Source organism: Anolis carolinensis, chromosome 2, assembly GCF_035594765.1.
Source record: "Anolis carolinensis isolate JA03-04 chromosome 2, rAnoCar3.1.pri, whole genome shotgun sequence".
NCBI lineage: Eukaryota > Metazoa > Chordata > Lepidosauria > Squamata > Dactyloidae > Anolis > Anolis carolinensis.
In genome coordinates this window covers 90,337,121-90,409,209 of record NC_085842.1, presented here as the reverse complement: position 1 = coordinate 90,409,209, position 72,089 = coordinate 90,337,121, and the positions used below count along the sequence as shown (strand labels likewise).

At 40.7% G+C, this 72,089-nt stretch overlaps 1 protein-coding gene and 1 long non-coding RNA gene across 4 annotated transcripts; both read right to left on the bottom strand.

The window, feature by feature from the left end:
- Positions 1-12,625: 12,625 nt before the first annotated feature.
- Positions 12,626-58,948, bottom strand: LOC100561523 (serine peptidase inhibitor Kazal type 5). 3 transcript variants are annotated; one of them, XM_008120504.3, is made up of 16 exons: positions 58,362-58,948; positions 53,898-53,923; positions 50,529-50,659; positions 44,990-45,053; positions 42,979-43,109; positions 42,368-42,428; positions 39,875-40,014; positions 35,950-36,115; positions 34,789-34,886; positions 32,940-33,027; positions 26,059-26,183; positions 23,879-23,942; positions 23,089-23,210; positions 19,085-19,133; positions 15,522-15,573; positions 12,626-12,883 (listed from the first exon to the last, which is right to left on the bottom strand). In XM_008120504.3, exons 1-15 carry the CDS (start codon positions 58,390-58,392, stop codon positions 15,568-15,570), a joined length of 1,302 nt encoding a protein of 433 aa, XP_008118711.2. In that variant the 5' UTR covers positions 58,393-58,948; the 3' UTR covers positions 12,626-12,883; positions 15,522-15,567. The 3 variants fall into 3 exon arrangements, with proteins under 3 accessions (XP_008118711.2, XP_003227378.3, XP_062826293.1); XM_003227330.4 differs by lacking the exon at positions 58,362-58,948 and adding an exon at positions 58,192-58,312; XM_062970223.1 differs by lacking the exons at positions 12,626-12,883; positions 15,522-15,573; positions 19,085-19,133; positions 58,362-58,948 and adding an exon at positions 58,192-58,333 and having other exon boundaries at positions 23,106-23,210; positions 23,908-23,942.
- A 2,031-nt stretch (positions 58,949-60,979) lies between these two features.
- LOC134296113 (uncharacterized) lies at positions 60,980-68,087 on the bottom strand. Its single transcript, XR_010002684.1, has 3 exons — positions 67,734-68,087; positions 66,660-66,818; positions 60,980-61,561 (listed from the first exon to the last, which is right to left on the bottom strand). It is a non-coding gene; the product is annotated as an uncharacterized LOC134296113 (long non-coding RNA).
- Positions 68,088-72,089: the final 4,002 nt, after the last annotated feature.

Here is a 72,089-nt window from a genome sequence, read left to right as displayed (position 1 = left end):
GGATCTCAGCCATTGCGTGCTTTGCCTTCTTCCCAGCATAAGGACGGTGCAAGTGACCCCATCCTTATGCCAGGAGGATACTAGAGGAAGGCATGCAGCGACTGAGAGCTTTCTCAGCCCCTACCTGTCTCTCCCTCTTCCTGGCATAATGCCAAGAGGACAGCCGGAGGATCAGGGAAGGAGGATTGAGGCAGTTGCCACGTGTCTTGCCTTTCTCCCAGCATAAGGATGGGGTGAGCAGCCCCATCCTTATGACGGGAGAACAACCAGAGGATGATCGCTGCCTTGCCCTCTCCTGGCCCTCCTCACCCAGCGTGTGCCCAGTTCCTGGCCTGCCTGGCCGGACCCTCAATGTGTCCCCAAGGCAAAAATGTTTGCCCATGCCTGCTTTAGAGTCACATCGGAGCACCTAGAAATTCCTAGATTCCTAGAGAGATGCTCCTTGAAGATAAAAAGTAGGTTTTTATTCATGCTTTTCCACTTTCCTGGATGTCTTGTGCTCCTAAGCCCAGTGAATGTGGAAGGCTGACTGTACTCCTGCCACAACCAGCAGCATTCTGTATTGATTACAATCTTGTGAATGCCTATGAAATTAGGGTTTTCTCTATTTCTGATTTTTCCAATCTTTATAACAGTTCCCTAATAATCTGCACTATTTCTTATTCATTCATTTTTTACTCATGATACTGTTGGTGTATGACACTACATAGTTCAGAGCAAAGACGTGAATTGTAGAACTGTGTTTCACTTGTGTAATGGCTTAAGAAATGTAGATTGAGTAACAAAGCTTGTATTAAAATGCAAACTGAAGAAGTGTCTCAACTATCCCTTCTTTAAAGTGGCTGAACATGAATAACATAAGGTACAAAGGGGTCTTGCAGCACCTTTGGGAATGAGGCCCCACCTACATTGCCATATAATGCAGTTTCATAATGTAGTTTCATAATACAGTTTAACTGCATTGAACAGTATTGTATGAGTCTATGGCAGTGTAGATCAGGCCTGAGATAAACCCTATTGATCTATTGAATTTGCTGGAGAGGAGCCACCATGTTCAGATGATTTATGAAGGTCAGTGGAAGATTATAGGGGACTTGAAGAAAGGCAAACCTCTGCCCAAATATATAAACAGAGATGTCAAGAGAGAGATTATTTGCATACCTGGAGTTAAAGCCATCAAACCACAATATACTTGGCAATATGAATCACAGGTACTGTGTAAACTAGGAGAATATTTGTTTTGAGGTCCAAATGTAAATAGAAGGATAGAAAAATTAACTCTCCGCATGTACAATTTCATTTTTTCATGGGAAGATTACATACACTCCATACAATCTTTTCAATGGAGCATTAGATTATAAAATGGAATTATAGCATCCTAGGGATTACAGTGATCCTGTATAATATGCATAGTGATTCCTAAGTCTCATCTTCTTTTTCTAACTTTGGACTCCAGAGCTGTACAACACTAAGCATATGTGTTTCTGTTGCTTTGAGGCTGTGACTTCCAAATGGTGCTTACTTTGTTACATATACTTTGACTATGCGTAAAGGAGTGGCTTATATAGAAGAATATTGTTCTGGCCCTTGGACCTCACTGCCTGGACAGCAGGTTATGTCAGAATATGTACTTTTAGAGCACTCATGTAAGTATCTCTGTGCATAATGGAGGTAGGCTGCGAGTGATACACCGGCTTTGCAAACACATAGAAATAAAATTTGCACAACCACAATACACCATTTTTTTACAGTCTTATTTCCTTACAGGTGAAAATCACATCAAAATTGATTTATCATTTGGAAAAAGCTTAGTATGGGAGGATGAGAAGTAAGCAACATTTCTGTTAGTAAAAGTTGGAGAATATATCAGAGTTTGCTTGAAATTCTGGAGTATCCCTGCTGCTTCAGAGCAGTATAGACAGCTGGACTGCATCTGATTCGGACTGGTTTGCTGGCTACATGGGGCACCACCACTACCCTTTCCCCCCGTCCTTATCAGTGCAAAAAAAAAAAAAAGGGGGGGGGTCCAGATTGTACCTGTGTCACCCCATTACCTCTTCCAGTTGAATACCGAGCTTCATGTGAGGTTCTGGCTGTCACGAGTTTCATCAACAGTGGTGTCAGCACCACTACCAAGAAAGTGGGGAAAATTGTCCCTCCTTTTTCCTGATCATGGTGTCACACCTTTTAATGCCAATATGGGGCACCTGTGACAGCCATGTTGAGGTGATAGTCCAGCAGTGTGATACCTCAGACAGCGTGAGCACTGGGAATCAGACACGAAGGCCAATAAACAATCTAATATCTTTATTAAGGAAATAAAGGAGGCAATAAAAAATAAGCAGAGTATATAGTCCAGCAGTAGATCTTTCAGGAAAGGTCAAATATAGTCCAGTAATATGTAAGCAGATATCCAGTATTAGAGTTCAAAGTTCTAAATCCATTAACCGAAACACACTCAAACCTGCAGGCTGTTTGAGTGGGGAATTAAGGCAAGAGCTGTCCAGAGTTCCAGGGCTCAATCCGAGGCTAGGATGCAAAGCAAGGCAAAGTTAGTCGTGGTAAAGCTGAATCACTGTCCAGACTTGACAGGAAGGCAAGAGGCAGCCGGTCTACTCGAGAGTAGCGCGCTGCAGAACTAGAGTCGATGTGATCCCTCAACTGACACGTTGAACACCGCAAGATCTATTTGGTGCCCAGAACTTTTATGGGACTTTGCTCTCCTCCTCAGCCAGGTGTCCGAGCTCTTTCCCAAGGGAAAATGACCCAAGACAACAACTTTGCCAGATGCAGTCCTCCCTGAAAACTCTCAAGGGAACCAGCCTAATTAACGCTGGCTTTTTCTGCTAAACGAGCGCTCCTTCTCAAAATCTGTTTTTCCGCGCACGAAGTCTCCCAAGATAATCGGCAGTCAAAACTAACATTCTCTGGAGAACCGGGCTGAGAGCCAAGGCCCTTTCTTGTGAACTGTGGGCTAGAATTGTCAACAGTGGGCACCTGGAAAGGGACGGAATCAAGCGGAAATGGTGGAAACCCCATATCTTCTTCGGTCTGCTCCGTAATAGCGACGGGGTCATGACTCGGGGGTCTCTGAGACACTACAAGCAGGGCGGATGTGGTCTTGGCCTGCCTAGACTATATGGACTCCAATCTGCATAAGGTCTGGGAGGTTGTGTATGATAACCTCCAAGGCCAATCCGGAGCATTTCTCTGTCTGATTTGCCCTGGATTTACTGATTATGTAGATGTGGCCAGAAGAAAAAATGGGCTATACAATTGAGGACTAACTGAATGTTCTCCTTTTAAAACTTTGTGTAGCTGTTCCCAATCTCCTAAGAATGTAAAGGCAGTTTAGGTTACAAATTAAAATAACAATAAACTTAGGTATTACTGATAATCCTGTCTTTGCACAGGTCACAGTTTCATGGAACTCTGTAATAATATTTAGTAGGCTTATCTGATCGATGGAAAAAATGTTTCAATTCTCGTTTCTAAAGTAGGGGGTGCCGGCGCTTCAATATAGAAAGTATTTCCGAATTTTTCACCCAAAAATTTCGGATATTTCCGAAAATTCGTAATGATTCTTAATGTTTCTAAAATGGCGGACGCGCATGTGCAATCGCCCTCCAAAAAAGGAAACCGGGGGGGACTTTTACAGGGCTCTCCCGCCCTCATTTCTTGAGCTATCCTCATCAAATCTGGTACAGTGGGAGATCACATTCAACACTCTTTGCTCAACAAATTGCAGAAAGTTTCCTGTCTCCTATGATTTTTGGTGAATTTTCATAACTTTTTATAATACACTATTTTTCAATATTTGAAGAAACCTGTTCCTGGTTTGAAAGTCTTATTTCCTGTTCAATTGGGTTCTTATTACTGTGAAAGTCCCTCTTCTACTTGTGTAGACTTTGGATTAGAAACGCAGCACACGCCAAGCAATGCCTTGGCAGGAGTGCCACTGTCCTTTGAAAACTATAAATTGCCTTTGAACTTTTTGATCTATGGTGCCACTGGCTGACCTTGTGATTGCCAAAATGAAACTCTGGCCGAAGACTTTGGATTAGAAACGCAGCACACGCCAAGCAATGCCTTGACAGGATTGGCAATGTCCTTTGGAAACTATTTCTTCCAATGTACCCTTTTAGGTTTGAAAACAATGTGTGTCTTTGTGATTGATGCAATAACACTCAGCCCGGGGGCTTGGGATTACAAACGGAGCATGAGGGAAGCAATGCCCTCGCAGGAATGCACACGTCCTTTGGAAACTCTAACTTCCAATGTCCCCCCCTTTTAGGATTGCTAAGAGGGGCTGATCTAGTGATTGCTAAATTCAAAAAAAAAGGCAGAGGTCTTTAGAAATGGAGCATCAGGAAAGCAATGCCTTGGCGCCCACGTCCTTTTAAAAATAAAAATTCAATTGCCTAAAGCCACAGCAAGGACTCTGCCAGATCCCACAAGCCCCAAGCCAATTTCCCCCCAAAAAAACACACACAATATCCAGTCAGCAACAACATCCAGCCCTTAACAGACCCAAACCCCAGAACACTTAGCCCTCTCTCCCCTCAATGCAGGCGGCTTGATTCCCAGCGCAGCACGAACCACCCTCTCTGCTCGGTAACCCAGCCCCGAATGGCTTGCCTGGGTTGGGGAGGTTTTTTTTATAGAGATCTTACACGTGGACTTGGAGGATGCTAGCCCCCACCTTTTCCAGCCATGGTGGAAGTCTCTGATTGGCCAGGGAGCGGCGGCCATTTTAGGCTCCGCTAGGCTCCCATTCAAGTTAGGTTGCAGAAACAAAAAAAATTAAATTTTTTTTTTTTAAAAAAATATATAAAAATTTTTGGAGGAAAAAATTTAACGAAACATTAAGACACAATTAGAGAATGGGCCAATGATGGTTCGAATTACATTGCCAGTTGCGCCCAGGGACAACGTTTCAATACTCGGTTCAAAAAGCGAGAACATTCCAAAACAATTCCGAAATAGGAATCATAACGAATTTTTGGACAACCCTAATATTTAGCTATATGTCCTTAGAACAGAGGTTCTCAAATTTTTTCATCTGTGGAGCCCGTTTTGAAGCAAAAGTTTCTCATGGAGCCTCAAGAAATGTTTATTATATTATATAATAAAGCCCGGGGCTGTGGCGCAGACGGGAGAGCAATGTGTCACTGACCAGGAGGTCATAAGTTCGAGGCCCGCTCGGAGCTATGTTTGTTTGTCTTTGTCCTGTGTTAAAAAGGCATTGAATGTTTGCCTAATATGTGTAATGTGATCCGCCCTGAGTCCCCTTTGGGGTGAGAAGGGTGGAATATAAATGATGTAAATAAATAAATAAATAAATATAATGTATATATATCAGGCATGGACCAGTCCAATGGCAGATGGATGGAGAGTGTTTGTGTGAACTCACAGTGCAACCCCCCCCCCCCCCCCCAAATCCCAATATTTAAAATGAAGAACAATTTTAACCAACATAACACAATTTTAACCCTCTGGGGAGATAGGTCAGAATATAAATAAAGTATTATTATTATTATTATTATTATTATTATTATTATTATTATTATTATTATTATCCTAACAGTATTGCAATGGAAGACCCCAGGGGCCTTCCAGTCCAACCTCCTTCTGTCATACAGGAAAAAACATTCAAAGCATCCCCAACAAATGGCGATCCAGCCTTTGTGTTGTTGTTGTTGTTGTTGTTGTTGTTGTTGTTGTTGTTGTTGTTATTCTTAGCAGAAACCCCAGAGACCATCCAGTTCCTTGGTAGTATTACCCCTTGGTAATATTCAGCCTTGGTAATAACCCAGACTGACAAAGTTCTGGAACACAACACACCAGACATTTTCCACAGTTGTGGAAAAGAAAAAGGGTTGGATCGTTGATGTCGCCATATCAGGTGACAGTCGAATTGATGAAAAACAACAGGAAAAACCCAGCCGCTATCAGAACCTCAAGAATGAACTTCAAAGACTCTGGCAGAAAGCAGTACAGGTGGTCCTGATGGTGATTGGCACATTGGGTGCCATGCCGAAAAATCTCAGCCGGCATTTGGAAACAATAAACATTGACAAAATTACGATCTGCCAACTGCAAAAGGCCACCCTACTGGGATCTGCGCGCATCATCTGAAAATACATCACACAGTCCTAAACACTTGGGAAGTGTTCGACTTGTGATTTTGTGATACGAAATCCAGCATATCTATCTTGTTTGCTGTGTCATACAATGATAATAATAATAATGATAATAATAATAATAATAATAATAATAATAATAATAATAATAATAATAATAGCAGAAATCCCAGGTGAAGACTGACCAAAGCAAAATGGTAACTAAAGTGGTGCCAAATTTCATTCATTTGGTGATGCACTCTCATTACCTCCTTCTCCTCTTCCTCTCCTCTTTGGCAGCAGCTGAGGGAAGGTGTCCCTCATCCTCCTTGTCCTCTCCTCCTTTCCCCCGCCTCCTCCTTCTCTCTTCCTCGGTGGTGGCAGTGTCAGTGGTGAGGAGGGGGGTCCTTTATCCTCCTCTTCTTCCTTGCCTTGTCTTCCTCTCTTCCTCTTCCTCTCCTCCTTGGGGCAGCAGTTTCAGAGGTGGGTTTGGCAGTGGCAGGTTTGGTGGTGGTCCCTCATTGTCTTCCTCCTCGGCTGCGGTGACAATGGCTCACTCCCTCCAAGGGCTGCTTCATGTGGAAGTCACATGGTTGCCAGGACCACGTAGCTAGCATGCGGCAATGGTTGCTAGCTCCAAAATCTATATCAGGAAGGGAAAAAAGAGAAGCCATGGGAAGAATGATGGGAAGGAGGTGGGACACCCGTGCAACCTCTGAGCACCTCTCGCAGAGCCCTAAGGGCTTTGAGAACCGCTGTCTTAGAGCAACTTCCCTTGTCAACATAGGCAGATGGAGGAGTAGCTGAAGCATGGTCCCAGGTGCCTACAAATTTAGAAAAAATGTTTATATGAACAGAGCTTTAGCCTAATGACTGTCCAGTGAAATTCAGCAGTGTCCATTTGCTATCTCCTTTCATGCTACACAGTGGACCTCCAGCCTCCATGGTGAATCAGCATCACAGCCAGGCAAACCCAGTACCCTGCACTCCACCTCACCAGCAGTGATGCTTCCTCATCACATGTGGGGAAGCATTGTCATGCAGCTTCCCCCCACAATGGCTCTGTTGTTCCTAAGATAACATGGGGAGGCTCCCGTGTTGCTGGCGCCGTGTTGTAAGTTGCTTTCACCCCAGTTGGGCCCTGGAGCCCCACTGAAAGTGAGCCTACTTCATCCTATGTGCAGTGTGGGGCTCTGTGGCTAAAATGGGGCAGAAGCGGCCTATGATGATAAAATTTATTCATATGATGAGGCCCATAGTGCCATGATTCCGCTTTAACTGCCATAGACTCCTGTGGAACTTTGGAATCTGTACTTTGGGGAGGTACTAAAGAAGCTATTTGGCTTAGAATTCTAAATTGCCTTCTTTAAACTGCTAATCCCAGGGATACCACTCTAGCAGTTAAAAGGGAAATGCCGTGATATAATTGTATAATGTGAACATGCCCAAGATAATAGATTCCCACTTCCTCCTGAAGTTCCCATGAACCCCATTAATAACCCTAATTCACAGCCTTGGGGATTTCCTAGAGCAGACTGGGAGGAAGTACATATGAGTTTTAAAAGGAGAAGGCAGGAAATGTGATATTATCCATAGCAGATAAGAAGAAGGCCATAAATATGGTGTTGGCTAAAAACTGTAGACTCAATACACAGATGAACAAGAAGTTTGAAGCTCAGATAATCAGCACTTGGATGTAGAAATATGATTGTTAAGCATGGTGTCTGTTAAGAACAACTACATCTTCCTGTAGAAGGCAAGAGGGGGGTGAAGTCTGTCTACTGAGGTATCACTGTAAAGCTCCACTGGCAAACTACGGTTAGGTGGATCTGTAATTGGTTAAGCGAACAAACCCAAAGGGTGCTCACCAATGCTTCCTCTTCATCCTGGAAAGAAATGACAAGTGGAGTGCCACAGGGTTCCATCCTGGGCCCGGTTCTGTTCAACATCTTTATTAATGACTTAGATGAAGGGCTAGAGGCATGATCATCAAGTTTGCAGATGACACCAAACTGGGAGGGATAGCTCCAGAAGACAGGAGCAGAATCCAAAACGATCTTAACAGATTAGAGAGATGGGCCGAAAGTAACAAAATTAAGTTCAATAGGGGCAAATGCAAGATACTCCAATTAGGCAGAAAAAAAGTAATGCAGATACAGAATAGGGGATGCCTGGCACGACAGCAGTACATGTGAAAAAGATCTTGGAGTCCTTTTGTTAAAATGAGCCTACAATGTGATGTGGTGGCTAAAAGAGCCAATGGGATTTTGGCCTGCATAAATAGGTTTTATAGTGTCTAGATCCAGGGAAGTCATGCTACCCCTCTATTCTGCCTTGGTCAAACCACACCTGGAATACTGTGTCCAATTCTGGGCACGAACGAATCCAACTGAAGGGAGATGTTGCCAAGCTGGAATGTGTCCAGAGGAGGGTGACTAAAACGATCAAGGGCCTGGAGAACAAGCTGTATGAGGAGCAGTTTAAAGAACTGGGCATGTTTAGCCTGCAGAAGAGAAGGCTGAGAGGAGACATGATGAGGGCCATGTATAAATATGTGCAGGGAAGTCATAGGGAGGAGGGAGCAAGCTTGTTTTCTACTGCCCTGGAGACTAGGACATGGAACAATGGTTTTAAACCACAAGAAAGGAGATTCCACCTGAACATTAGGAAGAGCTTTCTCACGGTGAGAGTTGTTCGGCACTGGAACTCTCTGCCCCGGAGTGTGGTTGAGGCTTCTTCTTTGGAGGCTTTTAAGCAGAGGTTGGAGGGCCATCTGTCAGGGGTGCTTTGAATGAGATTTTCCTGCTCCTTGGCAGGGGGTTGGACTGAATGGCCCATGAGGTCTCTTCGAACTCTATGATTCTATGTTTCTATGATTCTATATTTCATCAGTATACATGTGTCTCCATTTATGGCTCATGATGTTCTATTGTGATGTTACATTGCATTATCTACCTGATTGTAGTGTTATTTCCTAGCCATCACAGTGCACATCACAATTTCAAAATTGTCTCGTGGGAATCTTTGTACCTTATCTTGTGGACTACGTCTGGGATCATGGTCACAACAATGTAACAACAACTATTGCATGATTTTATCAGAGGGGAAATGTGAGCCAATATCTCTATGGTTGCTAGGTGAAATAAAGGACAGAGCTCGTATTCTTTTAATGCTTGTGTAGAAGAGGATTTTCCAGCAGCCATTGCTTGTCACAAAACTATGTAATAAGTAGTACCTACTGAAATTACCTCTACAATGCAAACATTAAAAGGTTAGTGGCCCTGTCCCTTATTTCACGTGATAATCTTAAAAATATTTTACTTTTTGCTTAGTGTGAGTGTAAATTTCCATTGTGTTTCGATGCTTTTTTGTCTTTAATGGATATTTTGTGAACATTTCCAAAAATGGCCAAAACTGGATCCCTAATAAGACTGATTTTGCAAAACAACACACAAAATAGTGCAGTCTGTACCAAGGATAGAAGTACACAGTGCTAGCCTGGTATTACTGTTAAATGAAATAATTTCTTTCTTAAAACTATATGCCATGTTAAATTGACAGAATCGTGTTTAGGGTCACTTTTCTTCCTGCACTCAAGTTGTGAGCTGACATGGTGTAATCATTTGGGCATTGAATGAACCTGGAGATCAAGTTTTGTATCTCTGCTCAGCCATAGAAACCCACACACGCTCAGCGCCAGAAAACCTCATGATAGATTCACTTTAGGATTACTAGAAGTCGAGAATGACTTCAAGCACACACCAACAATAGCTGAGCAGTGGCCTTAATCCAAACCAGAAATAATATGCGTGATTGGTAGACATTACACACTTTCCTCTAGGTATTCCCTTTCTGTAAATGTGCACTTTAATGCGACAAAGCCTTGTCCCCACCCATTTTGGAAATTGCGTACTTACTGGAGGAAAGAAAAGTTAGTGATCATTAGCTGCATGATATTGCATATAATTTAAATCCTCAGATGACACAAGAAATTTCATAACCAATGAAAACGGCCAAGTTTAGAACAAACTGTCTTTTCTACCTATAGATTATTCTTATAATAATCCTCTTTGTTTCAAGAGTTTATAAAATACACAAGAAGATAGCCTGATTACAAAATGTATTTGACAATGTCTATTTACATTGTAAGCTCTAAAAGAATAATATATTTATACTGCATTACAAATTATCCAAAACTGTTAAGTATTCTATAAATAAGACATATTTAGATAGAAGTGATGCATGAATAATCTAATCTATGATGAATTGCTCACAAGAGTCCTGTGAGATACCGTGTTTCCCCGAAAATAAGACAGTGTCTTATATTAATTTTTGCTCTCAAAGACGCGCTAGGTCTTATTTTCAGGGGATGTCTTATTTTTCCATGAAGAAGAATTCACTTTTATTGTTGACCAGAAAAATTGACATTATATACTGTACAGTAGATGTCATCACAAACCAACATAACCAGCCAAACTGTGAATCCTATCAAGAATTTCTTGTTACTACCATTATTTTCATGCACAGCAATCTATGGTACGTACATTTATGAATCCTGCATGAGCTGGCGTTGTTTGGCGGGCATAATTCCAAACAAAAACTTTGCTAGGTCTTACTTTCAGGGGAGGCCTTATATTTAACAATTCAGCAAAATCTCTACTAGGTCTTAATTTCTGGGGATGTCTTATTTTCAGGGAAACAGGGTAGTTAAATTTCAGTTTTATCAGGGGTTCAGAAAGAAATAGGTATAGAGCAGGGGTCCCCAAACTAAGGCCCGGGGGCCGGATGCGGCCCTCCAAGGTCATTTACCTGGCCCCCGCCCTCAGTTTTATAATATAATGTTTTAATATCATTTTAAATAATATAATATATTGTATATACATATAATATTGATAATAATATTATAATGTTATACAATATAATACTAATAATACCATATAATAATATTAATTATATGATATATATTACATATAATATTACAGTATAGTAGTATAGTTCAATATAGTAATATATAATGCTACTATTGTGCTATGCTAATAATATAATATATTGTATGTACATACAGCTGCTCTGAGTCCCCTTCGGGGTGAGAAGGGCGGGATATAAATGTAATAAATAAATGTAGTAAATGAATAATTAAATAAATAATTTTAGACTTAGGCTCGCCCAAAGTCTGAAATGATTTATTTATTTATTTCGTGTCAAAAGCATTGTACAACAAATACATTTCAAAATGATGGAAAGAAAAAAAAGAAATCACAAGCAACTAAATAGTTTTGGACCAAAAGCGGGCAACAGCAACCGCATTGTCTGTAGCTTTAAACAACTCCTCCTCCGTACATGAGGCAGGGCATTGTGGGCAAGCATACATATGCTGAGTTGTTTGTTCAGCTCCACAGTCACACAAGGTGGAGGATTCCTCCAGGTAGTGCCACCTTGCCAAGTTGTCTTTTGATCTGCCCACTCCACTTCTGAGTCTGTTCAGGGACTTCCAAGTTGCCCATTCTTGGTTTGCCCCTGGAGGAAGACCCTCATGGGGGCCATCCAGTTAGAATTGCCAGGTTTAGCTGCCCAGAGAGACACCCTTGCTGCTGCTGGAGGAACATCAAGAGGAGTGGTGGTTCTCATGAAGCCCTTCCTTGATTTGAGTCTGGTGGGAGGAGGCTGATAGCCATGCAGTGGGTGGCTATCACAATGTTCGACCTTTTTTCTCTCGCAGTTAGCAGCAACTTCCCATCGCACGTCAGGAGGGGCAATGCCAGCTAGCTTATAGAGTTTATCAACAGGTGTAGGTTTAAGGCATCCCGTGATGATTCTGCATGTTTCATTCAGTGCTATGTCCACCTGCTTTGCATGGGCAGACTTTTGCCAGACAGGACAGGCATACTCAGCAGTTGAGAAAGACAAGGCCAGGGCTGATGTTCTTACTACTTGGATGAAATGACTTGAAGGCACACAACAACAACAATCCTAATTAACTTGACTATCTCATTGGCCAGAAGCAGGCCCACACTTCCCATTGAAATCCTGATAGGTTTATGTTGGTTACAATTGTTTTCATTGTTGTTGTTGTTTTGCACTACAAATAAGACATGTGCAGTGTGCATAGGAATTTGTTCGTTTTTTTTCCTCCAAATGATAATTCGGCCCCTCCACAGTCTGAAGGATTGTAAACCGGCCCTCTGCTTTAAAAGTTTGAGGACCCCTGGTATAGAGGATGACTTGTCCAACCAAAATATTATACAAAACTCAGTATTATATCAGATAATCAGATATAGCTACCGTATAACATATTTGTAACACAAATTTCCTTGTTCAGAATGCTACTGTTAAGAAATGTCTTCATTTGTTGCATACTGGAATAAGTTCAAGAAATGAGTCTATTCAAATATCAGAAGATTTCTCAATTAACTTTCATAAACCTACTGGTAAACAAAGGAAGTAAACCTAACTCAAACAAAATCTTCTGATAATAAAACATGAATAAAAACAAACAATGGGAGTCCTTTCATTAGTTTACTTTTATTGTGATTTATGGATGTGATAAGGTTTTCTGGAGTGTTCAGAATGTAATAAGGAAATGACTAAAAGAGTAAATGTGTTTTCTTGGGTTATTTCCCACTTCCACACTGTTCAATGCAGGCCTGTTGCTCAGGTTTTATAGACAATAAAATTGTGCCATAAATGTAGGATGAAGCCAAAGTCTTTAACGTTTTAAGGATTCAGCAGTTTCATTGATTCTGAATTGTCATCCCCTCCATCTGGAGAAAGAAAAAACAATTTAGAACCAGCATTTAAAATGAACAAAATCTTTCTGAAGACATCACTATAATACAGGCTAATGTTATTATAACACTATAAGATAAACATATAGTATATAGTATAAAATAATACTATTCACAGTATAATCATAATATTATGTGATTATTTCTGTTTTCATACAAATACTGCCTGAAGTACCAGATCCTGTTTGATCTTGGATGTTAAGCCGGGCCAGCCTTAGTTAGTATTAGGTGGTTTATTGCTAATGTCCAGAATATAGTTTGGAGGAAATCAATAGCAAACTCATTTCTGAGTATTCCTTGCCTAAAGAAATGCTAAGAAATTCATGAGGTTGGCATATTTTGACAGGTAATTTCAAAGCAAATACACACATACATATAAAACTGAGGCAGTTTTAGGCCATATTCCAATGATTGCATTTTACGGATGAAGAAACGTCTACCCACAGGACCTGGAGATTGAATTCACCCTTCAAAACACTGCCCTTTTGTGTGCTGCTCCCATATTTGCTTCAGACAGAAGTAGACCTGTGACATATGCTAGAGTCTGGATTTTGTCTTTCTGTTTCTTGCCCTAGGACTTTGCAATTTCAATCTGCAGAATAATGGCTGGTGGTTGTTGATGCTATTGCTTTGATCTTCCAGGTGTTTTGGACTTCAACTCCCAGAAATCCCAGCCAGCTAACCGGTTGTTAGAAATTATATGAGCTGAAGTCCAAAACACCTGGAGAACTAAAGATTGAGAACCATTGCAGTATAGCATTTTAAATATTCTTTTAATTCTCTGAGACATGTCTTTTGACCTGGCTTCCAAACCCAAGTGCAGGAGAGCTTGTGATTGGTTGAATGTGGTTTCATAATATGTGTGCTTTACCAGGGAAGTGCTGTAAACCCATGATGTCAAGGACCAATAAGCACATCTTTGACTTCAGAAGCATGACTGTGTTCCTGAAGTCATCCATCCCATCCATCAGTGGAGGGATATGTGGCTTCCCTCCTGGCTGTGGTTTCATATTCTTGATTTACAGCAGTGGTTCCCAACGTTTTTTGACCAGGGCCCACTTTGACCAGGGACAACTTGACCGTGGACTACTCTCCAACATTAGTACCAAAAGGGTAACGAATCAGTTTTTGGTCAACTTTAGATTAGGTTTGGTTATTTGGGGTGCTGATTCAGAAAACTGTATTGTATCTAGTTTCTGATACAGAAAATATGCCATCCAGTAGTCACCATCTGCTTGCCCACAGGAAACCATATTTAATAATCTAGTTCTGGTCAGCTCTGTGGAAAGGAGCAGAAATAAAATATAAATAAACAAATAAATAAATAAATAAAAGGAAAGAGGTTTGCTGCACAGATTTTCCATCTGGTGGTCCACTGCTGGGCCATGGCCTACGGGTTAAGAATCAGTGGTTTACAGTGTCCTATCGAATTCTGTCCTGCTCTTCAAAAAATTTTTAAAGCTATATGAAACCATCTGGTGCTTCAGAATCATTTGGAGATTCGGGGTCAGATGATATCAATATATTGAAGACAATCACTAGTACGTCTAAATTCACTTTTTTAATCTTAACTGCAATAGACCCATTAAATCGATGGAGCCTTAAAATACATTTTCAGAAGTTCTATTAAATCAATGGGTCCAGTCTAACAGCTGGGACTTTGGCTAGGTCTACCCTGCAGAATTAGTACAGCTTGACACCACTTTAATTGCCAATGCTCAATGCTATAGAGTCACTGGAGTTCCACTGTGGCAAAACACCAGAAGAAAAGACAAATGACCTTGTCAAGCTGCAACTCCTATGAGTCAGCAATGAGTTAAAGTGGTGTCAAACTGCATTAGTTTGAAAGCATTGATGCATCCTAAGAGACAATGGTTCACTTACATCAAAGGTAGGGAAAATTAGGGAACCACAAACTACATAAGGGTACCTGGTCCCCACTTCTGTAATCCCTGAAGTTCTCTACTAGTCTCCTAAAACCTTGAAAACAACCATGTTTTCAAGAAATTGTGCACTTTTGGGGCAATTTTGCCTACAAATTACATAGAAAGGCACCAAACACACAAAACATGTGAAAATATCTGCCCACCACCCATGCACACATGCTAGAATCCTATATTACACCCCAATACCCCTTTTCTCTCTCCAGTTCCTCTCAAAATAGCAACAGAAAGTTACAGACTGTTTTGAGAAGGGCTACAGAAAACTGAGATATTTAAGCTTGTTATGCATGAGAGAGGTATGTGGAAAAATATTACCCGACCCACAAGAAGTTGCCCATTCTTGACCTATGGCCACCTAATTAGTTGACTGTATGAGTAAGATATGAACTATGAATGTCATGATTCATTATTCAGTCATTGTGCTATAGTAGAGTTAATTCAAATTAAGCTGTCCCTTCTCACTATCAATCAGCTCCTGTTATTGCCTCCTGACATTCACTCTACATCCCTATTATCTTGGTGATTGTGGGTTTGAGAACATGCATGTGATGAGCTAACAGTTCCACACATAGACTGATTATTAGCAACAATGGCTGTGCTTGCCTGAATTATTTTAGCATAGTGATATCTACCAAGTCACTTTGTCTGTATTTGTTTTTGTTTGTTTTTACCTTAGGATCACTTTATTCTCAAAGCTTTTGGGTAGATGGAACTCCTTTAAATCTGGGGAGAAAATTACAACAGCATTATCATCCAATGGAAGGTGCTTGTATGTCAAAATGATCTGAGCAGTATGGAAAGGAGAGGGAGAAAGAAAGAACTATGTAGCATCTTTAGGACAAACTATTGTTTTATTTCAACATGAGTTTTCATCAGAGGCGGTTCAACCGCCAGGTGAACTAGGCACTTGCCTGTGGCGCAATTCTGTTCAGGGCGCAGTTGAGGCGCTCCCGGGTGCGCGCGTGTGTGGGCACGCGCACCCCGGCCTCCTCTCGGCAGGGTCCTTCCCTCCCTGCCTCCTTCCATGCCTCCCTCTCTGGCTTCCTGCCCCCTTTGGCACTCCGCGCCGTCCCCGCCTCTCTCTCTCTCTCTCTCTCTCTCTGTGCACTCCTCCTCCTGAGTTTGGAAAGGACTGCCCGGCTGAGCTGAAGTCCAGGCTGCTGGGGCTTGCCTCCTGGAGATGCTTTGGAGGGCGCTGGGGCAAAGGAGCCTCGCTGAAGCTCTGGGCGGGCGCCCTTTGGGACAAAGCAGTGCCCCTCTTCCCCCGTTTGGCAGCAGATGAGAGCCAGGTTGGCCTCCTTGGACCTGCTTCGGCTTCCCTCCCCTTTGCCTTTACAGCTGGAGAGCCAGGGCTGCCTGCACATGCAAAATGGAAAGGACACACGAAGTGGGAAAGGCCGGGTGGATCTCTCTTACTTGCTCAGGATGGGCTCCCATTGGCTATTTGGCGCTGTTTCAGCCGATACTGGCCTATGGGAGCTCTCCTTCCTTTTCTCCCTCCCTCCCTCCCTCTCCCGTGCCTGGAAGCCACGCCCCCTCCTGTTGCTTTCCTCCATTAGCAGCAGCCAGGCCAGCAACGCGCGCCCTGAGAGGTAGGATAGAAATTTAGAGCAGGATTTAAAACTGCTTTTTATTTGTGGGTTGTTGTGAGTTTTCCAGGCTGTGTGGCCATGTCGGGAGGCATTGTTTTCTGGCATTTCGCCCATGGGGCAGGCATCCTCGGGGATTGTGAGGTCTGTTGGAAACTAGGCAAGTGGGGTTTATATATCTATGGAAGGTCCAGGGTTAGAGACAGAACTCTTGTCTGCTTGAGGCAAGTGTGAATGTTGGAATTGGCCAGCTTGATTAGCATTGAATAGCCTTGCAGCTTCAAAGCCTGGCAGCTTCCTGCTTTTTATTAATTTATTTATATCCCTCTCCTGACATTTCACCCACATCTATGACAGGAAGAGCCAGCTAATACCTCCCAACAAAGGATTCCCCTAGGCATGAAGCAGCCAGCCTTTGAAGCTGCAAGGCTGCAAAGCTATTCATTGCTAATCAATTTGGCCAATGGCAACATTCCCACTTGCCTCCAGCAGTTCTTTCTTCTACCCTGGACATCATTCCATAGGTATATATTCGCTCCACTTGCCCCCACCCTCCCTGATTGATTTTGCAGCTGCAAGGCCATTCAGTGCTAATCAATTTGGTCAATGGCAACATTCCCACTTGCCTCCAACAGTTCTTTCTTCTACCCTGGACATCATTCCACAGGTATATATACGCTCCACTTGTCCCCACCCTCCCTGATTGACTTTGCAGCTGCAAGGCCATTCAATGCTAATCAAGGTGGCCAGTTGCAACATTCACACATGCCTCCAACAGACAAGAGTTCTTTCTCCCACACTGGACATTATTCCATACTTATATAAACCATTGAAAATCGGCAAAAACTGGCAACCACCATTAAAACACTTTAAAACCAGGACAGTGAATAAAGAGCAACACAGAGAAAACAGAGGAATTGCAGACAGGCAACAATCAGGGCCAGCTAACACCACCCAACAAAGTATTCCCCCAGGGAGGAATAAGCCAGGCTTTCAGGCTCCAAGGCCATTAAGTGCTTATCAGGGTGACCAATTGACTATGCCACAGCAACTGGCTGGTAGAATCATAAAATGTTAAAATTAGAAGGGACCTTAATGGCCATCACATTCAACCGCATTCTGTCATACAGCAATACACACTTAAAGCATTCCTGAAAGATGACCATCTTTCCCCAAAGATGGAAAGTCCACAACAGTCCCATACAATCAATTCCACTATCACACAGAATACAAACATTATTCCTAATATTTAGGTGCTTCATTTCCTAGTTTTAGGTGAGATCAGGTCATTGTGCCTTCAAGCCATTCCTAACTTATGGCAATCCAATAACAGGGGTTGCTTGGCAAGACTTGTTCAAAGAGAGGATGCTGCTGCTTTCCTCAGAGGCTGAGAGAGTGTGACTTACCAAAGGTCACCTAATGGGCTTCCATAGCACAGCAAAGAATTTGAACCCAGGTCTCAAGAGCCATCGTTCAATGCTCAAACCACTACACTGCTGTTTTAGGCTTGATAATGGCCCCTTCTGCACTGCCATATAAAATCTAGATCATCAGCTTTGAACTGGATTATATGGCAGTGTGGACTCAGATAATCCAGTTCAAAGCAGATAATGTGGACTATCTGCTTTGATAATCTTATATGGGAGTGTAGAAGATCCCTTCTACACTGCCATATAAAATCCAGATCATCTGCTTTGAACTGGATTATATGGCAGTGTGGACTCAGATAATCCAGTTCAAAGCAGATAATGCAGATTATCTGCTTTGATAATCTTATATGGGAGTGTAGAAGGCCCCTTCTACACTGCCATATAAAATCCATATCATCTGCTTTGAACTGGATTATATGGCAGTGTGGACTCAGATAATCCAGTTCAAAGCAGATAATGTGGATTATCTGCTTTGATAATCTTATATGGGAGTGTAGAAGGCCTCTTCTACACTGCCATATAAAATCCATATCATCTGCTTTGAACTGGATTATATGGCAGTGTGGACTCAAATAATCCAGTTCAAAGCAGATAATGTGGATTATCTGCTTTGATAATTTTATATGGGAGCAATTGGTGTGGGGGGGGGGGGCGCCAAAATTCTGTTCGCCTACTCTTGAAAATTATGTAGAGCCGGCTCTGGTTTTCATTGATATACACCCACTTCTTCAGAGTTATACAGCATATTTATAAAGTTGTAAGAGTGGAATAGAAATTAATGGAATTAATAAAAATGCAAATCACATCCCTTGCCCTAAAGTTTCAAAGAGCTGCCCTCTTTCTTTTTATGATGTAAGAGACTCAGGCTCTATCTACACTGTCACATTATGTAGTTTAACAGCATTGAACTGCATTATATGACAGTGTAGACTCATATAATCCAATTCAATGCAGTTAAACTGCATTCTGAAACTGCATGATATGGCAGTGTACGTGGGGCTTAACATAAACTATTTTAAAAACTTGAGCATGATTAGTTTCCTAATCAGCATTAGAAATAAAGCATTAACAGAATGACTCAGTCTCAAGGGTTTTAGATAAATTTTACAGAATCTTTCCTCTAATTTTATTGTGTCACTACATAGCAAAACAGTGTGTTACTAATTATTACATCTGATGTCTGGAATGAATCTGTAACATAAGAGCAGAACAAACCTTTTGACATGGTCCTATATTCTTTATAGCAATTTGAGATTTTGTGTTCCTATAAAAAGAAAGAGAGAAAATAGAGCAAAAAAATACACAATAATATATGTTGGGAAAACTATAAATAATAATAATAATAATAATAATAATAATAATAATAATAATAATTATAATAATAATACTTTATTTATACCCCACCACCATCTCCCCGTGGGGACTCGGGGCGGCTCACAATGTTACAAAAGTAACAGCACAAATACATTAACAATACACACAGTTTAAAACACAAGAAGATGATAAAACAAGTTAAAACAAAGATTTAAACAACAATAATAATATCAATAGTAATAATATCAAACAACCACCAATGCGATTCAGTCAACTTCAAAGGTGGGGGGACTATAGCAGCAATATAAGATAAAATCATTAGATTAAAATATCCCAGTGAAAGGAACCTAATAACATTCAGAATAGAATTATAATTATAATGAGGCTGGTCATCCAATGGCTGTCTCTCCAAAGACCAACCCAAACATCCAGGTTTTCAATTGTTTCTTAAAGGATGGTAGGGAAGGCGTCAACCTAATCTCCCTGGGGAGGGAGTTCCAGAGCCGGGGGGCCACGGCCGAGAAGGCCCTCTCTCTCGTCCCCACCAAACGTAACTGTGAGGAAGGCGGAAGCGAGAGGAGGGCCTCCCCGGAAGATCTCAGAGAGCGCATAGGTTCATAGGGGACGATGCGGTCACGAAGATAGGCAGGTCCTGAACCGTTTAGAGCTTTATAGGTAATAACCTGCACCTTGAATTGGGCCTGGAATATTATCGGCAGCCAGTGAAGCTGCTAGAACAGGGGGGTTGACCGCTCCCTATAAGCAGCTCCAGTTAGTAACTGTGATGTCCCATGGACCCTTGGGCCGTGAACCTGACTCCATTGTGGACAACAGTGATGAGGAAGCGGGTTTAGTGCCAATTCGGCAAGACTCTGCCCCGTTCCAGATGTTCCCTACTGACAATTCTAGTTCAGTGCTCATTAAAAAGGGCCTTGAAACGGAGTCTTCTCTTCCCAGCTCCCCTCCCTTTGATAGAAGAATGTTTGTACAAATGAATAGACAGGAGAAAGCTGGACAGAGATGGAGCGCGAGATTAGCAGCAAGGGAATCCGCTGATTACCCTATTTTCCCCTGAGAACTCTAAGGGAGGATTGCATCTGGTCAAGATGTTGTTTTAGCTCTTTTCCCAAGGGAAAAGAGCAGTGGAGACACCTGTTCCGAGGGAAGATTCGAAGTTCTTAAAAGTTCTGTGCGCTGGCTAGCCAGCGCGGAGTCAACGTGTCAGTTTGGAGGATTAACTTCGCTTCCAGCCAAGTGTGGACTGCGCTTAAGTCCACTACTTTCCAGCCTTGCCGTGCCTTGCCTAGCCGTGTTCCTTGTTTTGTCTTGCCGTGAATCCAGCCTTGCCTAGTCGTGCCGTGTATCCAGCCTTGTCCTCAAATCCTTGCCTTGGACTTGCTTTTGAACTTTAGAAAAAGACTTGGACATTTCCCCACTCAAACTGCTTGGAAGTTTGAGTGCATTTCGGTTCTTGGATTACAAACTTTAAACCCTAATATTATATATTGGACAATATATTACTGGACTATATTTGACCTTTCCCGGAAGGTCTATTGATGAACTTTATCTTCTACTTGTTTTCGTTTTAATTTCTTAAATCCTTAATATAGATATTAGATTGTTTATTGGCTCGGTGTATTGGTTTCCAGTGCTCTCGCAGACAGGGGCGTCACAGTAACCTGGCTGCCGACCGTTGTACCAACTGTAATTTCCGGACCGTCTTCAAGGGCAGCCCTACGTAGAGTGCGTTACAGTAATCCATCCTTGAGGTAACTAGAGCGTGGACCACCGTGGTCAAGCCAGACTTCTCGAGGTACGGTCGCAGTTGGTGCACAAGTTTTAATTGTGCAAAGGCCCTCCCGGCCACCGCCGACACCTGGGCATCAAGTGACAGCGATGAATCCAGGAGGACCCCCAAACTGCGGACCTGCACCTTCAGGGGGAGTGCGACCCTGTCAAGCACAGGTAGCCACCCTATGCCCCGATCAGTCGAACGGCTGACCTGGAGGACCTCTGTCTTATCAGGATTAAGCTTCAGCTTGTTGGCCCTCATCCAACCCATCACAGTGGCCAGGCACTGGTCTAGGATCCGAGGGGCTTCCTTGGAAGTAGGTGGAAAGGAGTAGTGGAGTTGAGTGTCATCTGCGTAGAGATGGCACCGAACTCCAAAACCCCGGATGACCTCGCCCAGCGGTTTCATGTAGATATTAAAAAGCATGGGGGACAGAATGGAACCTTGCGGGACCCCACAGGTCAAAGGCCAGGAGTCCGAGCAGGTGTCCCCCATCTTCACCATCTGGGATCGGCCCTCCAGGAAGGACTGGAGCCACTGCAAAGCAGTACCCCCAAGGCCCATCCCGGAGAGCCGTCCCAGAAGGATACCATGGTCGATGGTATCGAAAGCCGCTGAGATGTCTAAGAGAACCAACAGGGACACACTCCCCCTGTCGAGCTCTCTACGGAGGTCATCCACCAAGGCGACCAAAGCCGTATCAGTGCCATGACCAGGCCTGAAGCCAGACTGGAATGGGTCAAGATAATCAGTGTCATCCAAAAATCCCTGGAGTTGAGAGGCCACCACCCGCTCCAGAACCTTGCCTAAAAATGGGAGGTTTGAAATTGGTCGATAATTCGATAGAATAGAGGAATCAAGGGATGCCTTTTTTAGAATTGGTCTAATAGTTGCCTGTTTCAGGCTGGATGGAAAAAAGCCCTTGTTCCAGTGAGGCATTGATAATCCTCAAAAACCAATCGACCAACCCACCCCTGGCAAGCTTTATAAGCCAGGTAGGGCAAGGATCTAGAGCGCATGTGGTCGGTCTCATCGCTCCAAGGATCTTGTCCACGTCATCAGGCCGAACAGGTTGAAACGAATCCATCAAGATGGAATTGACAGATGCTCTAGGTACCTCATCAGGCACTGTATCAAAGCTGGCGTCCAAGTCAGAGGTAATCGAGCAACTTTATCTGCAAAATGATGCGCGAACTCGCTGCATCGAGTGACCGAGTTGTCAAGGGGCTCCTCCACCTCATGAGGATGAAGGAGCTCCCGGACAACACGGAACAACTCTGCTGGTCTGTTTATTGCAGATGCGATGCGGGCAGTCGAGAAAGTTTTTCTGGCTGCCTGCAACGCCACAGAGTAGGCCTTAATGGAGGCTCTAGCCCGTGTTTGGTCGGTGATGCTCCGAGTCTTCTGCCACTTGCACTCTAGTCCCCACCTCGCCCGCTTCATCAAAGCCAGCTCCTCAGTGAACCAAGGAGCTGACCTGGCTCTGCGGAGCGAGAGGGGACGTTCAGGGGCGATCATGTCAAGAGCCCTGGCCATCTCGGTGTTATAGAGATCGACCAGGGTCTCCACCGGATTGTCAGCTGACATGACAGGAAGTTCCCCAAGAGACATCAGGAATCCATCCGGATCCATAAGTCTCCTGGGGCGGACTATCATAATCGGTCCACCACCCCTGCGGAGGTTTGGTGCAACAGTAAGTCTAACACTGATCAGATGATGGTCGGTCCATAACAATGGAAGAATATTTGGCTCTTCCACACCGACTTGTCCACCGTCCGTCACAAATACTAGGTCTAGAGTGTATCCAGCCTGATGAGTGGGGCCAGATATCACTTGGGACAGTCCCATGGTTGTCATGGCAACCATGAAGTCCTGCGCTACACCAGATAAAGGGGCCTCTGCGTGGATGTTGAAGTCCCCTAAGACAACCAGTCGCTGGGAGACCAACACCAAGCTAGAGACCACGTCTGCGAGCTTAGGCAGGGAGACTGCTGTGTCGCGGGGTGGACGGTACACAACTATCATGCTCATAGTGCAATTCTATGCATGTTTTATAGGAGAGTTGGCATGGTTTAGTGAGTGGAGTGCTGGACATATTTAATGGTATACTCACAAGATTCTGTTACAGAGCATGCATTCATTGCTGTATGTTTCACCATCCGTGCCACAAACCTCGTGGTTAGTCGTCTTGCAAAGGAGCTTTCCTCTCGTTTGTGGATACTTGCTGCAATCAGCCTAATGGGACAGTTGCTGAATTATCGACATGGACACTTAGGTAATACTGCTGTGCTTTTCTGTCTCTTGTTCTGCCTTACACGCATGATTTGTGAGAGGCTGACTATGACTAATCTTAAAAATATAAAATGCATATTTCAATGATATATCCTTAACCTGCAAACTATTCACAAACTGTCCACAAAGTTGAATCAAGAAAGTGTAGACCACTACTAGAAAATGAAAGTCAAATAATATGATCCATTGGTATACATGCTATTATTTGATTCTTACTCAATGGCTTTCCATATAGAACAGTGGTTCTCAACCTGGGGTTCCCAAATGTTTTTGGCTTACAACTCCCAGAAATCCCAGCCAGTTTACCAGCTGTTAGGATTTCTGGGAGTTGAAGGTCAAAAACATCTGGGGACCCCAGATTGAGAATCACTGATATAGAAGAATTCAGGGGATGGCACTTTTGTAGATGATATTTATGTAATAATCAGTTGTACTGCAATTATATATTAATAAATCATGATGTTTTTGCTTTCCATCTGTCTTCTACTGAATTGTCCCTGTGCGTTATCAGTGAAAGAAGAGCTAAACTCTGAACTCATGGAGAACCAAGAGAACATGCCTGGGATCATTTTAACCAGACACCTGATGCTATAAATGAAAGATAGTCTCACCATTCCATGAAAAATTCCAGAACATTCACCTTCATACTTTACTGCAAGGATATCTTCAGATTTCCTACAAAGAGTAGAATATTGAATGGCATTTCATTATTTCAGAACAGGCAAATAGCAGAAAATATCCAATGGATCCACACAGAAAAGTGCTCCGTGGATAGCTATTTAATTTGTTCTTGATTTTAGAAAAAAACCCAGCACATTTCAGCCTATAATAATTTAACCTGTATTTCTTTTTATGTGGTTACATAGCCTCTGAAGAAGGCACTTGCCTTTATAGTTTTTGTGTGCCTTGAAGTTGCTTCTGACTTATTGTGATGCTAAGGCAAACCTATCACTGAGTTTTTCTGGGCCTGAGAGTGTGATTCGCCAAGGCCACCTTATGGGCTTTCATGGATAAATAGCAATTTAAATCCTGGTCTCCAGAGTCATAGTCCAACACTCAAATCACTATGCCATGATAGGTGGAAAAAAAAAACACCCATGCATTGGGCACTTGGAGACATTTCTTTTTCTGCTCTGTGGTTTATTATTCCAGACAGCAAAACTCATTCAAATGAGGAAATGCTATTTAGAAGTAAGAGAATAATGACCACATACCAGGTGTGAGAAATCATTCACTACAGATTTGTCATAGTAAGGTTGAAGTACAGAGGTACAGCGAAGTAAGGAATGCTTGCAAATTTTCTCATCATTGACAGGAAAGGATCCCTTCACACATTAGTGGGCATTACCTATACAACAACTAATATTTTTTCCAGATGTAGCAGTACAGAAGCTTCTTAATTATTCCAGTATTCTACGTCTAAGAAAGAGGTAGCCTCATCCAGGACAGAAACAGCCTGGATCTCAAGGAAAATTACTTTTTACTGTGGCTAATGGAGTTGAAATTTTACTGCCTAGATTTTATACCTCTTTATGCCTCATCACATGACAGCATGGTTCCACACTAAACCTGTTGCTGCCCCCTGCAGAATTCTGGGGTTTGTAGTTTAGTGAGGCCCAGGACCTCTCTGGCTGAGCAATTTAAAGGCACCTTCCTAAACTACAAACCTCAGAATTCTGCAGCAACTGGATTTAAAGTGGATCCATGCTCTAGTGGAGAGTTTTTCAACCTATGCTTCTCCAGGGGTTTTCGACTTCAGCTCCTACAATTCCTAACAGCTGGTAAACTGGCTGGGGTTTCTGGGAGCTGAAGTCCAAAACACCTGGAGGAACAGAGTTTGAGAAACACTGCTTCAGTGTGATGTGGTCCTTTGTCTCACAGTCCCTATGTCAGTGGTTCTCAACCTGTGGGTGTTTTAGCCTACAACTCCCAGAAATCCCAGCCAGTTTACCAGCTGTTAGGATTTCTGGGAGTTGAAGGCCAAAACATCTGGGGACCCCTGGTTGAGAACTACTGCCCTATGTGAACAACAACAACACCTTGACAAAATGCCTGTGATTTCAACATCATCATTTTTTTTTTTACTCCTGAATGATTTTTCATCATTTGTTTGATAAAAAAGTCAGTGGAACTTCAAAAACGTGCGCAATGTATGCAATGCATTTTTGGTTGGCTCAATAAAAGTATCACTGTCTGTGGATTTTGGACATTGTCTACACTTTTAAAACCATATCCTCCATGATTCCATGGCATCGAGTCATTGCAGTTAAAGTGGTTTCAAATTGCATTAATTCTACATTGTAGATACACATTTTGTTTACTTCCTCAGATGCATCTGAGGATGTAGACTTGTGCATCTACACTTTAGAATTGATGCAGTTTGGCAGGAGCTTGTTAAAGTACATAAACATTTACTAAGAATACATTCTTGATCAAACGGCAGGGCAAGATATTGCAATTCTGACAGTCACTGTTTCTCCTCACGATGTTGACATGCATGCCTTTCAAGATACCCTACAGTTATCAGGAATCCTCCTTCTTAGAAAGGAATCCTTGCTTGGGCTGTTTTTCAACATGCCTGGAGTTCCTAGAGGAAGGGGTGGAACTCATAAGTACATTAATATTATGCTGAATTTTTATGTCATCCATTTAATTAGGTTCCTTATGACCTCTGTGTTCATCATAGCAAATCAAGATGTTGTTTAGCCTGCAATGATGTATACGTAATTAGTATCCTACAGTGAAGACCATCATGTGTCAGGTCAGACCAAAGGCTATTATTTATACTCACCCAATCTCCAGACAAAGGAAACATTTATTGCTGTAGGTTCTTCCATCACTGCCACAAACAGGAGCCCAAATAGCATTACAGGAAGTCCTATTGTTTTGAGTAGCCAGAATTTTACTGCATTCTGACTGAAATGACAAAAATAAGAGTAGATTTTTCTTCCTGGGGTCCCTTCACTCTTTCTCACCTGATTGAAAAGACTGAAACTAAATATAAATGGAAAAGACATTGATTCTTGCTAATGGCCTCAACTGAAAATTAACACTGGGAAAGTCGAAATTCATTTTTATTTATTATTGATCAGAAGAAGGGGAAGGTTTAAGACCAAGAACCTAGGCAAATACACTGAGGTCTGTTCACTGGTAGTGGTTGAGTGCATCACAATTTATATCTATCTATCATATATCAACCTAATGCCACATGTCCCTAATAAATATTCACCAATTCACCAATAAATTGGCTAATCCAAAACTTCTTGTGAAGCAAGGTTGCAATCTCTCATAAATTACAACCTCTATCTTGTTTCCTTGCTCATTCTTTGAGATCTGGCAATGAACACCCTGCTTGTCAGATTGGTGGCTATCTCTAGATGGCTTTTTGTTTTGAATTTGTTGGCTTCATTTAAAGTGTAATCACATTCCAAATTCTGTCAGATGATTACAGGAAATAAGGCCTTTTAAATGTGCTGTCAATATATTTCCATATTTCTGATGTTGCTTTATGTTTATTCCACAATTTTGCTTTAAATCTACAAGGATTACGGCAAGGTGTTATTGGTACTGATGAGGGAAGCCAGCATGGTATAGTGGTTTGAGATATCACTATGGAACTGTAAATCCCCACTTGGCCATGGAGACTCATGGCTAAGTGGCCTTAGGCAAGTTACCCTCCTTATGCCCCAGAGAAAGACCAGGCAAGCCTCCCCCAAACAATTTTTGTCAAGAAACCTTAGGTCACAATTTCTTAGAAACAACTTAAAAGCATACAACATCAACAGTTGTTATTGCTTCAATGCCCAGGTATGTTTTCTTGTAGTATAATTGTAACTAAGCTGAGGACACTTGTTGACAAACAAGTAACAAATCCATCAGAGAATCCGACACACAAACTCAGTGAGCCTTATTTCTGAGGCAACTGAATCACACACTGTAGATCACACAGATGTGATGGAACGGACTATTCAGTGGGACCTAATTAAGTGTTTAGGATTTGATTTCATGCAAAAACCACCTATCTCATCAGTTCACAGCTTATAAAGTTTGACTTCCACATTTGCTGGTGATACATTCCTGAACTTACTGTAAATACAAACAAAAACATAGAAAATAGCAAGCTCTACTGAAATGAATGGCTTCCACCAGAGGTTATCTTAGAGTCTCCCTGGAAGATGTTGACAATTCTTGGAGAGGTATCTTCTCTAAGATTTCACTAGATACCCAATACAACTGTATGGTAACATCTGATGGAAGCATACAATAGAATCACCTGTAAAATTACTAGAAAGGGCATATTTTGTCAGATGTGTGTAAGGGAACCATGGGTACTGGCCCCACAGATACAGGGGCTATACTGCATTGCTCATAGTCTCACTTGGCAATTTCTGTTCACCACTTTGATAGTTTTTACTATGAGTTTCTATCTCCCCACCTCACCCCCAGGGAGTTTGAATCACAGGAACATGTGGTACAAGCAATACAGAAATGGAATAGGAATTCTTTAATTCAGTTACCTCTTCTAATCTGCTCAAGGGAACAATGTTAACAACACCATAAAGGTTACATTTAAACAGTCAACAAACATGTAATAAAAAAGATAGCCAATAAAAACATCCAGCAAGAAAAATTGATTGCAACAGCATTTCACCACAAAGAAATGTCTGCCTATTGACTCAAGGAGTCAGCACGGGGTAGTGGCTTGAACATTGATCTACAACTATGGAGGCCAAGGCTTGAATCCCCACTTGGCCAGGAAATCCACTGGGTGACTTGGGGCAAATCACCTTCCCCCAACCTCATCAGAAGACAATGACAAACCTCTTCTGAATGAATCTTGGCAATAAAACCCTGTGATCCTTAGAGTTATTGTAGATTGGAAACATCTTGAAGGTGCAAAATAACAACAAGAATCAGAGTCCTAGCCTGGTATTGGAAATTTTTTTGAAGTTGGTCCAGGCCCAGTAGCAGCTGGAGGCTCCCATGTCTGAAATGATTAATGTCTTCTCTACTTTAGTCCAGACCAGTGGTTCTCAACCTGTGGGTCCTCAGATGTTTTGGCCTTTCAACTCCCAGAAATCTTTACAGCTGGTAAACTGGCTGGGATTTCTGGGAGTTGTAGGCCAAAACACCTGGGGACCCACAGGTTACGAACCACTGGTCCAGATGGTGGTGGAGCTATCCAAAGCACTGAACCAATATCTGAAACACCGTAAGTTCAGTACCTTCAACAGCCCCTTTAAGATTCAGAGAAAAACCTAGAAAGGATTCACTCTCAAACTCACATGGGATTGCTAGCTGTTACTGACAGAAATGTCTATTGGGAGACAGCATTCCAGTGTGAGCGCACAATCACAGAGGAGCATTTCTAAGTAACTATGCTATGCCTATATTATTCTTTATAATCAGTTGCTGCACTAAATAGGCCAAAGGCCATTCCCTGCAAAAAAATTAAACCACCACCAAAAGCCTTTCTGATTTGACTGGTTTAGCATTCTGGTTTCTTACTTAGCCAGTTGATTAAACTGGTAGAGAATGGTATTTATATGCAATTACTGTAATTCTGTAGACAACAATGTAGACTTCCTTCTTTCTAGTTTAATATGTGATACTGGACATTTTTTTCATTGTTCCGGTCATGTGGCTTTTTCTGATTAATTATAATTCAGTCATCTGGAAGCAATACAATATAGGTTTAGAAAAACACATAATGGAAAAATGTGTAATTGATTTGAAGTGCAGTGACTGCATTAGTAAAAATGCCTATTGAGGCAGTTCCCAAGTTATGAACAAGATAGGATTTTTAGGTTTGTTCTTAGTTGAATTTGTACGTAAATTGGAACAGGTTCATTTTAAGTGTAACTCCAGTCATATATATATATATATATATATATATATATATATATATATAGAGAGAGAGAGAGAGAGAGAGAGAGAGAGAGAGAGAGAGAGAGAGTGAGTGAGTGTTTTGGATAGCATATGGAAGGGTTAACATATCTGTGGCATTCCTTTTGCTGTCTGTACCCCTGTTCAGAATATTCCACCTCACTTTCTGTCCCTGTGATAATTGGATTTTGAAAAATTTGGTTTATTGTGGAAACAAGGCTTGGGATAAAGCTTCAGTTGAGATACCTTTTCCCCATGATAACTCTTTCAGGACTGAATTTCCCTTCTTAGGGGTAGATTTCTTTCACTTCCTGTTGTCTCACCTCTGTTCTTAACTATGAATCATTTGTAAATTGGATGTTTATAACCTGGGGAGTGCCTTTGCACATGTTGGCTTAGACACAGGTATCTGGAAGTACCAAAACCCATTCTAGAACAACTCTTGGCTCATGGCAAGTGAATCCGTTCAATCACTAATCTTACTCATTCTTCAAAAAAGAATCCATATCTTCCTGAGCCAATATGCAAAGGGATCTTGTAGAACTTTTGGGACTGAGAAAATAAAATTGGTAGCACCAGCTTTCATAGACACTCAAATGCATCTCAGGAAGTATTCTACAAAAGCTTATGATACCAAAATTTGTTCCCTCAATTTCTAAGGTGCTAAAAGATCCCTTTACAGAATGGTGTACCATATTAAGTACCTCATCACACTTCTCAGTTTAAGTGTCCTAGGACACTGGTCAGGCAGTTGAGAGATAGATGGGCACACAGCCCATCACATGATGTCCCTCAGCTTCCGACAGGGGCTCTGCCCCCAACCAGCATGGTAGTGTCCTAAGATGCTTCCATTTCAACGTGGGAAGGCCCCTGTGTTGTGCTGGCTTCAATGGATCCAGCACACTTCTTCCCTGGTTGAGCAACGCTGGGAGAAGTGTCACCATGCTGGAGTAGTGTGCGGGGTGACGGAGACCCATATATCTACTGTTTTGCCATCCTTGCTGGCAAAATGGCATTGGGGAGGAGAAGTGTGATAAGGTCCTAACATGGCTATGTCTTTGAATTCTTTCTGAACCAGTTTATCAAAATAAGGGATTCACCTGGTTAGAAGAGATTACCATTCAGGGATGAGTTAAATATTGCTCTCCAAATATTGTTGGGCTGTAGCTCCCATCACTTATCACTTCTGACATCACTGGGTAGAGATGATGGGTGATGCAGTCCAGAATCTGGAAGGCCACATGTTGCCCACCTCCACTAGATATCCAAACAATTTTTAAAATGCCACTATGCGAGGTGATTACTACACTTGACAACATGTGCAAACTGACTGAGAATGATTCATGCAGATGCTTTGTACACGTACACCAGGCTCACACAACATATGGCCTGAGGTCGGATGCGGACATCACAAAACTTCAGTGTGGCCCTCAGAGGCTCTGAGCCTAAGCCCTAGAGAAGCAGGTCAATGTAATACTAAAGCAGCAGCCATGGGTACCTGCCATTCCCTCCTCCAAGTGTTTAACCTTTACACGTTTCCTTTCTGTATGCAACAAAGTAGCTAAACAAACCTGTGATAAAGGGGACTCCACTAATAGATCCAGTCAGGTCTCTGGAAGGCTGGTCTCAAGTGGAAATATGACCTGGGGATGTTGTTTAACTCAGCTTTGTGTAGTGGGGAGTGGGGATGAAACTTTAAAGCATATGGGACATTTATTCAGACAGGTTGGAATCTTGGGTTATGTTGAAGATTGACAGTAGATTGGAAGTTTTAAAGGAAAAGGGGGTTGGTAAAGAAGGGCCTCAGTTCTTGCCTCTGCCGCCCTTCCTTTTTCTTTGACTCTGTCATCTCCTCCTCTGGTGCCAAAACTGCTGATTCAACACTGTTTGCTTGTGAGGGAGAAATCCTGTTACATCACTCTTCCTTTCTCCTTTGGGAGATAAGGTGGAATTTAAATAAAGTTATGTATTTTAATCTCTTCACCTCTGGGTTTCGAGGCACTTTTCTTTCACCTTAGAAAGGACTGCAACCTGCCACCATACTGAGGGGAAGCAGGGGAAACGAGAATATTCCACTTTGTTGTTTGCTCGAAGGAAAAGGCCTCTCTCACGAACATTGAATGAGGCGCTAAAAACCTATATACAGCCCAAAGAGGCAATTTAATTTTAGCCCATTACAACTGCCTAGTTGTGCAGGCGTGACATTCATCAATATAAGGCTGCATTCTTATATCTGGCCACAGGCACCATGCTATGAGCTGGCTTTTCTTTACAATGAATCTTTTTGGTATCTAAATGCTAGCTGCTTCGATTCCAGGCACTGGAGGGCAGTAGTTCATTCAACAACCAGCAATTCACATTCTTTATTTCCACCTGTAAGTATTCAAATGGTTAACAGCAAAATTGAGTATTTCTTCTGTTCATTTCCATACAAAGTATTTGTGAAAAATCATACAGCCAAGAACCTAGTACAATATCATGTTGTGCAAGCCTGTTGGAAGTGTACAAACCATCTGCATGAATCATTCTCAGAATTTTTTTTATATGTAGTCAGGTGTAGTGATCACTTCACATGGTAGCATTCCTTTCTCCATAAATCTTCCAAACGTGCCATGAAATTTTGCAGTTTGATCCCCCAAACTGGATGCGCCACTTCCAAAAAAGGACAGAGTACACATATAGCACAACAGACTGAAAGCAGAATTTGTAATGTTTTCACAGCAGTGATAATACCTTCTGTAGGTCTCTTTTCTGCATACAATTAACGACTGTATACAAGAACCCTGCTCTATATTGGATTTCTAAGTTTTAAATACGCTAGCAATAAAGTCACTATGTGAATGGAAATATCATACAAGCAGGGTAAAAATGAATTAAAGAAGTCAAATATAACACATCATTGTAAAAGGTAAAGGTTTTCCCCTGATGTTAAGTCCAGTCGTGACCGACTCTGGGGGTTGGTGCTCATCTCTATTTCTAAGCCGAAGAGCCGGCGTTGTCCATAGACACCTCCAAGGTCATGTGGCCGGCATGACTGCATGGAGCGCCATTACGGTACCTATTGATCTATTCACATTTGCATGTTTTCGAACTGCTAGGTTGGCAGAAGCTGGGGCTAACAGCGGGTGCTCATTCCACTCCCGGGATTTGAAACTGGGACCCTTTTGGTCCGCAGATTCAGCAGCTCAGTGCTTTAACACACTGTGCCACCAGGGGCCCCTATAACACATCATAGGGCACATATATCCTATAGCAGAAGACTATGTAAGGCACACTTTCAACCTAGAAAGGATATTATTTTTAATATTATTTTAAAATATTATTTGTCTTTATTAACATTTCATAATGTGGAATGCATATTTGGAAACCTGTTCTGAACTCTATGTTGACTTGCCTCATTGACTCAAAGTAACTTAATTTAATGTTAGTTTACTAAGCCATTGTTGATTCAATGCATCGACCTTATTTCACAGTAGAATTTAAGTAATTTTCCCTCTCTTGTCTTGTAACAAATATTTGCTCCCTTCTTGTACAGGAAACCCCCAAGTTACAAACATCTGACTTACAAATGGCCCATAGTTATGAACAGGGGTGAGACAGCAGGAAGTGAGAGAAATCTCTTCTTAGGAAGGAAAATTAACTAATGGAAGAGTTATCATGGGGAAAATTTGGCTAGAGTTAGACTTACACTGTTCCAAGTTACAAACAAATTCAACTAACAAACCTACAGTACCCATCTTGTTTGTAACTTGGAGACTGGTTGCCTGCATTAAGAAAGAATTTCACCTTAAGGTCACTGGCTGTCCTTCTTTTCTGTCTGTTGTTGAAAGGTCCTTTTTGGCAATTGTCATTGTAGTATGTCGATGTTCCTACCCTAGAAGAAAAAAGTACATGTATTTGCCTTATCAATAAAAAGTTATCTGTAGCCAGCATAACTTCAGCTTCTGTCATTCATATAAAGTCTTTCCTGGTCAGACATTCTGGCACCATTTCAGAACTGTGAACATTGCCTGCTGTGTTGATCGTCAGGTTGATCTTTCTTGCCTTTTGTTCCAGCTGACCCCTTATTAACCAGGCATTATTCTGGGATTCAAAAAGTTCTTTCCAGACCAAGGTTATTACCTTAAAACAGTGGTTCTGAACCTGGGATCCCCAGATGTTTTTGGCCTACAACTCCCAGAAATCCCAGCCAGTTTACCAGCTGTTAGGATTTCTGGAAGTTAAAGACCAAAACATCTGGGGACCCCTGGCTGAAAACCACTGCTTTAAAATGATGTAATTGTGTGCTTATACTACTGAAATGCAACTAAGGAAACCCAGCTTCAAAATGCACTAAGAAGGTATTTGTAAAACTACTTCTGTTGGTCTAAACCTCAGAAATTGTTCCCACTAGCCTCACAATTCTCAGTAGAGAATATTATTTCCCAGCAATGAAAATGTAAAGTTGTCAAATGTTTAGGCCCCAGTGGTACCTAAAAACATATTCTTCTTTTTCCTTGCCCCATGATTTATTTCTGGATTTTAGAACAGAGGAAATAAATGGTTTCAGTAGTCAAGAAAGATAATATAGTCTATATGCCACTGGGGACATTCATATGGAGAGCAGATCTGTGAAGCAGACTGTGACAGGAGTTTTTAAGAATGTGTCATGTGATCCTGGTGACTATTTCCCACAAGAAGAGGGACCATAATTCTTGGTACCAGCTAGAGCTACTGACTGTTTTCAAAGAGAGTTCCACATAAAATGCTTTACTTTAGTTGAGTTGGGACTGAAAATGACAAAAGCACCAAATCACATTTACTTAGGAAAAGAGTATGTCTGACAGAATGCATTCTTCTCCATTGGGGACTAGAATATTAACGTCAGATTGAGAATCATGATCTCCATGGACTTTATCCAGAAACAAAAGAGCAATTTATCTATCATCAGGTAGTAATGGTTTATTAATCTTTGGGAGCAGTGATTACCAATGTTCAGTGTTTCAATCTTCTATGGATTCACTTGGAATTTCTCCACTTCAATTACCCAATGATTATTTTCAAACCCTAGCTTGAAACCAATGTCTAAAAACACCACTTTGAAACACTAGTTGGAACAGATTCTTGAACAAGTAGAAGCATGGATCACCAGCATAATTATGGTATTACGTTCCCATTTCCAAATACCTATGCTGTTGAGAGGCATACATTACAAATGGCTAACTTTGTGTAGGCCTATTATGTTTTGGCTAAAATATGTATAGGGAGATGTTGAAATTTATGCCAGGGAAACCAATAGATTGCACCTTGATCCCTTCATTATAGAATCATGGAATCGTAAAATTAGAAAACCATAGAGTAGCTAGAGATCACAAGGGCCATACAGTCGACCTTAATTTTGCCATGCAGGAACACACAATCAAAACACTCCTGAGAGATTGCCATCCAGCTTAAATTTATACATCCTCAGAAAAGGAGACTCTATCAGACTCCAATACAACATATTTCACCACCAAAAAACTTACTGTTAGAAAGGTTTTTCTGATGTTTAGGTGGAATCTCTTTCCTATAGTTTGCATGATGCAGATCTAAATAGATTCCTTCTTTTTTATCATAGCTGCCAATATATAGTTTTTTTTATATAATACATACTCACCCTCCACAGTTGGTGTATGATCTGTAATCACCCTGTGCAATCCGATCATCCACTGAACAAGGATTGTTTGGATCATTTCCATATTGGTTACAATTATTCTGGCAGTGGAAAAGAAACATGTTTAACTTTTTCCAATATCAGCAAGTGTAGACTTTTCCTTTGTTGCTATCGCACCCAATAGATCCCAATCAGCATCACATTTATGACCACAGGCTGTAGTTATCATTTCTCTGGAATCTAAATACTCTAGCATAATGTGATACATATATTTTTAAATTCATAATGTATTTTAATAGTTTTAACTGTTTTATGTGCTGTTTTATATTGGTTTGTATGGGCATCTAATTGTTGCCACTGTTGTAAGCTGCCCTGAGTCCCTTCGGGTGAGAAGGGCGGGATATAAATGTGAGAAATAAATAAATAAATAAATAAATAATACACCTTTACCTTATCCAGTCAATAATGTATGTCGAATATAACAACAAATTAATAAAGAAGAACCAGTATCTTTATATCAGGATATTTTGGCATCCCCAACCCTTTAAGCAGGCATCAGGTCCTTTATCTAAATGTCTCCCTAAATGCCATAATTAATTCATTCAGCAATTTCCCCTTGATGTTTTGATATGTCATGTTCTCACAGCTAAGAATATGTCCATTTAGCTACCCAGTTCTCAGGGCAACGGTATGCATCAAAAAGATAATCATGCGACTCATTCACTGAATGAGAGCTCCTATGCAGTTTTTTTTTTACAAGTTGCACACTTATGACAAAGTCATTTGCATCATAAAAGGAGAGCATAACTGCATTGCTGATTTAATAAATTATGATTCTATGACAAGGGATCTCTAATATTACTTTCCTGATGGGATATGAGGGCCACTGAGGGAATACATGCTATGGTTTTTTTTTTCTTTTCATATGCAATGCTGTCTTCTCCTTCTACAAATTCTTACTGAAGCAGAACCAGCATTTCTGACAATTATTCACTAATTTTATTGCATTTCAGTATGCGTTATTTACCAGGTTGATCCACAGGAAGAAGTGGGTAAAACTGTTATTGTTATTATAACTACCAAAGAATAATTTTAGTAGAAGAACTAATTCCTGATAAAAAAAGACAATGGACAGGTAGCAACTCTTTGAACCTTCAGTCCTACCTCATTTGAATTTGCTCGAGTCACAGTCCCTTGAATCACTCTTTCTCCATTTGCATTGCTTGGTCCTCCTCCTCCTCCTCCTCCTCCTCCTCCTCCTCCTCCTCCTCCTCCTCCTCCTCCTCTTCCTCCTCCTCCATCAAACCTGCCTTCTCTCATTTCTTTTTTACTGGAAAGTATGGGATATAGAAAAAAATAATAAGGGACTGTAATTTGAAACATGCGTTGTTTTGTTTTAGTACTTACTAGAAATGGAATATTCGGTGGAAGAATGAAAAATGGGGTGGGGAAACCACAAATTAATGTAAAAACAAGAATGGAAACAAAAAAAAGAGACAAAACAATGTCCATGTACTGGTTAGGAAGGGAGCATCTGCCTCATTAATCTAATATGACACTAACAGACTAATTTTTTAGGACTGTGATTGAAGTTGTTGAGTTGTTTGATGTAGCTGGCAGCAGAATAAACGGGAATGAGCAAAAGATGATTTCAGGTGATGGTCTGTCTGAAATCGGAGGACAGACAGATTCTTTGCACACATAAAATAGATAGCTCCGATAAAAGCAGCTGTACAGCTAAGATGGAAATGTAATGCCTGTAAAAAACCAAATTAAGTTCTGTTGGAAAATGCTTTCCTAGGAAAGTAGCATCTCCTTGATGAATTAAACTAGGTGAGCTTTGTTCTCCATTAGGGTAAAACAATAGGTGTTAGGCAGAAAGGTTAACAATAAGAGATTAGACCTGAAAGGAGGAGTTCTAAGTAAAAAATTACAAAATGAAGACATCACATATATTTGAATATATATAGTTGCCACAGAGCAGATGGCTTGTTTCTGGTTAGCCACTAAAACTAACACCTCCGTCACAAGTGTGGTTGGTGGGGACAAGGCCTTCTCTGTGGTGGCTCCCCAGCTCTGAAACTCTCTCCCCAGGGAGATTGGACTGGCACCCACCCTGTCCACTTTTTGCAAAACCTAAAAAAAACATGGATGTTCCACTGTGTTTTTGACTAAACGGTTCATTAGATAATTCTGCCCCCCACAACCATTATTTAATAACGGGCCCCTGCACTTTACTACTGTCCCCTGGATATAGTGTTCTGACTGATATTACCCATTCAGACCTAATTTATCATCTGGCTCTTGCATTTTTTCTTAACTGCCCTGTCCTTACAACTTCATTGCATATGCCCCTGGCCGACCGTATTTTAGCATTCAAATAATTTGTTAGCCCATTGTTTGTTGTTGATATTATTTTATGTTATTTATGATGCTGCTTTTATAGATTTTATTTGTGTTATGTTTTTATGTTTTAATCTATGTTTGATTGGGCTAGTCCCCATGTAAGCCATCCCGAGTCCCTTTGGAGAGATGGGGGCGGCATACAAAAAATAAAGTTCTTATTATTACATTCTCCATTACATGCTAAATACAAACCCATTGTTTTCCCTCCCCCCAAGTAAGCCTCTTCTTCAGGTCTTCCTAGATAACTTCTCATGGTATTGCTGTTCCATCCCTGTGATACTTTTACTTATTGGTCTCCTTGTCTCCTTTTCAAACTTTTGAATCTATACACCAGGCAGATCCCAAATCTTTGGTCCTTAATGATAGAGTTCTATCAGCAGCAGATTTTTTTTATGTGTTGTTAAGTCATGATTCCTCACACCGTTTACCAGCATTTACATATTGTCTCCAAATTCTCTTCCAATCAACAGGGTTTCATGCACGATCTTAACAAGTGGCATTTGGTGGCTTCCATGACAATGGAGATGAGAATTTGGTCTGGGTTTTATTTTGAACTTTTAAGGATTGGTCTAAAGGTGCTGTTATCTGCTGTTACGGTAAGTTGATTTTGACTTATGGTGATCCTATCAATGAGAGAACTCCTAGTCACTCTATCAGTAACAAACTTATTCAGCTCTTTTAGATCTTTTCTTTCTTCCTTCTATCTTACCAAACATTATTTTCATTTCTATTGAGTCATGATATGGCCAAGGTATGTTAATCTCAGCTTGGACATCATGAGTTCTAGGGACAGTTCAGGCTTAATTTGCTCTGGGTCCTTGGATACTTTCTCATTCCAAATGCAGCTGGACAATTTTTATGGTGTCGTAAATTAGTTAAATTTGCCTCCCCACATAAGTGGTACCTAAATTTCCTACTTGATAGATGCAACTATCTTTCGGGTTGCTCAGGTCAACAACGAGCAGGGCGATTTTTATTTTAATGGTTGGGTACTCACTCCAACAAGGCTCGCCTTGAACTCATGACCTCTTGGTCATAGTGATTTATTGCAGCTGGCTACTAACCAGCCTGGGCCACAGCCCGGCCCTTGTCAGTATGCATGCTATCTTTGACTGCTTTCACCACGTCTTTCCTGTGTAATAATGCTCCACCATTTCTTCTTAGATTTTCATTTCCTGAGTAAAATACTGTGGAATTATTTAGCTTACTCACCCCAAATATTGCAATGTTTATACATTCCATTACTTTACAATGTTTAGCTTCCCTGGTTCATTATTCTTACATGCAGATTTCCTTTAATATGAGTTTTGCAGCTTTGGGCTTTCCTTTAATCTCTGGACATGTCAAGAGCTGAACATCTTTTTTGCTTCAGTCCAGTTGGTTTTCATTGGTTGCCCTACAACTATGGGATGACTTGCTATAAAAGATTTCACAGCTAAATGAGTTGTCAGAATTTAAAACACAATTAAAAACCCATCTCTTCCAGCAGGCTTAGCCACTCAATTTCAAATGATGGGTTTTAAATTTACATTTTATCGTATTAGTGTTTTAATATATATTTGTTTTATGTTTTAAAGATATGTAATTCATGACCCTTTGCTTTCTCTATATAGTTCAACTATGTTGTAATCCCCTTGAGCCATGAGGAGAGGCAGGTGAAAAATAAAATGTTTAGTTGTTGTTGTTGTTGTTGTTGTTGTTGTTATTGTCATTGTTATTCACAAAGCTATTCATGTTTGTCTTCTGCTGCAACCCAGTAGCTCGTTAGTACTTTCCAACCTGTCCAATGTGCTAAAACCCAGAGTAATAGTAACATGCAAACCACCAGTTGCCACTGGTGCCATATTTGATGGGAGTTTGTGTAACAACACAGGACTAGTTAAATTATTTTTAAAAATTGATACAGTCTACATAGGTAGACTGTATCTACTTTTATATTCTACTACTTAATTGTTACAATAAGTGCAGTTATTTTAGTTCATCTTAGTTATCCAAGTGGTTATTATCTTCATTTCACTGGTTAGACCCTCAAACCTGGGTTTGGGGGGAGAAGGTCAGCAAAGGAGAACACCCCAAGATCTGAACAATCAAGTCCAATGTTTAATTTAAACCTGGAGGACTTAGAAAATTCCTGGAGAAATATCGTTTCTAGGAATTTTCACATAGTATTTTGTTTATTTTAAATTTGTGCCTCTCTGGCATTTTCTACATCCTCCAGGTGATTCTATAACATGCTTCCGCCAGAATTACCATAGATTTGCCCTGGAAGATCTAAGAAATTCCTAGAGAAGATACATTTCTAGAAATGATTTAGGTCATCCAGATTAACTCTATGGTAACTTCTGACAGAAGTTTTCATTTCAATGGCGTTCACTAATATCCACATTTTTCTGTTTCTGGGGTAATTTTTGGAACGCATCATCCCCTGTGGTTATGGAGATGGCACTATATAGGGATTTTTTTATGTAGTCAGTTTTGACATTCTCATACTTTATTGTCCGTAACATTATGGGGAAATGGAGGCGGGGTATAAAAATAAAGTATTATTATTATTATTTGTCACCATCTGTAATATTGTTTTTTGTACTCTGTATAATTTTGCATGCTTTCATATATTTTTAGTATATATAATGTATGTCCTTCCAAGAACATGGTTTCACTATCCATTGGCCTGAAGACTCACAATTTCCTTGCGCACATGATGCACTTGTTGCTGTGTGTAGTTCCTGAAGCATCTCTTACAGGGTCATTTTCACGTGTACAGCTGAGCTCTCCATCAGGCCCCATCTGCGACCTGTATTCATAGCAGTCATCACCACCTCTCTAGGCAGAAGAAAATCAGAGTTTGTTAAGGTGCTCAGTACAGACACCTAAACTTTGTGCTAAAGTGTGAGAAAGTCAACAGTGCCACCACCTAGCACCAAGTCATCTTTCACCAGGCACCCTAGTCAAGGGAATCTTGGATGCCTCTGTTTTAGGAACATGTGCTGGGTGTTTCCTATGGCCAATCTAATTATCCTTCTTTGACAGGGAAATTCAAGCCTACAATTGTTCCAAGTGATGAAAAGGTTATCACCCCCATGTTTCCCAACATAAATTAAAATACTGTCAACTCTCCCAGATCACATTGTACCAGACACACAAGCATCAGACAGGCACCACTAAAACAATTCAGGGAAAACACATGTAAATCTGGAATATATAAAGCATGTATCTACGTTGTGGAACAGGCTGAGAAATGTCAGAATGGCAATAAAAAAGCAAGCAAGGAGGAAACAAAAGAGCAAAGCACAGACGACAAATCATAAATAAGGATGGGGAAAATGTTTCACACGGTTTTTAAAAATCAAACCTACTCCATCCCATATAAGAAGAAATGTTGCCATATTTGGTGAACGCTTCAAAGGCAAACGGAATCAAATTACGCTCCTATTTTCACTGACCACATGCAAAATGTATCTTTACTTGCACTATGGAGGTGGGTGTAATACTTCCAGCAAGCCTCTAAGGAGGAAAAAAGTGTTACAGAACCTGGCCACATTACACAGTTAGGATGCTACGGTTTCACTTTAGTTGACATGGTAATATCCTATTGAACAGTGGTTCTCAACCTGTGGGTCTCCAGGTGTTTTGGCCTACAACTCCCAGAAATCCCAGCCAGTTTACCAGCTGTTAGGATTTCTGGGAGTTGTAGGCCAAAACATCTGGGGACCCACAGGTTGAGAACCACAGCTATAGAATCATGGAACTGGCAGTTTATGTTTCTGTGCCTTCAAATAATCTTTCATCTAATGTCAACCCCATAAACTTCATAGTCAAAAAACACTCAGAGGTAGTTCCCGTGGAATATAGTCTGCAGCACCTGGTTGATGGTCTCCCATCTAGGACTGATTCTGCTTAGCTTCTAAGTTCAGATAGGATCTGGAGCCTTTAGTGTATTTACTAGGCCCCATTTGTGGTTTTTGGAGTGGAGGGGTATTTTAAATTCTCAGACAGATAACCATTTTAGTACCTTCTCGAACTTCAAACCCCATGATTCAATAGGATACATCTTATTATGATAGAAGATAGAAACTTTAAAAAAATTAACCACAATCTGGGTTTGGACATACAAATACATCAAGTTTGCTTTCTTACAGATTTGTGGGAGTTTTTAAAGGTATTTTTAAATTAATATGAAAGAATTGTGAATATTGGCCAATTTACATAAAAAATTATCAGATAATCTCTTTCGACCCTTGTCTCAATTTCTTAATAATACACAGCAGAACACATCTTTTGGTAATGTTTCAGTGCAGGTGGATGCAAGGTGAAGTTAACAAATTTTATTCATTCTCATTCTCAAATAGACTTGGCTTAATGGACTTTTCACAGACTGCCAAATGGTCTGAAGACAGTTTCATCTTTGTAATGAAGAACACTTGACCAGGCAGCTCTTGGGAAAATAATTTCTGCTGTGGGGTGGGGGGTTGGCTCTTGACGGAAGGGTGGGGAGCATATGTAGTAACTAAATGTCATCCTTTTTTTAGTCTTAATGATGTTAAGGGGAATGTATTTTCTCATTAAAAAGATGCACTGAGCTTGTTAACTTTTATTGTGCCATAGCAGTGAGCTAAATCTTCTGGAATTCTTGTTTTGTTTTATTTTAGTGTCTATTAAGCGAACAATTGTTGCTGTTGTACATATGTTGTACATATACTTTCAAGTTGCTGCTATGTGCTTTCAAACCATTCCTGACTCATGGCAAGTGATCATAAGATTATTTTTAACATTATCTTTTTCTGAGGCTGAGAGAATGAGACTGTTCCAAGGTCACCAAAGTGGGTTTCCATGGCTGAGCATTCAATTTTTTATTAAAAGCAAATTCAGTTGTATTGCTTTAGATAAGAGCAAAACAAGTTACAGAGATGGATACCATCATTTTTATAGAAGGAGGACTGATGCACACATAGAGTTAACACCTAACAATAAAAGCACTGTCTAACCCACATTTTATTAGCTTCTTTGTGAGACTGTCATGGCAATATGTTATATTGACAGCATTCCTTTCATCTAGCAAACTTATAATTGTTGGAATATCTTTGGAATGAGCTGCGTCTTTTCCTTTTTGCTTGCCTCGAGCAAGAAAAGCAGGATCTTAATTGTAGAATACAATCTGGATCATGTGTGATCTCACCTCATTGTTTCCATTTTGTGGTTGTCGCTTTCCAACACCATTCATCTTTCCTCCATTTTTGCTGCGAACAAAGAGTTTGAGGAGTTAAATCTTATTTAGTGGCAGAGTGATCTGATAGGGTTTTAAAAAAAGCAAACATTGGCTAAGATCAGTTGGGGAGTTCCTGCTTTCAGTGCCACCACCCTCACAGGTGAGATTGGTGGGGACGAGAGACAGGGCCTTCTCAGTGGTGGCCCCTCAGCTGTGGAACTCCCTCCTCAGTGAGATTAGATCGGGCCCCTCCCTCCTGACATTCAGAAAACAGCTTAAAACTTGGCTATGCAAGCAGGAATTCAACAAATTATGACAATACTCAAGCATGGGAATAATTCAATGTAAATGTTTAATGTTCATTATGTCTGATGGTTTGTATATTTTTAATTGATTTTAATTTTATAGTTATATGTTATTGGTTTTAGATATGTAATGAATTGTTTTATATGGATGTGAGGCATTGAATTTTTGCCATGTGTATGTTGTACACTGCTTTGAGTCCCCCTAGGGGTGAGAGAAATGGTATAGAAATGCAATAAACAAACAAACTAACAAACAAACAAACATAGTTTACTCACAACCTCTGTAGGCACATCATGCATTTATTGCTATGTTGTTTCCCAGAAGCATCACGGACTGGATTGTTTTCTCTGGTACAGGAATACCCCATATGTGAGAAATAAGGCCAATATTCACTGCAGTCAACATCCTGTATAGTGGAAGAAGAAAATTAACATTTCTTTTGCAGTCTCTTTGAGGAGTAAGCATATCAGGAGTCATCAACATGACAAAACAAAATGTTTAAGTCTATTAGAGAGTTAGTGGTTGCAGGGCTTCTCCTCATTCAAAGGAAGAAGTAGGAGGCTGGTGGATTCCTAAGAGATCTCCTTCACATTATTCACTGTATCTGCAACCCCACATCAGCTACTTTATATTCTCAATCCCTCGGATCCTCTGTCTCTCTTCAACCATGGATCCCATTCCTAACACAAATAATGATGGATGAGTTGTGAGGCTGGAGAGAGATGCAAGAATCTGTGAAATAGCAGAAAGTGTGGATTTGCACTGAGCATTAGGCTGGAATTCTCACCATTTCAGATAGACTCCAGCATTCAGAAAAGTCTGAAATCTGCAAAACCATTGGCATGAAAGTTCCAAGTAAAGGATTATCAACCTGTTTTAAAAATAAATTCAACAAACTCTCTTCAGTCTTACATCTTGTTCATCATTACTTGTGTTGGATATGAGATTAGTGGCTGGCAACTGAGGGCACTTCCAGACAGGAAAACAACCTTACTCCGAAGTAGGTTTTTAAAATTTGCTTTGGCATGGGTTTTTGTCCCCACATCTTCCCGCAAAACCCAGGCTTTCCCGGAGGGATGGTGTCTAGATGCCCTCCTGATAGCTTTGATATATAAGAAACCAAAATGTCAAGCTAAGAAAGTTTTAGTTTTTATTACCACAAGGCAGGGGAACCTGAAGCTAGTGTTGAACTTGTATGCATTCCCACTGTACAAAATTACATTAGTGGTGACCAGAAGGTCATATTAGAGCTTAGGATACTTGATGGATCTCCCTGCTAAGTCATAAAGCTCAATGGCTAAGAGCAGGCCAGTAATGATCTTTCAGAGTAGCCTATGTCACTGGTTTGCTGTGATGTAGTGTCTCTATCCATGGCTAGAAAGTATTCAAAACAAATTAAAAAATCAAACTTTGTTTTTACCATTATGTATGTGTGTGTGTATGTGTGTATAGGAAACAATTTCATTGTATCATTATATAAGATGAGCACACACAGATGATTTTGGTAACCATGGGGGGAGGGGGTTGTCTTGGAACTAAAGGCCCACTATAGTGGTTATAGTATTGGCCTTGCAAAATTCAATTTCAAGTCCCATTGAACCACAACTGCATTATATGGCAGTGTAGATGGGACCTAAATCACCTTAACTTGAACTCGGAGAAGTTACATACACAGAATCCTCCAGATATCATGCCCATTGGCTGGGGATTCTGGATATTATGTTTCCAATGGGTAATTTTTTCAGATTCTAAACTTCACTGGTTCCCAAAGTGTCTCTATGTCCAATTGAAATAGAGCTTACGATCTTTAAAACCCAAGTATGATTGTGGAAATGGGAGGAACTGGTTATGAGAAGAACACAGTATTAAACTGTTACTCTTGTTCTTGTTCTTCTGAATTTTGTTGGTTCATACAGCTTGATAGCCAAGTGACTGATGAAGCCTGACTCACTTCATGCACCTTCTTCATCGCCCACAAATGTGTTATGGGTGGAGATATCATCCCACATTTCAGTGAAATATTCAAGGCTTCTATTTGTATTGTTCTCATTTTTTCATTAAAATGCACTATAATATTCTGACCCTAACTCATTTGCACATTGCAAAACTGCCCCAAAATCCTAAAATACGAAAAGCTCTGAAGTCTTTCTCTCTGGAAGTAAACAAAATGCAAAACTGAAATAACTAATTCAAAAGCAAAGCATAACAACATAATATCAACCTTAAGGCTCAGAAGTTTTCAAGGTATAGCAACAATCTCTGTCTATCTATAAAGTCCCTTCCTACCTTTTCTGAAGAAAAATCGTTAGTCCTGTTTCTTCCACCATTATTAGAAAATCTTCTTTGTCTCCTATTAATAAAGAACATAACCACAAAGAGATGTTATGAATGAGGAATACAAAGGAGTAGGGAACATGAGGCTCTCTGAATATAGATGGCTTCCAAGGCCTATCAGCTCCAACTAGCATGACCACGTCAAATATGACTGGAGTTGTAATCCAGTAATATCTGATGTTTCCATTTGCCAGTCATAGCATGAACAGGTCTAACCTCCAAAGTTAGTCCTAATTAAAGTAGACAGTGCCACACTGCACCCATAGAGCTAAGTAAATCAACATCCATGTAAATGGCATAGGTTCAATGGGATTGCTTCAGTTGTAGCTAACAGTTGGTTTTAGACCAGGGAAAGAAATTGCAATAACAGTTCTGGACACCTTTTCTTTACACACAAATTTCTTCCCATGGAATACATGCTATTTTAGATTCTATGATAAAAAAAACAAGAGATTAAAATACATTAAATACTATAACTAAATAAACTCATGCCTGTAAGAGAACAGAGGAAACCAGAGGAGATTTTATAGAAGGCGAAGAATGCTATTTGTTTTGCACTTTTACATCTAAGGGCTCCTCCTTGCGAATTCCTCATGCATGTATTTAAAAAGAGTACTATTACTACCATACAGTACCTATTTCGAAATAAGGAGAAATGTTTATGTTTCAATGGGACTAATGCTGATTTTCTCTGATACATATATACTAGCTGTGCCCGGCCACGCGTTGCTGTGGCGAAGTATGGTGCTATGGAAAATAAAGTATTGAGGAATAGGTGGTAGTTAAGGTAAAGGGTAAAGGTTTTCCCCTGACATTAAGTGCAGTCGTGTCTGAGTCTGGGGGTTGGCGCTCATCTCCATTTCTAAGCCGAAGAGCCGGCGTTGTCCGTAGACTCCTCCAAGGTCATGTGGGATGACTGCATGGAGCGACGTTACCTTCCCGCCGGAGCAGTACCTATTGATGCACTCACATTTGCATGTTTTTGAACTTCTGGGTTGGCAGAAGCTGGGGCTAACAGTGGGGGCTCTCCGCTCCCCCAATTCAAACCTGCGGCCTTTCGGTCCAGAAGTTCAGCAGCTCAGCGCTTTAACACGCTCTGCCATCAGGGGATATTTTTTCCTAAAGGTTGTGAATATACAATATTTTTGATTTTTTTTTGGGTCTGTTGGAGGCAAGTATGAATGCTGCAATTAGGGGAAATGATTAGCATGTAATGGCCTTGCAGTTTTAAAGCCTGGCTGTTTCCTCCCTGAGTGAATTTTTTGTTGGGAGGTGTTAGCTGGCCCTGATTGTTTCCTGTCTGGAATTCCCTTGTTTTAAGAGTGGTGTTCTTTTGCGATATTTTATGTGCGTCTACTGTCTGTGGCCCTGAAAAAACAGAGGATTTGCCAGACTTTGATGATGGGAATACTTTGTTGGGAGGTGTTAGCTGGCCCTGATTGTTTCCTGTGTGGAATTCCCCTGTTTTCAGAGTGTTGTTCTTTATTTAGTGTTCTGATTTTAGAGATTGTATTGTTCTGTTTTATTATACCCCATTAATTTTTATATATTCTGATTTTAGTGTTTTTGAATACTTGGAGCCAGATTGTATTCATTTTCACGGTTGACCGCAACACAATAATAATAATAATAATAATAATAATAATAATAGTACAGTAGAGTCTCACTTATCCAACATAAATGGGCCAGCAGAATGTTGGATAAGTGAATATGTTGGATAATAAGGAGGGATTAAGGAAAAGCCTATTAAACATCAAATTAGGTTATGATTGTACAAAGCACCAAAACATCATGTTATACAACAAATTTGACAAAAAAAGTAGTTCAATACACAGTAATGCTATGTAGTAATTACTGTATTTACAAATTTAGCACCAAAATATCACGATATATTGAAAACATTGACTACAAAAATGTGTTGGATAATCCAGAACGTTGGATAAGCGAGTGTTGTATAAGTGAGACTCTACTGTAATAATAATGACTTTGGTAATATCCAACATATTCACTTACCCTGCCGGCATGTTTATATTGGATAAGTGAGACTCTACTGTATATTTATAATCTTATATTATCTGCTTAGAACTTGATTATATGAGGCCCCTTCTTCACATAAAATCATAACCTAATTTGATGTTTAATAGGCTTTTCCTTAATCCCTCCTTATTATCCAACATATTCGCTTCTCCAACATTCTGCCAGCCCATTTATGTTGGATAAGTGAGACTCTACTGTACTGTATTTGCAAATTTACCACTAAAATATCACAATGAATTTAAAACACTGACTACAAAAACATTGATTACGAAAAGGCAGACTGCATTGGATAATCCAGAACATTGTAAAAGCGAATGTTGGATAAGTGAGATTCTACTTTAATATGAAATAATTACTGGGATAGAATAATGCAGAACAATATAATCTCTAAAACCAGGACAGTAAATAAAGAGCAACACTCTGAAAGCAGGGAAATTGGAAATTCCACAAAGGAAACAATCAGGGCCAGCTAACACCTCCCAAGAAAGGATTCTTCCAGAAAGGAAGCTGAGAAGGGAGTGAAGCACTGTGTATTACCAAAGTCATTATTATTACTATTATTATTATTATTATTATTATTATTACTACTACTACTACTACTATTGTGTTGCGGTCAACCGTGAAAATGAATACAATCTGGCTCCAAGTATTCAAAAACACTAAAATCAGAATATATAAAAATGAATGTGGTATAATAAAACAGAACAATGCAATCTCTAAAATCAGAACACTAAATAAAAAACAACACTCTGAAAACAGGGGAATTCCACACAGGAAACAATCAGGGCCAGCTAACACTTCCCAACAAAAAATTCACTCAGGGAGGAAACAGCCAGGCTTTAAAGCTGCAAGGCCATTACATCCTAATCATTTTCCCTAATTGCAGCATTCATACTTACCTCCAACAGACAAAAAAAAAACAATAATCAGAAATATTGTATATTCACAACCTTTAGGAAATAATATCCCCTGATGGCCCAGCGTGTTAAAGCGCTGAGCTGCTGAAATTCTGGACCGAAAGGCCGCAGGTTTGAATTGGGGGAGCGGAGAGAGCCCCCACTGTTAGCCCCAGCTTCTGCCAACCCAGAAGTTCAAAAACATGCAAATGTGAGTGCATCAATAGGTACTGCTCCGGCGGGAAGGTAACGTCGCTCCATGCAGTCATCCCACATGACCTTGGAGGAGTCTACAGACAACGCCGGCTCTTCGGCTTAGAAATGGAGATGAGCACCAACCCCCTGCGTCAGACATGACTGACTTAATGTCAGGGGAAAACCTTTACCCTTTCCCTAACTACCACCAATTCCTCAATACTTTATTTCCCGTACCACCAGACTTCGCCACAGCAACGCGTGGCCGGGCACAGCTAGTAGTAATATATAATGCTAATATTGTGCTATGCTAATAATATAATATATTGTATATACATATAATATTGATAATAATATTATAATGTAATACAATATAACACTAATAATAATACCATATAATAATATTGATTATGTATTCTATATTACATATAATATTACAGTATAGTGGTATAGTTCAATATAGTAATATATAATGCTAATATTGTGCTATGCTAATAATATAATATATTGTATATACATATAATATTGATAATATTATAATGTAATACAACATAACACTAATAATAATACCATATAATAATATTGATTATATATTCTATGTTACATATAATATTACAGTATAGTGGTATAGTTCAATATAGTAATATATAATGCTAATATTGTGCCATGCTAATAATATAATATATTGTATATACATATAATATTGATAATAATATTATAATGTAATACAATATAACACTAATAATAATACCATATAATAATATTGATTATATATTCTATATTACATATAATATTACAGTATAGTGGTATAGTTCAATATAGTAATATATAATGCTAATATTGTGCTATACTAATAATATAATATATTGTATGTACATATAATTTGTAAGCCACTCTGAGTCCCCTTTGGTGTGAGAAGGATGTGATACAAATGTAGTAAATAAATGCAGTAAATAAATAATAAATACATTTTAGACTTAGGCTCACCCAAAGTCTGAAATGACTTGAAGGCACACAACAACAACAACAATAACAACAACAACAACCCTAATTAACTTGACTATCTCATTGGCCAGAAGCAGGACCACACTTCCCATTGAAATCCTGATAAATGTATGTTGGTTAATTTTTTTATTTTTAAATATTGTATTATTCTTTCATTGTTGTTGTTGTTGTTGTTTTTGCATTACAAATAAGACATATGCAGTGTGCATCGGAATTTGTTTGTATTTTTTTCAAATGATAATCCGGCCCCTCAACAGTCTGAAGGATTGTGGACCGGCCCTCAGCTTAAAAAGTTTGAGGACCCCTGGTCTACACTGCCATATAATCCAGTGCAAATTAGATAATCTGTGGAAGAGGCCTAAGAGAGGCCTAAGTCTGCCTGTCCCCTCAGCTGAGTTGGTTGCTAGGAGACCAAGTGGGCAGAGATTAGCCCTGTCACTGGCAGCAATTGGATAAAAATAATTATTCCTTTCCCTCTAATTAGGACTTTATATTTCTTTTCTTTTTGTTGTGTCAACCTAGAGGTGTGGATGATGGGTTGTGTTGTCAAATTTGGAGGTTGGGGGTGTTTAGTTTTGTTGTTTTGCTCGGTGCCAGGATTCCATCACTCATTTACATATATAGATATAGATATGTGTGTGTGTGTGTGTGTGTGTGTGTGTGTGTGCGTGCGTGTGCGTATGTGTATATGTGTGTGAAATACAAAAGATAATGCATGGGTGAGATTTTTGATAGCTGATGTTCCATTTGTAGTGCACAGCTGAAAATCTAGCTACAGTAAGTGTATGAGAGAGATACAGTAATTGAGCCCTGATAATCTTACAAATGTGGAATTCAGAAGAAGAAAAACATCCCCGACTTTGAAAGGGGCTATTTGGTGGGAAGAACTCAGTACCCAAGTTAGCTTCTTCAATCTTAAATGAAGTATTGGTGGATTCACCCCACCTCTGATATGAAAGCTATCAGCCTCCACTGAAGATCATCTTTTTCAGGGTGCATCTACTCTGTAGAATTAATGCAGTTTGACACCACTTTAATTGCCACAGTTCAATAATATGGAATCATGCCAGTTGTAGTTTTACAAGGTCTTTAGGTTTCTTTTCCATCTTCATCAAAATACAACTTCCAGAATTTGTTTAGGTCTTGATGGGTTGACGGGTGGGGGAAGAGCATGGAAATTGACCTCTCTGCTCTGGGTTTATAGGTTGTAGTCTTTGCCTCCACCCAGGAGTTTCTGCCATGAAGATAAAACTAGGAATAAGTCTGGAGGAGGAGGAGACAAGATGAAAACAACCAGTATAGCAGCTTTGGCTATTGCATTAGCATCTCTGAAGCAATCACTTATTTCTAATACTCACAAGACTTCCCGACACATGACACACTTGTTCATGTGTCTCTTGCCATCAGGACCAATGACAGGGTCAATGTCTCTGTTGCAGTATAAATTTCCATTTTCTAACAATGGCTGGAATTCAAGGCACATGCCTTCCTAAAGAGATTTAAAAAAAGGTGTGTTACTGTTAAGTGTTGCATATGGTTACTACTAATCCTTAAACTGTTGGAATGAGCAATATGATGTTTTGTGTCTGTTTTGTGTTTTCTTCCCTTATCCCCAGGTTTCAATATTCATTGTATCTGGTTGAGAAATTCTTTTTTGTAGCAAGATGTATGCAACAAAATGTTTCTTCTGAAACTTAAAGAGGATCTTTTTAAAAAGAATAACAAAAAAAAACCATATTCTGAGAAGTGTAGCTACAACTGTTTGAGACCAAGACTCCATCCTACAGAATCCTGATATTTGTAATTTGGTAAGATACTTTGAATTATCAATTGCACACCCCTGAATTACAGCATTAGAGAATTCTATATACCTGCGAGGAGAAGGTCATGAAATGCTAACAGGGGATAGTGAAAAGATAGAGCTGCTCAACACCTTCTTTGCCTCAGTCTTCTCCCAAAAGGAGATTGGTGTTCAACCCAAGCAATATGGAGCAGATGAGGTAATAGGGGAAATGCAACCCAAAATAACTAAAGAGGTAGTCCAAGAATACCTGGCTACTCTAAATGAATTCAAATCTCCAGGGTCAGATGAACTATATTCAAGATTATTGAAGGAACTAGCAGAAATCATTTAAGAACCACTAGCAACAATCTTTGAGAATTTTTGGAGAACAGGAGAAGTCTCAGCAGACTGGAGGAGGGCAAATGTTGTCCCTATCACCAAGAAGGGAAAAAGAAGACTGAAACCATTACTGTCCAGTCAGCCTGACATCAATACCAGGAAAAATTCCAAAGTATTGATAAAATTTGTCCATCAATAGTAGGAGATGGTTTAATCATGGGAAGGTGGAAGATCAGCAGTGGGATTCACACAATCCAACTGCAATGCAGATCTGCTTACATGTATGACAAAGTCCTTACTATGTATTTCATTTTGGAGTAATAGTGATGTTTATAAGATTCTTTTGCATGCACAGTCACAGTGCACATGGCGTTAGAGTATTTTGTTTCATCCCTGCTACCTTAGTTAAGGTTATTGCTGCCAGACATAGGGGAAAGTGAAAAGATTCTGGAGCAGATCATTAAGGAGGCAGTCTGCAATCACTTAGAAAGGAATGCTATGATTACCAAAAGTCAACATGGATTTCTCAAACACAAGTCATGCCAGACGAATCTTATCTCTTTTTCTAATAGAGTTACAAGCTTGGTAGATTTAGGGAATGCTGTGGATGTAACACATCTTGATTTCCGTAAGGCCTTCGACAAAGTCCCCAATGACCTTCTTGCAAGCAAACTAGTCAAATGTAGGCTAGGCAATACTACTATTAGGTGGATCTGTAATTGGTTAAGTGACCGAACCCAAAAGGTGCTCACCCATGGTTCCTCTTCATCCTGGAAAAAAGTGACTAGTGGAGTGCCACAGGGTTTGGTCTTTGTTAATGACTTGGATAAAGGTTTAGAAGACGTACTTATCAAATTTGCAGATGACACCAAATTAGGAGGGATAGCTAATACTCCAGAGAACAGGATTAGAATTCAAAATGACCTTCCCATGATTAACCCATCTCCCACTATTGATGGAAAATTTTTATCAATAGCTTGGTATCACACAATGGTCCTGTCCTGTCATATACCTTGGTGTGATGGTCTGTCTGCTTTTATGCCAGCAGTAAAGTGACATCAGAGGGCAGGATGTGGAAGTACAATCACTGGATCATAGATTATCAAATAGATTGTCAAATAGATGCAATTGCTCAAATGAACAGAGCTGTGACATCAACAAATGACGTCAGTATGTATCCACTATCTATCTCTGACAGTGTGGCCAACCTTTAGTTACCTGAGGGACAATCAAACTTTAGTATAGGAATGTGAGGGCCAGAGACATTCCAGAAAGAAAATGACTTACATAATTAATATTGAATTATATAATTAAAATATTAATATTGAATTACATAATTAAAATATTTTTCCAGTAAGAAGGGAAAGGGCCAACAAAAATGAATTGGTGGGCCGCAGGTTGGACCATACTGATCTATGATATTAAGACTGCTGTGTAATAGGAATTTCATGCAATAAGGTCCTTTAAGGAGATTAACGACCTTGTCACACGACCGCCAGAATCACCACACGTCGTGGCAAATCCAGTGGCCCTCATCGGGGGTTTTGGGAACCTGCCACCCCACGCCCCATATTGCTTGGCTCCTGAGTCAACTGATCCCATGGGAGAAGCGTCAATCCCATGGCTTTCTCCCCATTGCCTCCTATGGTAACACAGGAAGCCTCCTGTGTTGTCACGGCAGCTGCATGTGTTGGCTCAGCCCTACATCACCCATGGAGTCCTACCAGCATTGTTTGATGGGAGCTGGCGGGCTCCATGGATTAGACGCCGGTTCAAGCCCTGTATGATAAGGTCGTAAGTAGAGGATGGGATGCCAAGAGATAATACAGGATAGGATAAAAGAAGAACTCTCCCAAAAATTCTTGACGTTTACCTATGGGGCTGCTTCAGTAAGTAGTGGATGTAAGAGAAACATTCATGCCCATTTATAATATATAAGGCAATCTCTCCCAGGTTGCAAACTTTTGGGAAACACTGAATTAGAACAATTAGAACCCCAACAATGTGTTTAGTACACACATACTATCGGTAGGCATTCTTCATTGAATACCTTTGAATTTCCCCCATATGGGCCACAATTGGTGCTGTAATTCTTCAGCAATATGCACTCTGCTATTTTAGAACATGAAAAGAGAAGTTGCTTTTCTTTAAAATTTACGAGTTGGAATCAGACATGATGATACTCAAAATATACACACTGAAATGAATTACATATTTGAAAATGTTAATACTGTAATACTGTTTTTTTAAAAGTTGGATTGTGTTCAAGATTAAGACAAATATTTATTCATCTTTAACCAAACAGAATTTTCTTAATTATTACCCAAGAGCATGATATTCCTGTTCCAAAGAAAACTGAATAAGGAGTAATTAATTTAAAACAATATTTAGAAGTTGTGGAAGGCTTTCATGGCTGGAATCACTGGGTTGCTATGAGTTTTCTGGGCTGTATGGCCATATTCCAGAATGCTTCAGGAGAGCATCTGGAACATGGCCATACAACCTGGAAAACTCACAGCAACCCAATATTTAGGAGGTTTGTTTGCATGCAAAATTAGCATTAACAAACTGATTGAAGAAGGATAACAGAAAAATCTGGACTAACCTGGTATCGTGCCTGACTGGTAACATCTGCAACAAAAATAAACACAGATTGTAATTTTTGCAAAGTCCTTGTGAAGATCCAGTTTTTTGTTTGGAAAAACATTTATTTGATAATCTAAATGAGTGGACACTAAATCTGGAATTTCTTCAGCAATCTGTTGTTCTCAAGGGCGGTTCAACCGTTAGGCGAACTACGCGGTTGCTGAAGGCGCCATCCTCTAGGGGGCGCATTTGAGGCGCTGATGCCCTAAATGAGCAGCTTCTTTTTGTCTTTTTTTCCTTTTCCCCCCCTCCCTGCTGGGGGGGGCACCCCCTCTGGGTGTGCCTCAACTTTCCCCTCCCGCGTGCTGGGAGTGAAGAAAGAAGATGGGGGCTTGGCGAGCGAGCCGCCCCTCTCCTCCTCACCAAGCCCACGGCCTCCTCCCTCGGAGTGAAGGAAAAGGCCCTGTGCTTGGTGAGCGAGCTGCCCTTCTCCTCCTTGCCAAGCCCGCGGCCTCCTCCTTCGGAGCAAAGGAAAAGGCCGCAGGCTTGGCAAGCGAGCTGCTCCTCTCCTCCTCGTCAAGCCCACGGTCTTTTCCTTCGCTCCAATGGAGGAGGCCACAGGCTTGGCAAGGAGGAGAGAGGCAGCTCACTCAAAGTTCAAAGCAGCTATTGTGGATTATCTGCCTTGATATTCTGGGTTATATGGTTGTGCGGAAGGACCCTCAGGGCTCTTCCACACAGCCATATAACCCAGAATATCAAAGCAGAATAACCCACAATATCTGCTTTGAACTGGGTTATCTGAGTCCACACTGCCCTATATCCCAGTTCAATGTTTGGTGCTAAATTCACAAATATAGTGATTCCTACATAACATTACCATGTATTTAACTGCTTTTTCTGTGGATTTGTTGTAAAACGTTATGTTTTGGTGCTTAATTTGTAAAATCATAATGTAATTTGATATTTAATAGGCTTTTCCTTAATCCCTCCTTATAATCCAACATTTTCACTTATCCAACACTTTTATTTTTCATCGATTGGGTTTTTTTTTTTGAGGTGGGGGGCAAAATCCTGTTCGCTTACACTTGAAAATTATCTAGGGCCGGTTCTGTAGTGACTCTTGGGACATTGCCATCCATACCAGATGCATCATGAATTTCACTGAGGACCAGATGAGCATCACAACATATAGCCACAACAGCTTCTCAAACAAATCTCCCTTCCTGGGCTGATGCAAAATGATTACCTTTATACATAAGCATACTATTGTTGTTGTGTGCTTTAGGTTATTTTTGACTATGATGGGTTTTCCTGACAAGATCTGTTCAGAGGTGATTTGCCATTGCCTTCCTTTGAGACTAAGGGCCCTTCCAGACAGGTCCCATGTCCCAGGATCTGATCCCAGGTTTTCTGCTTTAAACTGGATTATATGAGTCTGCATTGCCAGATAATCTGGGATAAACAGAAAACCTGTATCGGATCCTAGGATATAGCGACTGTCTGGAAGGGCCCTAAGAGTGGTTAACTTACTCAACATCACCCTGTGGGTTTCCATGGCCAAGCAGGGATTCAAATACTGCTCTCCCAGTGTCCTAGCCCAACGCTCAAACTACTATACCATGTTGGATCTTGAAAATAATATTACACCCTTAGAAATAAGTCTTCATGAAATCTGGTTGACTTTCTTCTAAATCAGGCATCCTCAAACTGCACCCCTCCAGCTGTTTAGGCCTCTAAATCCAAGAAGCCTAAGCCAGCTTGTTCAGTGATCAGGAATTCTGGAAGCTGGGGGCCAAAACAGCTGGAGGGCCTCATTTTGAGGATGCCTGTTCTAAATGAACATGGCTAGGCATGAAATGCTTGGTACCAAAAGTGTTTTGGATTTCAAGGTTGGTTTTTAAATGTAATATTTAAATAGTCTAAATAAAAATTGTTTATTTTTAATATACAACTTATAACATATCCTGAAGGTCATTTTATATTAATATTATTATGTTTCTTTATACCATGCTTTTTCTCTCCACAAAGGAAACTGAAAGCAGCTTGGAAGAATTCTATTCATACTGTGTTTGCAAGCTGGAAATTTGAGATTTGTATAGAAATGACATTTTATACAATATGTTAATGTTTGTGCATGAAATACAGTTTAGATACATCGAACCAAAGCAAAGGTGTCACTATCTCAGTCACACATGTGGATAATTTTGTATTTTGTAGTATTTCGGATTTCATAATGCAGGATAAAAACCTGCACTTTGATTTACTATTCATCAGTTAGACTAATGTTATAATAGAGTCGCTAACGGATTCACAGGTAATAAAAGAAGAAAATTAAGACAACTTGGCTTGAACATCTGCATCATACTTACAACTTGTTTATATGGAGTCTTTAAGTTTGTGATTGAGAAGTTCTTGATAAGTGCTAGGCAATGTAACATTTGACATGAACATTTCCTCACCAAAACTAAACTTGGGTCCTCAACTATACGGACTTGATTGCTCTATTTTGGCCGGAGGGTTTCATTTTATTATTTCATTGTATGCTTCGGAAGAGTATGAGAAGCTATAATTTGAGGAAGTTATGTGAAATATAACACAAACAAATGTAAAGATGAAACAATAATGAATGACCTCTTTATATGTTGTCACATTAAAAAAAGATCTCAAGTTTTTACCATCTCTTTCAACCATTTTTGGGATCAAGTTTTTCTTTCACATCTTTATACTCTTGCAACACCTAATCTCTTTTGTTAAACAGCACAGCTGGCCAATGCTAGATTAATCAATGACATGATGACATCTTTCTTCTGAAACCATATTGTGATGAGCACAAGGTGTGATGGACACTTCCCACTCACCCTGCATTTCAGAAGAACTTTGGAAGCTACAGAAGAAGGTGCAACACTTGCACAAGAAAATATCAGAACAGCCAATCCCTAGTTGCCAGACATGAATACTTATTAGAATCTAGGTTGCTGGCACCCCGTGACACAAGTAGAAGTTAAAATCAGAATATGTTGTACACTGGAAACAAAGACACAGCTTCCAAACTTCTGATACATTCATCAGTGCTGATGGTCAACCAACTGTAATATCTACAGGTGAAATGCCTGAGGCATAATAACTGTCACACAAGACAATCACTTAATTTGTGTGGTAAGTCTGTATATTGAGAGATGAGGGACAGTTTCTCCACTGAACCTCTAAACTGAACCAAAGTCCAGATAATTGAATCTTTAAAAAAAAATCTCATACTACAAGCTTGCAAATGCAGTGTCAAGAGAATTCTTCTAAGGTTTAGATGGGACTACCATCTCTCGACTGGATGTCACCTTGCCACATCCTGCCATTTACCGCCCACAGCTTCTCCTGTGTCTTAGACAAATTAGTCAGGTAATAACCACTTTCAAAGAAGTCATCCATGATAAGTAGTTGAAAGGTCTAGACTCAGCTAGTTCAGCTGGTCACAAAGACAGATTCCTTAAATTTTCTAGCAATGAATTTACTCCAACAAGCAGCATTTCATTATTTATTTATTTTACTTCATCCTTACTTATAACCAGGGTGAAATACAAATATAATTCAAACAGTAAATACAATTCATAAAAATACCAACAAATCACATCAAACCAAAGAAAACAAGCAAAACAGTAAGTGAGACTCAACTAGCCAATTTAAAATACATTGCTGGTGGCAAAACTATTGTAGAATTGGTACTCGTTGCTCTATTTAAATATAAGTATTATCAGCTCTTTACATCAAGCCACATTTTCATTTTGTCTCCTTATCAAAACCATTCTCCACAACAGGCATATACATGTCAATAAAAAATAATCCAAAGGCTACTGAATCACCCTCTTCTTCTTCAGTTCTATCTCATATGAATGTTGTTCAAAGAATTTGACTGCTCTCAATGCATCAGTGCAAAATTACACATAATGTTGGTAGACAAGCACAATTTTATCAGAAGGTCCATTAGAACAGTTCTCCAGAACATGCACCATTATCAAAAACAGTTGCTTTCATCCAAATAAAGTAATTCTATATTCCAAATATATGTTTGCTAGCCATAAAACCATACCTATTGTGAGTTTCACAAAAGAACTAGAATGATGTAATCAAACAGTCTAATAATTTCTATTATTCGCTTTTTTTGTTTTCATTTAAAAAAATACTTCTGTAATAAGTAGTATCTCCAAAAATAAGAAGAAAAGAACTGGTGCTGACTCCAGTTCTTATGCAAATATACAAGGTTTAAGACATCCAATCCACCACAGGGATCTGTTTCAGTTACCACTAGCATAACTTACCTTCAACACAGATGGAGAGTACAAGGACCACAAAGACACCCGTTATCTTCATGGCAAGGATAATGGAGGGTAAGCGTGCTTTGTTTCTATTATTTCATTGCTCACAAGAAGCTCTACAGAAAGAGCTCTGATTGTATAAGTAGATACAGGAAACTAGTTTCTCCGCCTACCTTGTGACAGAGCTTTCAGAAGAGCCATCATTAGCCATGAAAACCAGTCCGATGAGGGCTGATTTGAATTCCAGCAACATAACTTCCATCAGGATGGGACAGGCTGAGAGCCACACCTGGAATTTGTCGAAGTGAAGCATTTGCCGACAGGCTACCACATCTCTCATCACAAGCAGAGCATCCTGGTTGTGGAAAACTCCATCCAAGGACACATTCAGATCACAGATTTTTTTTTTTTGAGACATAGGAAATACTTGCAGTAATAGCAAATAAGAAGCATCAGTAGTCCACACTTCAATGGCTGCAGGCTCTGACACTTTAATCAATCAGTTCAAACAGAAACAACAGGATGTTTTCCCTGATTAGTTCAGCACTGTTGAAAGTCAAGTTGCTTTAATGGAAGCAATAAAGAATTAAGGTTTTAGCTGGAAGCTCTTAGCTTGAAAAAGAATGGCTCCAGGACCAGGGGAACATTTCCAGAAATTACAGAAATTTCCTAGTGTTTCTCAGAACCCATAGCAAACAAAGGCGGCTCAAGGCATAAACCAACTACACGGTGGTGGAAGGCGCAAGAGCTGGACAGAGCCTGGAAGGGCGCAGTGCCGACGTCCCTCCCTCCCTCCCTGGCTCCCCTACCCTCTTTGTGCCTTGCCCTTTAACTGTGTCCCTGGGGCGCCTCTCTTTCTTTTCTGCCCTCCGATGCTCAGAAGCAGCAGCAGAAGCAGCAGAGGGCTTAGCCCTTTGTTTCCCGCCGGCACCGCTGCCGGGCTTCTGGATCCCCTGGCGCCCTCCCTCTTCTCCCTCTTCTCCCTCCCTCCTTCCTCTTTTCCCTGCTCTCCCTTTCTGCAAGGAGGGAATGCCTTGCAGCCAGGCTTTGAAGCTGCAAGGCTATCTAATGCTAATCAAGGTTGCCAATTGCAACATTCTCACCTGCCTCAGACAAGAGTTCTTTTTCCCACCCTGACCATTCCAAAGATATATAAACCCCACTTGCCTTGTTTTCAACAGACCTCGCAACCACTGAGGGTGCCTGCCATAGATGCCTGGCTGCTTTCTACCTGGGGTAATCCTTTGTTGGGAGGTGTTAGCTGGCCCTGATTTGGAATTTCCTGTCTGGAATTCCTCTGTTTTCTGAGTGGTGTTCTTTATTTACTGTCATGATTTTAGAGTTTTTAAAATACTGACGTTTCGCCCACATCTACTAAGTTTGTCCCCACTTCAAGTAAGTCACCCCAGCCTTGCCATCAGAGTTGTCAGACGTTGAGAAGAAGGTCTGCTCACCATTCTCATGCTCAGCAGAGGACAAGGACCATAGTTATCATGCTGAGCATATTCTCCAGAATGCCAAAGTCTAGTTACTGTAGCCCTATTCAAGCTTCTATCTGAGTAAGAAGGCTAAAACTACCATATTTATATCAATCTAAGCCACACCTTTTTTGCCTAAATGACTATGGCAAAATTGAGGTGCACATTACATTTGTGAAATACAGTAAAGACAAGTGGGTTGCTGTGAGCTTTCTGGGCTGTATGGCCATGTTCCAGAAGCATTCTCTCCTGACGTTTTGCCTGCATCTATGGCAGGCATCCTTAGAGGTTGGAAACTAGTCAAGTGGGGTTTATATATCTGTGGAAAGTCCAGGGTGGGAGAAAGAAAGCACTCTTGTCTGCTGGAGGCAGGTATAAATGTTTCAAATGCCCACCTTGATTAGCATTGAATAGCCTTTCAGCTTCAAAGCTTGGCTGCTTCCTTCCTGGGGGAATCCTTTGTTGGGATGATTTATTAATATTGTTATCATTAGGCCTTGCTCCAGGGATGGTTCTTCTACCGGGGCTATCTATCTATCTATCTATCTATCTATCTACCTTGCCACATATTCTCCACATTGTGTGTATGTGTATGTATGTGTGTGTGTGTGTGTGTGTGTGTGTGTGTATACGCACACACATACAAACACATATGCAGGGACCATATGTACCATGTGTGTGTGTGTGTGTGTGTGTGTGTGTGTGTGTGTGTGTATTCTATTCACTTCTATCTTTTATTTTTCAGTGATTAGTTTGGGGGGGGGACCAAAAATACTGCTTGCTTACACTTGAAAATTACCTAGGGCCGGCCCTGGTAGCAAATTAAAAGAAATGTCGTTTTTTCTACTTTTGGGACCCATCATTGATGCCAAGGGAGGGGAAGAGTTTACTTGACAACGCCCAGCTAACATTTAGCAATTAGTTGAATAAACTATTGGATGAAGAGCTAAGGCTTTTCAATCAACTGCTGAATCAATATTAATGTATCAAATTGATTTAGCTGGGTCTAGAAATTTGATTTATTTCACTTTTAACTGAACCAGTTCACATCCATTCTCCCCATCCCTATGCAAAAGGGTTCTTTCCACTTTAAATATAGTCTTTTCCAGATTGATCAGTTAAAGAATGTTTTCCTGGTATCTGCTAGAGATTCAATACTGTTTTTTTATTGAATCTAATGGTGTTAGTGTCCCATTTTTTAAATTGCAACTTTCCATCCAATTTCCATGCCAATCTGTCTTTTTCTTTTATATATATATATATATATATATATATATATATATATATATATATATATGTTATGTATTTGTATTTATATTGCTCTAATTTATGTTAGGTAAGCAATGTTTCTCAATGATTGGGGGATTCTGGAAATTAATGTCAAAAAAACTTCTTTCTTTCTTTCTTTTTTTTAAAGTTTGCTTTCTGGTGTCCAATGTTTGAGCTAAGAATAGTGTGAAGGGGTGCCTATGTTGAATAATAATTATATTATAATCCATATAAATGTCTGGAAGTCCCTTCGAGGAGATGGGGGATTATAAATAGATTATTATTATTATTATTATTATTATTATTATTATTATTATAAATTCTGCTGTCTAAATTAAAAATGAAGACCAAATAAAATCCTATCCCATGTCCGGCGGATTTTTACAGTGCATCTTTCTTTCTCCTTCCTACATTTGTGCCCCAGAGCATCTCTGAATCCAGCATATATCGGGATCACAGGGTTGTTGTATGTCTTTCGGGCTGTGTGGCCATGTTCCAGAAGTATTCTCTCCTGACGTTTCGCCCACATCTATGGCAGGCATCCTCAGAGGTTGTGAGGTATCCATACGCCCAGTGGACGTAGCTGTGGCTGCAAATCAGGACCCTCTGTCTATGCGCCAACAAAACTGCAACAGGGAGAAACAACATGTAACTGTAATGAAAGGGAGTGAACGCACCCCTTGTATACACTATAGCTTCTCCTTCCAAGCTGCTTAATCCTTTAAGAATCGTAGCCCTGGATGCGATTGTAATCCGAAAGGGGGTGATGAGTACACTGAAGAGAAGCGAACGTACCCCTTGTATGCACCGGAGCTCCACCTCCCAAGAGACTTAATCCTGTCAGCCTCGTAGCCAAGCAGTGCTGCAGTGGATGCAGTTCCAATATGAAAAGAATTTAAGGTGGGCCAAAACCAAAACCTTAAGGGCCCTGGTGTAACTGACCAAAATTGATATTTTGACAATGAAGAGCCATCCTGATGGCAAAAAAGGAACCCCAGAGCCGCACCTCTAACTGCTAAAAACGCTGAGACGGCCTTAAGGGGGCAAAGGTCATTGTCGCTGCAAATGGCCAATTTGACAATCGCTCCTCTGCCCCTTTGATCCGTCTTGGATGACCTAATCAACAACTCTACATTCCCCGGGCTCAATGTAACATCTGAAAAAAGGAGCGCATGCTGGGTGGTGTCATTTTTAGACATGGCCACCAATTTGCTAAACCTGAGTGCCCCAAAAAAGGCCACCAAGGCCGCCGAGTGAAACAAAACTTGCTTGTAAGGTGATGTGAAAATTTGGGGCCAAATTTGTTTCAAATCCTTTAAAATGTCATGCGTCATAGTCTCCCTTTCATCCCGGGACTATCCATGCTCCCGCGACCATCCCGCCATTACCTTGTACAGCCAAAAATAGTTTGCAATGTCAGTAAACCCTTGAGCCAATAAGACAATGCTGCTAATTTTGCCGATTGAATGTGGTGCCAGGCCTCTTCTCCTGCAATAAATGCAATATTGTGCTATGTGCTCATAAGGAACCAGAAGAATGTTAGACAGATTATAACATTGCCTGAATTCGTTTAATTCCGTGACTGCTCTGAGATAACTTTTCCTAGAGCTGGGGCAAAAGCCATGGCCATTCCCCTCACTAATTCTTTGTTCCAACCAGCCAGAGATGGCCTGGAATGGGCTCTGGATGGCTGTCTGCGGTGGACGCTAGCTGCCTGAAGTGCTCCATCTGCATATGAGACAGAGCATCAGCTACCAAATTATCTAGCCCAGCAATATGAAAAGCAAAAAAATAGTATATTGTGCTTCAGGCAATGTAGTGTAAAATGGTGTAAGGCACTCATAACCCTGGGGGATTTAGATGTTAAGGTGTTAATGACTTGTACTGTGGCCATATTGTCACACCAGAAGTGCACTGTCACGTTGGTGAAACTTTTAACCCAGATGGTCATTGCCACTAGGATAGGGAAAAATTCCAAGAAGGTCAAATCCGCCGTAATGCATTCTGCATGCCATTGCTGCGGCCAAACCTCTGCACACCAATGACCTTGGAAAATCACTCCAAATCCTAGTGACCCTGTGGCATCTGAGGCAACTTGAAGGGCATCACCTAACATCAGGTTGTACCTCCAAAAGGAAATACAGTTAAGTTTGGACAAAAATTGCAGCCACACCACCAGATCTGCTCTGATGGAGCGTGTAATTCTAATACGACGATGCAGCAGTATGATTCCCGCTATTACATCGCAATACCTATGCAAAAAGGCCTGGCCAGGCGCGACTACTTTGCATGCAAAGTTCAAGTGGCCAATAAGTTCCTGAAATTCATGTAGGGTGGCCTTCCTACGTGCAATAAACTGCTGGACCCCAAACATCAAGTCTGCCACTTTATTAAGCGGTAGCCTGTAATACTGACAGATAGTGTTAATTTCAACACCCAGATATGTCAATTTGGTGACTGGACCTTCTGTCTTTTCATCCGTCAGCGGGACCCCTAAGTGCCGAGTGAGCTGACTGAATGCACTTAACAATGAAGCACATTCCCCGCTTCCCTGCTTTCCAGTGAAAAGGAAATCGTCTAAGTAATGGACCACCCCTGCTAGGCCGGATTTTGATTTTAGGACCCACTCTAAAAACTTACTGAATTTTTCAAAGGCCGAGCATGAGACCGAGCACCCCATGGGTAAAGCTCTGTCAATGTAAAAAAAGCCCATCAAATTAGAAACCGAGTAGCTCAAAATTGAGGGGATGCACTGGGAGCAAACGAAATGCCGACTTAATGTCGCATTTGGCCAGCTGTGCTGTGTGCCCAAAACTCCTAATCAACCTGACAGCTGCATCAAAAGACTTATAATGCACAGTGCATTGGTCTTCAGGGATTGCATCATTCACCGACCTGCCTTTTGGATATGACAAGTGATGAATGAGGTGGTACTCTCCAGGGGCCTTTTCTGGTATAATTCCCAATGGGGAAACCATGAGCAGAGGAGAAGGGGGCTCCATACAGGGGCCAAACATTCGTCCTTCCCTGACTTCTTTTTCAATTTTTTGCTTGAAAATTGCCTCTATGCCCATAACCGATTTTAGATTAGGGGACAAAACTGAAATTCTCAGACCAACTGCTGGGATGCGGAAACTAACGTAAAACCATTAAGTAAGTAATGGGTTGCCTCCCTGTCAGGATAGATTTCTAACCATTCCCGTAATTGTGGGAGCCTAATTGGACTGGGGCCCTATAGGAACAGGGGATGCGGCTGGGTTCTTCCATAAGACAAGATGGCCGCTGGCCAAGAAACAAGATGGCTGCCAGCCAAAAAGACAAGATGGTGGCCAGCCCTAAAACAAAATGGCCACTGGCCATGTGGCCAAGATGGCTGCCTGGAGCCCAATAAAGCCCCCGCATGTTGCTTAAAATGGAGCCACCCCCCAGTTATCTCCCCGCAAGAGGCAGCAGGTGCCACATGCCGTTCGCCGATCTGGCTCATCCCCCCACGGCCCAGCACCCGGGAACTGCATGGGAGAGAAAATGGGGCGCAGTGGGCGCCACGTGCAGGCCTCCACCCACCCCCCTCCCACAATGAAAGCAGTGCCTGGGAAACGCGGTGTCAAGACCCAGGCTGCAGAGCACCAATAACCATACACAGAGGCCAGAATCTATCTAATATCTTTATTGAAGGAATATATAAAGTTGATAAAAACAAGTGTAGAAAATAGTCCAGAATTAGACCTTTCAGGAAAGGTCAGAATTAGTCCAAAAAACAATGTCCAATAAGAAATATTAAGGTCCAAAGTTGTAATCCAATAACCGAAACACTCACTTTGCCAAGCAAAGTGAGGGGAGATGACAAGGTCCTTTAGTCCATGAAACTTGAGCGAGGCTAGGAAATAACTTGATACTTGAAACAAGGCTTGAACGTGGAACAAGGTAACTAAGAACAAGAACAAGGTCCGTGGAATAACTTGATAAAATCCGTGGAACAAGGCAAGGATTGATCCTGGGAAACAAGGCAAGGTCCGTAGATAAACAAAGGCTGGGAAGCAAGGCGAAGGCTGGATAGCAAGGCAAGGCTTGAGCAGGAGCGAGGCTTGAATCGGAGCGCGCTGTCCAGACACAACTCGCTCCGTAGGCTGACGAATTGACTCCGCGAAGTTACTACGCGGGTAAAACACCTAAATAGAGTCTAACTTTCCCGCCGAAGCAGTTCTCTGGGAATCAGAACCGAAAGCTAAACTCTGAGACCAGATGTGAGACTCCCCAAAGATTCTCACGAGAAGCAGTCTTAATTGGCCACATTCTTAGCTGCAATCCTCGCACTCCTGCGCGAAGCTGATTCTAAACTTCTCTGTTGTTTACAAAACTCCCGGCGCAAGAACACGGGAGAAGTAGGCTCTGGGCTTGTTTGACATACTTCTGGGAGACAACTTTCTTGCAGGTGCAAGGTTCCCAGATCTGCCTGGGAAAGATCTGGCTGAGAGGAATCCAGTTCAGACTGGGAAGGTAAAAAACCCAAGTTTTCATCTTCATCAGGAATTACAATGTCCTGAGCAGGACTACAAGGCCCATGGGTCATCACACGCGGGGAGGAGAATAGGCGAGCGGTGACAACTGCCACAGTGCTGAACAAGCCCCCAAGCCCCCAAGCGGCAAGGCCTCCAACAGCCAGAACTGAGGCGAGGGGCAAAGTGAATGTTCTGCAGCCGAGGCACTGCTGAGGCAAGCAGATCACGCACCGTGGCGGCGCACAGTCCCCGCACCCCCGAGCGGCAAGGCCCAAACAGCCAGAAACCGAGGCGAGGGGAAGGATCGAGCGGGCACCCGCTGAGGCCTTTTCCAGGCTCCCCCCAAAGCCCAGACGAAGGCAAAGGCAATGGGACAAGCAGACGCAACAGCCATGTTGCTGCCTGGACTCCATGCATCCCCATAGTAAGGCAGGGTGTCTGGGAACTGTGGGGAGGCCCGAAAGATGGCATAGGCCCGAGGCAAGGCGTCGCGCCAGGCCTCCACCCGCAATGGCCAGGCCGGGCACCCAGGCCTCGTGGGGAAAATTGGAAGAATGGGGAGGGAGGGGGGAGGGTGCAACCCTTACGATCCCCCAACCAGTCCCGAAGCCCAGCGTCACCCACCAGCCCTGCTCACAGACCTTAGATGTCTTCTTCTGAGGAACAAATGAAGAATGAGTGAGAGGGGACTGGCTGATCCCCAGATCAGCCCCACCCCCTCAACCAGGCTTCAATAGGAGCCAATAGCTCTCTGTTCAGGGGAGGAGACAAATTGCTCTCCTCCCCCAGCTTCACTGGAGGAGGAAAGCGCCTTACCATTGCAGAAGGCAGCTAGTCAGAAAGGATCCTGTGGCACCTGTAGTTGCTTGTGTCAACAAGTAGCCTGTTTACGATCTACCTTGTTTATTGGTGTGATATTCATTGATAGAAAATTGTTTAGAGCTGTTTTCTAAACAGTAAATATAAAGTGTGGAAATAATGAGTGACTACTTACATTGCTAGCTTTGAGTATCAAAAACATGCAAAAAAGTTACATTTTAAGCTTTGTGTAACAAGTAAAAAGGAGCCCCAGTGGCGAAGTGTGTTAAAGCACTGAGTTCCTGAACTTGCAGACCGAAAGGTCTCAGGTTCAAATCCTGGGAGTGGAGTGAGCGTCCGCTGTTAGCTCCAGCTTCTGCCAACCTATCAGTTTGAAAACATGCCAATGTGAGTAGATCAATAGTACCACTCCGGCGGGCAGAGAACGGCGCTCTATGCAGTCATGCTGGCCACATGACCTTGGAGGTGTCTATGGACAACGCCGGCTCTTCAGCTTAGAAATGGAGATGAGCACCAACCCCCAGAGTCAGACATGACTGGACTCAACGTCAGGGGAAGCCTTCACCTTTAGTAACAAGTAAAAGCAGAGTTAATAAATTTGTGCAAGGAGTTTATAATTATTTTAGAAATTACTTTTGAAGCATCTTAAGATGCATTTTGACAAGTTTTCAAATTTTTGCTATGCTATTACAGATGGCCCTCCATGTCAACCATCCATAGCTTGAAAATACTCCCCCCCTCCCAAAAAACACCCAAAAAGCAAACCATAATTCTACCATTTTGCTATGGACCCATTTTACTACACCAGTGTGGCCCAATCTTTAGTTACTCGAGGGCCAATCAAACTTTAGTATAGGAATGTGAGGTCCAGAGACATTCCAGAAAGCAAACATTTCTTAAAAACTTAAAGCAGTAAGAAGGGTAAACGATTTTTTTTCCAAATGTTAAATGTGTGATGTAATAAAAAAAATCAAAATGTGTAGTCCACACACTGCCTTGCCAGAGAAAGAAGATATGTGCCATGCAGATGAACAATAAAGAACAAGTGGTTTAGTCTTCTTAAACTCAGAACATATGTACAATGTGTTCAGTTGCACCAACTCACATAATGTCCTTTTATGAGATATTTAAAATAATCTTTCCTTTGTCCATGTGAATAAATTCCTTCTAGGAGCTCATGAAGCAAGAATACATGTAAAGACAAAGGGGCTTATCTGCCACCAATTAAATACTATGTGAGGGGAGAAGTCTTATTTGACAGGGGAAAACTTTATTTCAATATCCCACCTCTGCCAACGATAAACACACACACACACACACACGTGCATGAGGCGATGCAACCGAGAGAGAGAAGAAATCTCACAAACTCAGTGACTTGCAGTTCACACCTGGAATACGCTATCTCTGTCTCTGTCACTTTTCTTTATATGTTTATTACAGAATATAGTTTTTTTAATGTCTGTATATATCTCTTTGATACCTTAATCCTGGAATCAATATGTAGCTTCCAACTTCTCCTCGCAGGTTACATCAATATAATCTCCGGCCGACTTTCAAATATGTAACTTCAGTCCTGTAACTTGACACGAGATTTTAATATATAAGTTGAAACAAAGAAATGTTTATTTATGAATTCTTTTGCACATAAAGCGTATTTGTTACAAATAACTTTACTTCAGTTCCACTTAGATACTATTGTTATTGTCTTTCACTCTTTTGAATACATAAACGTGTTATTATATAACTTCCAGAACAGTTTAACTTATTTCAGCTTAGTTAGGCAACTTTCTTCTCTTTCTAATGTATATTTCTCCTCAGCCCTCTGGCTGGATATTTTATAGTCACTCTTTTACATCGACAATCTGACTGAAAACATAGTCCCATAGCACTCTCCATCTCTCAGTTTCACCTGACTGAGGACGTAGATTCAAATTAGTCTCTTTTTACTTCAGAATTACAATGGAAGCCACAAACTCAAATGAAGACCTTCTTCCCTCTAGCTCATCAGCTAGAGACTGCATAATTTTCAAACTGTTCCCTCTTTTTCCTCTCAGCTAGCTCCGCCCCTTTCTCTTGCTAGCCACTCTAAAATGGATACATTTCTACTACAAAAGGCTATGTAACCATGGTGATGCCTCGACCAATCAGATGCAGCCAACTCCTGCCTGCCCTTGCCATACTATCAACATTAATAAACAGACAAAATACCCATTATAATTAGCTTATCCGTTACAGCACACTTCAAACTCTGTGTCTCTCTCTGCTTCTCTCTTCAATCTGTCTTTGAACCTGTTTAGCTCAAGCCTGAAAAAAATTGCAACAGTATCAAAAACTCCTAGGCTTAACAGCTCTCCAATCATGGCCCAACCAATCAGCTTCATGCATCTTATTTTGTAGTTGACACACACACATCAACGGATTTCTTACATACAATATCATAACACCCCTCATTGCATCAACAAGAAAAGTAATCTTTTACATTTTCATAGTACATTCAAAAATACACAAATCATTCAATACTGATAAATGTTTCTGAACACTCAATGGTTCAAGTTAGCATTGCAGTAAACCAGATCGATATCACCATTTTTTACTGCATCTCTAACACACTTATATTTTATATCTACATGCTTGCTCCTCTTGGGAATCATGCCCCTCTTTGCTAGGAAATGCTCTGCTGAAGAATGCTGTTGCTACACAATTCAGTGGAGCGCACTTGAGCCTTTCAGTAGAGAATTATGGAAGATAATATTTTTCATCAACTAGATTTCTTCATCCTACTCTACGTTTATTCTAAATTTCTCAGATCAGGGCATCTGCAAAATATGTGCAGCAGTCTCACCATCTAAACATTCATGAAACATCAGTAGTAAAACAATCTATGTGCACATTATTCTATCACTGCCATGGGAATATAGATGTCACTCATCAAAATGGGGAACATCTTTGTGGTTGATATTATGAACGCAAAACACAGCTTTGTATGAAGCATAATTGCTGATGACAAAAATCAGCACAACATCTAGACAACATGCAAGAATCACTGCCTCAGGAAGCTACCAACTCATTTGCAAGAATGGGTTAATTTCATAACTGCTTAGATAAGGGTAATCAAAATCTCATCATTCAAGGCGTAAACTGATTGCCTTCGGGAGTTAAGAAGAAGAGATTATGTTTTATGCTTTATTGCACAACCTTCCAAACAAATGAGGGGAATATAAAGGGATCATTTTTGTTGCTGTATACCTTCAGCTTGTCCTATAGTGGTCCTATCATAAGGTTTTCTTGGCAAAATTTATACAGAGGGGGATTTACTGAGAGAGTGATTTTCTGAAGTTACCCAGCTGGTTTGCCATGGCTTAAGTAAGTGATGTATTATCTCAAAGAAGCTAGTAAAATGTGGGCTAGACAATGCTACTGTTTGGTGATTGGGAATTGGTGGAGTTGCTGAACCCAAAAGATGATTACCAGTGGTTCCTCTTCATCCTGAAGAGAAATAACAATAAGATGCCACAGGGTTCAACTTCTGCTCTAGGCCTGGTGCTCCTCAACATCTTTATCAATGACTTGGATGATGGAACATAAAATCTGGTGATGAAACCAAATTGGGAGTGATACCTATTACCCCAGAGGACAAGATCAGAATCCAAAATGACCTTAACAGATTAGACAGCTGGGACAAAACTAACAAAATGATTCCGACAGGGAGAAATATATGGCAGACAGAAAAAAAATGAAATGCCCAAATATAGGACAGGTGACATCTGGCTTGAAAACAACACACGTGAAAGGAATCTAGGAGTCTTAGTAGACCACAAGCTGACCATGAGTCAACAGTATGATGTGGCAGCTAAAAAACACAATGTGATTTTAGACAGTATCAATAGGAGTACAATGGAAGTCATAGGAAAGGATTTCTAAAATCTGGGAGCAGCTTTTGCATGTTCCCACCAGACATACTTGTGAGATTGGCAGGGCTGAAAAAAGGACCTTCTTCAATATCTCAGTCAAACAGGCCCAAATGTGAAGATGTGCTTCATAAGTCCTTATGTTTCATCATCTGCCCTTGGCTTATCAATTGAGATCATAGCCTAAAGAAAAGACTTTGTGAATCTCATTTGAGTTGTAAAGCTAGAAAATCCTTTTTTAGTTGTTTTAAAAAAGATGTCTTACTGCATAACATCGAATGTATTCTGGTACTACCTATACTTCCAGGCCTCCAGAACAAATGATTCAATGGCTTTCATCTCAGCAAATTATTGATGTTTTATTAATATGATTTTTTTCCCTGAAAAACAAATTAGTAATTGGTGCAGGGAGTGGTGGCATCTCAGCTGTCAATCATCACACCTTAAGCGCTGGCAGGAGGCCAAGATGCAGTGAGTACTCATGTAAGCAAGTAGCACGATATGTTATCACTGCATCCAATGTTCACTTATTATTAAGCCACACTGGATACTGTTTTATGATTTTGAAACCTACTTATTGAAACTTCAACACCTGGCATCTTTGAAATGTAAGCACAACTATTTTACTTATAAACTGAATTAAATTATACTAAGTTAAATTACCTTAATGATTTTAAATTAAATTATGCTAAACATGTTGTAGAACAGATTAAGGCAGAGTCTATACATTCAGCAGAATGAGGTAGGTATGATGCCAAAGGGGCAGGATAATGTTCAAATGCTCCGGAAGGTTAAACAAAAATCCCCGAAACCAGAAAATTAGAACACTGAAGCGGAGGATTCCAGTCCAAACCTGCTGTCATGATTTTCTATTTGCAAGAAGGTTTAAAGAGAAACAATCAGAAATCAAAACTGAATTACTAATTAGCACTCCTCTGGTTCTTGACTGACTGTTAAAAGGACATTTAATCGTTTTAAAAGAAGATTTAAAACACCACTACCTGCTGGAGACTAGACGCACTGGGACTCATAACCTATCCCCACTTCTGGGGAGAAGCTTGGCTACCACCCTCTCTTCAAAAGCATGGGATTTGAGCTAACTATGTGACCTCAATCCTGAGATGAACTGGGATATAAAATCCTGTGTGGAAGGGTCCTAAAGAAACCAGGATGGATAATTGAAGAACTTTCAGCTGAGCCCAACATTAATAAGGGATGTGTACAAGATTAGTTTATAGAAAAGTAAAAATGTTAATGTTGTCATGATGTCAGTATCTAATTGTTTGTATGTATCTTCTCCAGCTGACGAAGCTAGTAAAATTAATGAATACTGAGGCCAAGATTGCATAAACCAGGCCTAAATTAGAAAGAGCCTAAATATTATTTTATGTGCATTTAAAGAGAAGCATTTCCCAAACATATGATTAAGTGTATTAAAGTTAACAACAACTTGGAAGTTTTTTGGGATACTATGAAGAACAACCCAACTTCTACCTTGAAAAACTTGGCAGAGGAGAAGTGCACATATCATTAATATAAACAATAGTGGTTTTAAAAATAGAGTTGGTTTTGCAACACTGGAACCAAATTAGAAAGAGAATGTTTGTAGTGACAGATCTGCAAGCCAATATGTAAAATATTTGTTACTGCAGCCTTTTTCTGCTTTCACAGCCGTTGTAACATGTACCATGTTATCCTCTGCCTGATCCACCGTTGAGGTATTCAGGTCTTCAAATTGTGTTTGGTCTGGAACCTCCCATGCAGCCTCTCCTGGGAGTGCATGACTCCAGTGGTTATGCTTGCAGGTTTATTGGAACACACAAGCCCCCTTCACGACAAGGTGACAATCCATCAAGGGGGGATTGACACAATGACATGATGGCAACAGTCTTGGACAGCAATAGCTCCCAAGATGACCCATTTAAGGT

Excerpts from the sequence above, each read along its gene's own strand:
- LOC100561523 (XM_003227330.4), bottom strand. The coding sequence starts at position 58,243 with ATGAAGATAACGGGTGTCTTTGTGGTCCTTGTACTCTCCATCTGTGTT. Across the intron at positions 50,660-53,897 it reads CCAGTCAGGCACGATACCAG|GAAGGCATGTGCCTTGAATT; the intron begins GTTAGTCCAGAT and ends AAATCTCTTTAG. Across the intron at positions 45,054-50,528 it reads GTCATGTGTCGGGAAGTCTT|GAGACAAAGAAGATTTTCTA; the intron begins GTGAGTATTAGA and ends CTTTATTAATAG.